The sequence below is a fragment of the Panthera pardus genome, unplaced genomic scaffold, assembly GCF_024362965.1.
Source record: "Panthera pardus isolate Hobbes unplaced genomic scaffold, ASM2436296v1 HiC_scaffold_15, whole genome shotgun sequence".
NCBI lineage: Eukaryota > Metazoa > Chordata > Mammalia > Carnivora > Felidae > Panthera > Panthera pardus.
In genome coordinates, this window is record NW_026526710.1 from 78,014,761 (window position 1) to 78,086,849 (window position 72,089).

The following is a 72,089-nucleotide window of genomic DNA, read 5'->3' on the forward strand; positions in this document are numbered from 1 at the left end:
CTGATGAGTGATGTTGAGCATCTTTTCATGTTTCTGTTTGCCATCTAGATGTCTTCTTCGGAAAAGTATCTATTCATGTCTCCTGCCCAATCCTTCACTGAGTTATTTGTTTTTTGGGTGTCGAGTTTGATAAGTTCTTCATAGATTTTGGATACTAATAACCCTTTCTCTGATATGTCATTTGAAAATATCTTTTGCATTCTATCCCATTTAAATTGTATATGTTACTTCATATCATAATACCTTTAAAATTTTTTTAATATTTATTTATTTTTAAGTGTTTGAGAGATAGAGAGAGTGCGAGCTGGGGAGAGGCAGAGAGGAGGACAGAGGATTCGAAGCGGGCTCTGTGCGGACAGTGGGGCTCGAAGAGAGCAGGACTCTGTTCTGTGGGGCTCGAACTCACGAACCGAGATCATGACCTGAGCCAAAGTTGGATACTTAAACGACTGAGCCACCCACCGGATAGGTTGGATCATGGGTCCCCTTGCGTTGGTAGCAGCTTCAGAGCAGAGTATGAACTGCAGTGGCCAGAGTCATGGCGGGACAGGTGTTTAGAAGATTTCTTCTCCTGTTTGCTAGTTTTAGTTGAAAGGAGTGCAGCTGAAACTGTAACCAAAGGAAGCATTATGCTTCCAGAAAATTCTCAAGGAAAACTATTAGAAGCGACAGTGGTGGCTGTTGGATCGGGCTCTGAAGGAAGGGGTGGAGAAATTCAACGTGTTAGCATGAAAGAGCTTACATGAAAGTTGAGATAAAGTTCTCCCAGAATATGGAAGCACCAAGTTAGTTCTAGATGCCAAGGATTATTTGTTATTTAGACATGGTGACATTCTTGGGGCACCTGGGTGGCTCAGTTGGTTAAGCATCCAAATTAGGCTCAGGTCATGATCTCGTGGTTCATGAGTTCGAATGCTGCATCAGGCTCTGTGCTAACAGCTCAGAGCCTAGAGCCTGCTTCAGATTCTGTGTCTCCCACTCTCTCTCTCTCCCTGCTCATACTCTGTATCTCTCTTTCTCTCTCTCAAAAAAAATAATTTTTTTCAAAGAGGTAACTTTTATTTCTCCCCTTATTATTTTTTTTTTTTTTAATTTTCTTCTCAGTCTCAGGTCACATTGTCAATAGATGGTCAAACTCTATAAGGGAGGCATTTTTTTTCCAATGTCATTTTATCCAAATACCTTCTTTAAATATATGGCAATATTTTAACTGAAAATCCCCCCTTCTCATATGAGGTGAGCAATGTCTAATAGAAAACAAACTCACTATAGTTGCTCATATTTTTCTACAGAATGAAAGAAATTGGCAATTACATTAAAAAGCACGTGAGGGATCACCTGAGTTGGCCAGTTGGTTAAAGGATCAACTCTTGATTTCGGCTCAGGTCAGGATCTCATGGTTGGCAAGTTCCAGCCCCTCATTGGGCTCTATGCTGATGGTGCAGAGCCTGCTTGGGGCTGGCTCTCTTTCTCTTTCTCTTTCTTTCTCTTTCTCTCTCTCTCTCTCTCTCTCTCTCTCTCTCCCCCCCCCCTTTCTGCCCCTTCAGAGCTCTCTCTCTTCACAGATTTCTGAAATATAGTTTAAAATTCACAGCAAACATTTAAAACTGAGAGGAGTCTCTGAACCACTAAGACACAGTGATTCCTTCTAAATTCAAGTATAGTGCATTCAAGCTTTTTAGGGTACCCACCATGTGACAGGCACTGGGCTTGGTGTTAATAATGCAAGGATGAATGAATTTAGTCCTTGCTCTCACAAAGCCCTTTCCAAACGAAAGAAATTCAGGTCAGATAAGATCTCAGTATGTTTTGGTAAATGGCGCAATGGGTATACATGCAGGGAGGGACAGGTCCCGTGGGAGGAACACAAAGGAGAGAATCTACTACATCTAACCAATAGGAGGTCGCTAACCAAGGTCGCTTTAGGGGTGACCCTCCTGTAATATTTTGCTACACAAATTGTTTTAATAAAGGTGTGTTTTTCAAAGCAAAATAAGAAAATCAAACATTGCTATGACAAAACCATTCAGAAGATAACTGGGGGAAGCTGGGGCCCTCATCAGAGTGGGTTAACATAACTGGTGTGTTTGAAGGCTCCTGACGATCATCACCCCTCAGATTCCTGGGCTTCCTGTGGCAGAACCTGAGCCATTCGCTCAAGGTGGGTACATCAGGGTTGGGTCGACACTCCCAGACAGTTTACCAAACCCAAGATGCCTGACAAAGACAGGCTATATTAGTTTAGTTTAATTTATTATAGCCTAGCATTTTATTTATGTATTTATTTGAGGACAGTGGTTCATAGGTGGCATGAAAGATCACAGATGCCTTTGTGAGTGAAGCGATAGTTCAGAATGGGTGGTTGGAAATACTGCCTGGGAGTCCCTGGGAGTGAAGGTCTTCTTCCAATCGATCATTTCCCAGCACAAGGTGGCAATGGAGGGGTCTGATAAGACAAGTAAGGAGCTTCCGTGCCTGAATGGAGCCAAGTCTTGGTCACAGTTTGACCAAGGCTTAGATAGGGCAGGCAAATAGAGTACTCACATACTCAGTGCCCTGGTGATAACCACTCACATAGCTAACAGGTTAGGTTGTATGCTTTTTGATCAAATTCACATTCACAGCACAGAGAACAAACCATAAATCCCGAAGCACACATTCACAGTGGTTGAGGAAAGCAAGACAAAACACTACAAAGTTAAGTGCGGGGTCTGTATTTCTGGTCCTTTCAGTTGATATAAATATACGCAGAATGATAGAAAGTGATAGATTTATACCTGCAAATCAGTGGAAAGTCCCGGCCTGCAGTCTAACAGTGGTGTTCTTTTCTTTTTCTTTTTTTTTTTTTTTTAATATTTATTATGGAGAGACACAGAGCATGAGCAGGGGAGGGGCAGAGAGAGAAGGAGACACAGAATCCGTAGCAGGCTCCAGGCTCTGAGCTGTTAGCACAGAGCCCGACATGAAACTTGAACCCACAGACCACAAGATCATGACCTGAGCCAAAGTCAAATGCCTAACCGACTGAGCCACCCAGGCGCCCCATAACAGGTGGTGTTCTGATCTTTGCTTTGTCTTTATCAGCCACTTAGCTCCGCAAAGCTTTCCTCTACCTCATAAGTGGAGATAGTATCACTTAGCACACAGCCTCACACAGGGTGAGACTCAATAAATCTTGGCTATTACTGTTTCAGTGAATCGTACAGGGGTGTTTCACTATAGGCTTGTGAGGATGAACACACAGGTTAGGCTTCAGAGCTTACAAGTAGATTGGGAAAGTTTATACACATGAGAAATGCAATAAAAAGTTATGGCGTGTTTGCATATATTACTATGTTAGAGGTAAATTAGAATATGTGGTATATGTAACCATAAGAAGAAAAAGACAATGAGGAGATGCAGGAATACAATGGTGGTGGAGAAAAGAAAAATTAAATCTAACGTTAAAAAATGTGTAGCATGTTTCACAGATTTCTCAGATATTACGTGGTACCCAAGAGATCACGATTTATCTTTTTTTTGCCCAAATTGGGGTGACTCCAAAATAACACTAAAGCATAGTTAGAATTAAAGAATCTTAGTAGCTTTGTCCTCTAGGGTTTTGATGGTTCTCTGTCTCACATTTAGGTCTTTCATCCATTTTGAGTTTATTTTTGTGTATGCTGTAAGAACGTGGTCTAGTTTCATTCTTCTGCATGTTGCTGTCCAGTTCTCCCAGCACCATTTGCTAAAGAGACTGTCTCTGTTTCCATTGGATACTCCCTCCCGCTTTGTCAAAGATTAGTTGGCCATACATGTGTGGGTCCAATTCTGGATTCTCTATTCTAGTCCATTGGTCTATGTGTCTGTTTTTGTGCCAATACCATACTGTCTTGATGATTACAGCTTTGCGGTAGAGGCTAAAGTCTGGGATTGTGATGCCTCCCACTTTGGTTTTCTTCTTCAATATTATTTTGGCTATTCAGGGTCTTTCGTGATTCCCCACAAAATTTAGGACTATTTGTACTAGCTTTGAGAAGAATGCACACGTACCCCAGCATTTATAGCAGTGCTTTCAACAAGAGCCAAATTATGGAAAGAGCCTAAATGTCCATCAACTGATGAAGGGATAAAGAAGATGTGGTTTATATATACAACGGAGTACTACTTGGCAATGAGAAAGAATGAAATCATGCCATTTTGCAGCAACATGAATGGAACCGGGAGGTATCATGTTAAATAAATCAGTCAGTGAAGGACAGATATTGCATGTTTTCACTCATATGTGGGTCTTGAGAAATTTAATAGAAGTCCATGGGGGAAGGGTACGGGGGAAAATAGTTAGAAACAACCACAAGAAACTCATAAATCCAGTGAACAAACTGGGGGTGGATGGGGTGGGGGAGAGGGGAAAGTGGGTGATAGGCATTGAAGAGGTCACTTGTTGGGATGAGCACTGGGTGTTTTATGTAAGCTAATTTGACAATACATTATATTAAAAAAAATAAATAAAAATAAAAGCCAAAAAAAAAAAAAGAATCTTAGTAGCAAAAGGGGCCCAAGCATTCCCTAGGGTAAGATCAAGCCTCTCTTGAAGGGTAATTTAATGAAAGCTGCTGGGAGTCCACATATACAAAGGCATCCTAAGGACAGTGATGCTTTCTGCTCCCTACTTCGGTGCAGGGATTGGATAGAGAAAGGAAGAAGCACATTTTGGCAATGAGGGGCTAAGCGAAGGGGATGGATGGTGTGTGACAATGATTCTTGCCTTGAGAATTTTCAGATCCACCTAACTGAGCTCATGATGAAACACCTTCTGTATTTTTATTACATTCAAGTATTTTCCTGTATCAAGTGTTTTTCACACCTATTTTCTTGAAGTATTTGAATAGTGTTTCATGGGCAACAACTAATGAACATGTAGTTGGTGTTGACATCTGTATAAATGTACCGGTCTTTCAAAATAGAACATTTTTATGATATATATAATGTTCGAAATACGTCCAGACTAGACGTGCCCTAAATATTTGTCACAGTCGCGAAATCAAGGTGTAGCTAATGCGTGTGAAAAATAAAACTCTGTCTTCACTTTCAGAAAATGTATTCATTTTTATGTATCTAGTCCTATGATACAATTATTTATGAGATTATTATCCCAATCCATCCACCATTCTGTATGATTTTTGAGCCAAATATTTGATTTAGAGAAATAAATGGTATCAAGATCAATTTTGCTAGGATGATTCCTTCTTATCTTTTGTTTAGTCCTGGCCCATCTCCCGGGCCTCTGTAGGGTCTCAAATAATCTCTCATTAAAATGTACTGTCCTGAGAGTATAATTTAGATTGCACCTTTGTTTTCCTCTTAGCAGCATTTACATAAAGAGAGAGAAATTTCTGTTTATCTCATAGTTTATCATTCTAGACATCATTTACTGTTTTTGTTTGAATTGTAGTTTTCCACAATATAGATCACACTTTATGACAATTCACAGAGTTATGTGAAAACTTTATAAAATATTTCCCTAGATAGAAACTCAGGGACCACAAGTTTCACTCTCTCTATTTACAGATGGAAAAACTGAGGTAGATGGAGGTTAAGGAGTTATCCCTGTAGTTAGTTGGGAAAAGAGTTAGAAACAAGACCCATATATTCTCAATTAATCTATTAACCAGTGCACAGGTAAATCGGATAACTTACCAAACATTTTTCTAGTTTCTCATTTTATTCTCCGTGTGATTTCCAGTATTCCACCTCGTTGTGTTTTCATGGAGCCTTGTTTTCCGAAACCATATTTGATATCAGATGTTTGGTCCTGACCTAGAGGAGAACAGCCAGGATAACTAATAAGGATGGAAAAAGAGTAGAGACTATATCCAAAAGGTGAGAAAAGCACAGCTTAGAGAATGCATGAGGAAACTCTCCCACCCCCACACTACTCCACTTGGGAGTTTGATTCTTTTTGCCTTTGCTGTGTTATTGCTCAGTCATCATTTTGCTACGTCACTCTCCTTAAAGTAGCATAGAGTTAATTAACACTTGGGGGAGGGCATTTTTTTCCAATGTGTAGGTTTATCTCTTATACTGATAGAACAGAGTAACCGTAAAACACGCTGCGAGCAATGGAATGATGTTTTCATCACATCTTCCTATCATTCTCCTCATTGTAGATTTTGTTTTCCAACTTGTGATGAACGCTTCCCTTATTTTGGAATGTTGCTTGGAAAATGATTCATATCCCAAGGCTATGACCAGAGAGTATAAAGGCAAATTTGTTTCAAAATGCCATTTTTTGTGTGTGATCTAAACCCCTTATGTTTCCAAATCAGCAATTTGGGAACATAGAGCCATTCAGGTTGGGTTCACAAGAGTCAGTCCCCTCAAAGGCTGCATTGTGTTCTGCTTTTATGCAACACTTGCCTAGTAATTTTACCTTCTCCAAAGTCATAAGCCATATTCATGTCGTTAAAAACTTCCGTATCATTCCACTGAATTCTCCTAACAAAAAATAAAATGCAATTTTTTCTTGCCTGTTTAGATTGTAATTTAAGTTAAATGAGAGTCAAAATGTCTTAGAGAATGACACAGCACAAAAGCCAGTTTGAGCATATTTCTTAAATCCAAAACATGTGAAATCTGGACCACTTGTTAAATAGGATCCCAATTTCTCAAGAAGGTTATTATACATTTACCATTCAACAGTGGCAGAAATCAACTTCATCTTATTGTGAAATATGAAATAAAAGAGGATAGTTTTGAATCATTTTTCTAAAGTAGATAGTTCTCTAATTTCACCTATGAAGACTAATAATTTAATGACTGTGTTCATAATAATCTCCAGCCAGTAAAAGCACACTGTATTTGATCTAAAGGCTCAAATTTAAATCTTTAGGAAGATTGTGTTTTTTGAACTTGAAAGAAGAAGCCAAGGTTAAGTTGGTTTTTCTAAAAAACAATACTGGTAAATATATTTTTTAGCGACAAGTGGAGTAGGAGAGCAAGGAAGAGATACATGCATTTAAGAAGAAAAAGCATAGGAACGGAAGTAGTACTGACTATAAACTCTTCAATTATTCTTAACAGATGTTAAACTGAGAGCAGAATTTCACTTTGACTAAATTATTTAGCCAAGGAAAGGCAAGCACATTTATTTCTTTGTTATTTGATTGTGTTTTGCACACACTCCTGGAGAGTGTGGTTTCTACTATAACTGGGGACAGGCATTGGGTTGTTGGTTAGGAAGCTGGTGCTTCCAGGGAGTCAGTCAAATCCTCTGAAATAAACATGATTAGATACCCAATGGGACGCCAAGTGCCATGCCACATTCCTGCTGAATCGATCTGTTCAGCATAAATCATAAAAATATTAAAAGTAATACAAAGTGTACTGCCTTTTCAGTCTGATATGTTTGAATCTCAATTCACCTTTGCATATGCTATGCAGCTGATATTTAAGAATCATATTTACCCTGAGGTCTTATCATTAATATAAGGGTATTACATTCTACATTAAAAGGTTGTTGCAGATAGAAAATAATGTATGCAATATTTGCCAGCACTGTATCAAAAAACATCTACTTTACTTTTGTGGAAATGATTCTATAGGGTATGCCTACTAACTGCTACATTGATTCAAGATTTTATTTTTTATAGATGTATGTTTCACCTATTTATAATAGATTTGAGGCTCTATTGATCTGATACATTCTGCATAAGAGTTAATTATTTCCAAAGTGATCTAATTCACTTCTAGAGAACTATGTAGCTACCGAGAAACTCAGTTCTCTCTTTTACTGATTGGCTCACCCATGCACACTTTTATTTAGTTTTTAAAAAAAAATCATTCTTCTTATGGACTAAGAGATTAATATGAAATTTGACAAGCCAATGACTAGCTATGACTGTGTATGGATGACATCTAAATCAGACACTGCTACTGAACATATGTTGAAAATTATCACAAATTAAAGCTTTTATGGGGTCTTCCATTTTTACATTTATTGCTTGTGTGTTTTTTAAAAGACACAGTTTCTTGTCTGGATACAATCTGGGGTGCAATAGATGTTTTGGTAGTTTAAGCATACTAAATCCATTTAGCCTCTTCAACATCTAAATGTCTGTGTTTCCCGGTTTTATATTGATTTAGAAGCCTCTAATAATGTTTCTGAAATCTGAGAAAACAAAACAATAAACCATTTCATTTTTTTATTCTCTGTAAATGTCATTACTCATAAATGTCAAGATAAACTTGCTTTGAGTGTTATGCAATTTACCATGTCATGTATCATTGACATCACAAAATAATAGCATGAGTCATATTTGAAGATACGTAAGCAACCCTTTTTTATATGTGGAACTCAGGGCAAATAAAGCTATTTACTTTTTTTGGCAAGACAGTATGTTATGAAAAGTGATATAAAACATCTTTAACAAAAGTACACATTGGATTTAAAATGTCACACCCTTTCACTTCTAGCTCCTCTACTGAATACAGACATCGGGAAATCACATTCATTGTTGGACACCACACATTCCTTGTGACTTAAATATGTTTGCATGATCTGAACAGGAATAAAGTAATAAAAAATATACCTGAAACAAACGAAGACAGATACGCTATTCTGTGTGTAATGGACAAAACTGTGCTTTTCCCAAGTCCATAAGCTGAAATCCTAACCCTCAAAGCCACCGTGTTTGGAGACAGGGTCTTTAAAGAGGGAATTAACGTTAAATGAGGTAGAGCCCTCAACCATAGGACCGGTGTCATTATAGGAAAAGGAGAGATACCAGGGAAGGTTGCAACAGAGGAAAGATCATGTGAACACACAGCAAGGTGGCCATCAATAAACCAAAGACAGTGGTCCTGGGCAAACAACCCACCGACACATTGATATGGATTTCCAGCTTCCAAAAGCATGAGAAAATAAATTTCTGTTGTTTAAACCAACCAGTCTGTGATATTTTGTCTTGGCAGCCCCAGCAAAGTAATACACTATTTAACGTTCCTCAATATTTAAGTATTTCAGCTGGGATTAACCCCTTTAATTTTTAAAGAACACTTACTTAATTGCATGATAGCCACTGATTTATAACTAAAACAAAAGCCAGAATTTTGCTTGAAGATAAGTTCATAGCAGCTTAATTAATGTCATTTGGATTAGCAACATTTACTGAATGCCAAATATGTTTCAGACATTGTGAATGGATTCTAGAAACACCAAGATTAATTAAACACCATCCCTGTCATTAAGGCACATATGGTGCAAGGGAGGATAATGACAAACATTCCATTAATTCTGTCCGGTGGTGCAGCCAGCCATCGGGGCTGGGAACCACAGCTAGAATCTCAACTCTATTCGTAGGTGATGTTGACGAACGTCTGATGAATTGGTGGGCAGGCTCTATGAGCCGCTTCTTCCCAGAAGGCCAAATCCTAACAGAAGCTCGTCCTAACAGCAAAAGGACACGTGTGTGTTCCCAGAACAAAGTCGTTCTTGTCAGCAGCATCAGGACACCTCCCGAGGCCTACTTCATGCTCTTAATACCTGTTTGTTGCAGAAGCAAGACATAAGATAGACTAGCACGTTGCCTTCTGCTCTGTCTTGCGGAGTGAGCCTGTATGACTAGGGAACAGAGCTGACTCTCAGACTAGAATTTGTTTTGGAATAGGTCATAAAAATAATCTGCATTTCCACCCTACCAACGAACAATTTATTCCTTGCTAATATGGCTTCCAGATAGTTCCCACACCTTCTGGATACAACAGCCAATACTGAAAACAGTGTGCAATCCCAGATAATTTCTACTACCTGAAGTCAGGTCTATTGTTGATTATCTTTTTTTTTTTTTTTTTTAACGTTTATTTATTTTTGAGACAGAGAGAGACAGAGCATGAATGGGGGAGGGGCAGAGAGAGAGGGAGACACAGAATCGGAAGCAGGCTCCAGGCTCCAAGCCATCAACCCAGAGCCCAATGCGGGGCTCGAACTCACGGACCACGAGATTGTGACCTGAGCCAAAGTCAGATGCTCAACCGACTGAGCCACCCAGGCACCCCAATATTGTTGATTATCTTATTCACTCTGTTTCCTAGCAATTGTGTGTGGGGGGGGGGGGAGGGTGCTCAGGGGGTAGGAGGTACAGGGTGAATGTGTGAAACTTTCTTTACGTTTTCAGAATCAGTGCCTTAGGGACATTTTGAATAGCAATTTTCCGGCTCTGTGAATGTACAACTGTCCTTAAAAAAGAAATTAATTAGGGGCACCTGGGTGGCTCAATCGGTTGAGCGTCCGACTTCATCTCAGGTCATGATCTCACGGTTTGTGAGTTCGAGCCCCACATCGGGCTCTGTACTGACAGCTCGGCGCCTGGAGTCTGCTTAAGATTCTGTGTCTCCCCCTCTCTCTCTGCCCCTCCCCTGCTCATGCTCTGTCTCTCTCTGTCTCAAAAATAAATAAAAACATTAAAAAAAATTTAAGAAATTAATTAGAGTTAAGAAAGTCAAAATCACTATGTTCTATATATCACCCCGCCACTGGAATGCTGGCACCACATTTCCCTTCCTTGGTCGCACGCTGGCTGTTAGACAGGAGACCCACATAGAGAGCACAGCCAGAAACAAAGATGTGTATGTATCCAAGCAACAGATGGCAGCCTGAGGAAACCAGGGGTGCAACTGCTGGTCTCTCGAGTTGCCGATCTTTCTGCTGTTATAAAGATCCTTCATTTAAGTCATAGTCTGTCCTTTGTTTTTGTTTGCAAAACCCTATAAAGAAAAAGAAAAGTAGCCTTCGTTTGGCTTTGATGATATAAGTCACATACTACATTTGAGAAATATGTCCTTTGGTCCTCACAGGAATTAGGAGAGGTTACCCATGTCTTTCAAAAGAGCACTTATTTTAAGGCTACAAAGGAATAATAACATCACCAAGGATTGGTAGGATGCTCTCGACTTCGCACATTTGGTTGTGAGCTGTTTGTCATCACTCCTATCGGGGATATAACTACAACAACGGTTTTGGAGTGAAGGATAACTCAGCTGAGCTTTGCATTTCAAACGCCTGGGAAAGCAAATTCGAGAACTTTAGACTGTCGGTGGATATACAGAATGAAGGACAGGGAGGTGGACTGTAGTTAGGGAATCAACAGTCTCTGCCTAGAGGTAGTAATTGCACTACTATATGCACTATAGGATGGAATACATCTCTAACCAAGTCATAGTATATGTAGAAAGAGAAAAGAAATAGCTTACAAGAGAATCCTAGGTTGGAGTAAAACACACACACACGCACACCACACAAATATAGAACAACAACAACAACAACAACTACAGCAACAAAGGCCATGGGGTTGGGAGAGACGGCCAAGTGGTAGAAAGGACTTTAGAGAGAATGATGTTAAGCCAATCTTGGGAAACAAGGATTTCAAAGACGAAATGATCCACCAATTCACCTGTTGCAGAATATAATGTCAGCTAATAAGTGGAAAAGGCCTGTTGGATATAGGAATGAAAATATAACTGCAGTAGCTGAACGATGCAAAATGCAGTTAGAAAGGTTTAGGTTGAAAGCCTGGTTTAACAGTTTATAGCTCTATGACCATGCACAAGTTATTTCTTTTAAAGCTGAATTTCTCTGCCTATAAAATGGGGATAATACTCTTCTTTTTAAAGTTAAAAAAATAATGTAAAAAACTTGGAAACTATCAGCTTCTGGCTATCCCTTACACTGTTTTCAAACTTCACACACACACACACACACACACACACACACACACACACACACACACACACAGATACATAAGACTTGATTAGAAAGTGGAGGGAATCTATTAGTTGCTCCATTTCAACCTTGAACTTTCCCCATCAATAATGAGGTGGAGCGTGGATCCAGAATTGCTTGAATCCTGCTACCCATTTTCATTTTCCTTTCTTATAGAATGAATTGGAACACAAAAGCTTTCAATTTAGGGCAAGGTGAGCCAACTACTTCTGAAATTTTAAATCTAATATTGATTGGCATCTAGAAAAGAATTTCCTTCTTCCATCTCTCCTTCCTTTCTCCCTTCTTCCCTCCCCCCTTCCTCCCTCCCTCCCCTCCTCCCTCCCTTCCTTCCTTCCTCTCTTCCTTCCTTCCTCTGTTTCTCTCTTTCCTCCCTCTTTTTTGACAATTTAGTGACTTTTCTTTTCTGCTAAGGCAAAAGTGACTTAGAGTGACATATGAAACATCCAAGATGGCTAAAGAAACTAATTTTTACTTTTCAGTTGTTTCCTTCTCCATCCCTGGTTCTTTTTCTGTTTTACTCTTTTTTCCCCCTCAATCTTTCTCCACTACAGTTTCTTCTTTTCCCCATCTTCTTATCCACTGTCTTCTTCCTCTCCCCATTTTCCCTTTAGAAACTCAAGAAATATACTGAAACATTCTTTTAGGAACTCACAAAATCTACCAAAGAGTGTTTTCAAACTCTTCTTTTAATTACAGGATGACTGGTAGTGTGTTACTTTTATCAGTAATGCCAAGATAGGAGCAGGGACACTTGGAGTCATGGTATGATCAAAATGAACTTATAAGAGTCCCAGGGTGAGTCAGAGGCTTATAGAATCTCTCTTGTTCATATGACAAAATGAAGGATGGGATATCTGCAAAAGAATGTCTTAAACTTACACCGCCATACTTTGTTCTTCAAGTCCACTGCAAATAAAATCTTTTGTGAAATTCTTTCCATTGAGTCTGTTGCTGTATTCTTTAGTTATTCTTTTAGTCTTTCAAACAAGAATAAACCATGTTTGATCAAAGATAGCTTCTTTGGGCAATTTCTTCTTGTTTGAACTTTAATATTTATCTTTGGGACTTTATACTCTTAAGAGTCTAGCTTCAGAACTTAGAAAAAGTAATGCTAGCAACACTGTTTAACCAAATATAAATTCAGTATCTCAACATTCTATGCAACTTATAGAATGAGAGCGATGGAATATTACCTTTCCCTGTGCAATTACATCACTCCTAAACTAGTCTTATTTTTGGACACACGGCTTAATTAAACAAAAATAAAAAAAAAAATTGTGTGTGAAGTCTATTTCAAATTACTGATATTTCAAAAGAAATTTAGAAACAGCATGATTTGAATTTTAAAATGAAATTTTGTGGACTAACTCTAAAAGTTTTCAAAGAAATAGCTTTTATAAAGATTTAGGAGAGCTTCTTAAAAAAAATGAAATCCTGCTTGGATGGCCAGCCCCAAGTTGAGACATGAAATCAATGATATGTAGCTGTGACTAAAGAGGGGAGAAGATGCATGATAGTTTCTATTCCACCATCCCTCCACCAGAAACTCCATCATGGGGACCTCCTCCTTTTTCTCCCTGAGACTTTGTCAAATTGTGAACATGTGTTGGAAAAAGCAATGTAACGGAGATACTCCTGAATATATTGTGAATTATTTCAAACGTCACCATTTTCATTCCAGATCACCATTTAGAGTTTTTAGTTGTCCATGAAAATATGAAATATCTTAATGACTTCTCTTTCATATATATTTTATCACAGCCTCCTTTTTTGTGTATGTCTTGTTCCAGTTGGGTTTCTCATTAATGTAATTGCCTGAATAATGATGATTTTCTTATTTTCACTTGTGAATGTTTATATTGTTTTGTATCACACAATCTAATGTTCTTTGTCTACCGAAATTCACTCCTTCTTTTTCTTTTCTTATCCTTTCTTTCTTTCTTTCTTGCTTTTCTTTCTCTTTTGTTTTCTTTTCTTTATTCCTTCTTTTCTTTTTCCCCCTTTTTCTTTTCTTTCTTTCTTCTTCTTAAAAGGCACAATTAGCTTTTAGTTACCAAAACATGTTACATAACTTAAATGTAAGTACCACATTTGGTTTTCCTCTGATTTCTGAGTTAGAATTTTTACTATAGCTTATGTAACTTCTTACAAACAAATAAACACACAACAGCAATAAGAGAAAACAAACCGGCTTATGACTTTACCTTTAAATGGAGGCACATTCAAGGAAATGGTGGCCAGACTTCCCAAAATTATTTGAAACAAAATTTTATCTAAGTCTACGAGAAAATGGGAAGCAGAGATTTAATTCCTTGTACGTATTAAAAAAGAAAAAAAAAAAAAACTTCTAAAAGTCCTTCCTCCATTCTGTTGCCATGTCAGGACAGAGAATAGCGTGAGGCAAGTGAGGCAAGACCATAGGTGCAAAATTTAAGCAGGCATTAAAAATTCCCAATGACAAACGCCAATTGGTCCTTTCAATGCACCATTGAAAAGTCAAAGTTAATGCAAAACATCCACGATGAACAAAGGCTTGAAATTTTACTTAAGGACAGCATTCAACCTTATACTTGCACAACTCACTTTCCTTATAGGCCCTTAGACCTGGCCCTGGTGTTTGCAGGCAATTCCTTTCTCACACGTACTGGTGACAGTTGCTTTCAATATTTAACTCTTGATGCACACAAAGCTACCAATCTCTCTCTCTCTCTCTCTCTCTCTCTCTCTCTCTCTCTCTCTCTCTCTCACACACACACACACACACACACACACACACACACACACACCACTGCTCCCTCCATTCTACTAAAGTAGTTCTCTCATTTACTCTCCTTTCTTTAACAGAAACTAGCTCTTAGGATAATACCATATTCTCTTGGGTTTCTCTATTTCTCTGTATCCCCTTATTAACCCTATTATGCACAATAAAAGTGGGCTCAATGATTGACCCAATGAGAAAGACTCTTTTACCCTTAGAAGGATGGTGTTTAGGCTTAATGAAGGGAGAAGATGTTACATAGCGTGATATGTTGATAATGGCAAATAACCTTATATCCACACAGACATGTCCAGTTGGTCAGTACTTTCACATAAGGTACTCGTATGTTCCTTTCCCATCACTAGCATAAGGAGTATACTATTACCATCCCTTGTTGAATATGAGAAAATAGGCACAGAGAGGTGATTTACCTGTTCAAGTCTACTGCAAGTTTCTGTGCTTAGTGGATAAGTTGGATAACCCAATTCTTTCCTGTTTTTGTTTAAAATGCTGTATTTGAAGACAATTTAGAATTTGAACTCCCAACTGTGGAATTATTATTCATGCGAATGCTTCCGGCGTGTTGTGAGAAATGTGTTAACGGAATAAGCAAGGTGTATATCCTACCATATAATAGCAACTATTCTGACTCTGCCAAATAAAACAGAAGTATACAATAGGCTTGTGTCTGCGTTTCCAACCAGTTTTGACAACAATGATGGTATGCGCTGTAAAAAAAAAAAAAAAAAAAAAAAAAGGCACCATCCAAAAATAGTTTCCTTGCCTTTTGGGTTGATTTGTCTGTCAAAATGATGAACCAATTGTGCAAGGAGAATCAACACTTAGGGGGGTATTTTTTTTTTTTTTACCTGTCACAGCAGTCTGTCCTGCCAGAGTGTAGCTGATAAAAATGCCTGAAGTCTTCCCTTATCAGCCAACTATAGTCCTGATTTTAAAGAAGAAAAATTCAGTGCAAACCAAGATTCTCAGGAAGTAATATCATGATAAACATTCTCAAAATAATGGAAGCGATAGCTTTTGAATCTCAATCCGCTATACCACAAACTCTTATCATTGATGATTATTAATTATTCATTTATTCACATATTCTTCCATATTTCATACCAACCTCCATACCAAAGTACTTATGTAAGAATTCAAGCTACAGCCATTAAGGGAAAGGGTCATACCCCTCTGGAATGCTCAAAAAAATGTATCAAATTATTTTCTAAAATAGCCCAAAGCAGCTGAAGTAGTTTCAGATTGCTTCAGGCATTCTTAAATTCCTAAGTGACAAGTGTTACGAAATTTAGCTGTAATCATCTTTCTTATTCAAGAAAAAGTTAATAATTGCAAAAAATAGACACTCGCTTCTCATATTTGCACATTTTAAAATGGAGAACAAAGTGTACAATGCCCTCCAGATAATATTTATCTTTCACCAAAAATGTTAAAGAGTGCTGACTAGAGAAAACTAACAAAATAGATTTCTTCAGACAGTTCTGAGTCTAGAAGACATCACCTTCTTTAACAACAGCACCTGGGAAAAGAGCTGCAAAAGTAATTATATTGGGGTGAAAATTATCATTCTTTTGTGCAGATTTCCAGGGAAAAAATGGTCCATGTTAATTCACTAAGAATCAAGAAAAGATAGTTTAATATTGTTTATTGAACCAGAGTCATTTCATAAAACTAGGACTCATACTAACATATAGTAAATTCCACTGTAGATAAGTATTGTTTAATATATTTTGGCATATTTTTCACATTCCCTGACAGCCAAGGACCTGAGTGTGGTATATTAGTAGACCATATTAATAGTAAAACTTGGCAACATAGTAGTGAAAGGCAGCAAAAAGATTTTTCTACTTCATACTCAGGCTGAATAGGATGTTAAGGATCTCCTCTCTCTTCCAATCCAAGAATATTTCTGAGAGACAATCATCCACGTTTACCACAAACTAATAGCACACAAAAAGCTCACTAACTGGTAATTCTTTGGCTTTTAAGGTACTTGTCTTTTTTTCTTTTTCTTCACTATTTTGAGTTAAAATCTGCCATTTTATTAAGTTCTTCCCATTGTGCTTACGTGTCTTACGGAACGCTCCTGAATAATTTTAGTATTTCTTCCATGTAGTAGGTCATCAAAATCAGGAAGCTGCTGCCTGTTCTCTTCTATGGTTTCTAGCTCCTCTATTCACATATCTCCAATTTCTTCAACTGTTGCATTTATAACATACAAATTAGACACCTAAACTCCATCTCAACCCCCAAATTTCTTTCTTAGATATTTTCAAGCTTGTGAAACACAGGCACGATCATAGGAATTCAGATATACTGACATAAAAATACAATTGATTTCAAAACTAATACAGAGAACTGAGCTTCTGACGGTCAAGACCTCTGACCAGAGCCTTTTCTGTCTTGGTCAATGGCAGGTGTACTTTTCCTGTTGCTGTTCTTTTCCTCCTTATCTCAAACTCCCTCTCTTTCCCTTTCTGTCTCTGTGTCTCTCCCCAGATTTAATGTGGTGAGAATTTCTTTCTATCTTTCAAAGGTATTCAAGTTTTGGCCACCTTTCACCTTCCCCATTACTATGACATGGTCCATGACGACACTATTGCTTACTGGAAATAGCTTCTCACATAGGCTGCCTGGCTCCCCCCTAGTTGCCTATCATAACACAGTACCCTTCTCCAGCATCATGGATCCTGTTCAACCACACGTAGGCTTACGGCACTGCTGTGCGATAAACCCTTCAGGTTTGCCCTGCTCTCAGAGAGGATGTGCTTTCTCTCCCCTCCAATGTAACTTCCCATATTCTGCAGCCGGGCCTTCCACCTCTCACTCTGATCTAGCCCCACCAGTCTCCTTGCTATGTTGCAAAAGGACAGGCGCACTGTCATCCGAAAGCAGGATTTCTCAAACGTCACCACTACTGACCGGATATTTTGGCTGGAAAATTCTTTGTTATAGGGGACTGTTCTGTATACCACTGGCCTCTATTCGCTAGATACCAGAAGAAAGCCCTGCCCCCAGTTGCGCAACCCAAACTTACATCTAGACACTGCCAAACAGCCCAAGGGGGTCAGAGTAGCTTCTAGTTGAAAGTCACTACCTTAGGGCCTTGGTGTTTTGTATTTCTTCTTCCTAGAAGATTATTTAACATTATATGTATTCTTTCTCCTGAACTTTACCCAAATATCCAGGGTTTTGTTTTTTTTTTCTAACTTTCTTGGCCACAATAATTAAAATTTAACACAAACTCCTATTTTACATGTTTCTAGATGTCTGTTTTTTTTTTTTTCAAATTTACCCAGAGCTAATATATTTTTTAAAGACACTTTTTGAACAATTTTAGGTCCACAGTAAAATTGAAGGGAAGGTACAGAGATTCCACATATACTCTCTGCCCTCACAGACCCACAGCCTCTCTCACTATCAACATCCCACACCAGAATGGTACTTTTGTTACACTTTGTGAATCAACACAGACACATCACTAACACCCAAGGTCCAAAATTTACATTCAGGTTCATTCTTGGTATAAAATCTATAGGTTTGGATGGACAGATGTATCTGTGGCTATCATTGTAGTATCAGATAGAGTGGCTTCGGTGCCCTAGAAATCCACTGCACAATAGTCCACTGTCTGGATGGACCACAGTTTATTTATCCGTTAACCTACTGAAGGCCATCTTGATTGCTCCCAGGTTTTGGCGTTTAAATAGTGTTGCTAGAACCATCCATGTGAAGGTTTTTGTGTAAACGTAAATTGTCAATTCCTTGGATAAATCCTAAGGAGCACAACCATAGAATCATAAGGTAAGAATATGTGCAGATTTGTAAGAAAATGACAAACGGTCTTCCCGAAATGGCTGTGACATTTTGCATTCCACCAGAAATGTCTGGAAGTTCCTACCGCTCGGCATCCTCGCCACCGTTCAGTGTGGTCAGTGTTTGGGATCTGGCCCATCCTAATAGATGAGCAGTAGTATCTCATTGCTGTTTTAATTTGCATTTCCCTGATGTCATATGATATGGGGCATCTTCTCATCTTTATTTGCCATCTGTATATCATCTCTGATGAGGTGTCTCTTAAGGTTTTTGGCCCATTTTTTTAATTGGGGTTTTTGTGTTCTTTTTATTTTGGATAGCTGTCTTTTATAGTATGTATCTTTTGCAAATAAGCCCCCCTCCTCTGTGATTTGTCTTCTGATTCTCTTGATATTGCCTCTTGTGGAGCCAGAAGTTTTCAATTTTAATGAAGTCTAGCTCATCTATTTTTATCATGGACCATGCCTTTGGCGTTGTATCTAAGGTCATCATCATCCTCAAGGTCAGCCAGGTTTCTCCCATGCTGTCTTCGTAGGATTTTATACTTTTAACATTTCACATCTAGGTCTGTGATCCATATTGATTTTATTTTTGTAATACATTTAAGGTCTGTGTCTGGATTCATTTCTTAGTTGTGGATGTCCAGTTGTGCCAGCACCATTTGTTGAAGAGACCACTTTGCCCCACTGTGTTGCCTCTGCTCCTCTGTCAAGGATCTGTTGACTATATTTGTGTGGATCTAGTTCTGGCCTGTCTATTCTGTTCCACTGACCTACTTGTCTGTTCTTTTACCAATGCCACACTGACTTGTTTACAATAGCTTCTTAGTAAGTTTTCAAGTTGGATAACATCAGTCTTCCACCTTCATTCTCTCTCAGTATTATGTTGACTATTGTGGGTCTTTTGTCTATCTCTAAACTTCAGAATCTGTCAACGTTCACGAAATAACTTGCTCAGAAGGGAGACAAAGAAAAAAGAATGAAGACTAACAGACTTCACGCATTTTAGGAAAATAATAAAAGGCTATAATGCTGAAGATTAATGCCTATCCTGAATGACTGCTGAAATCAGGAAAGCATCCCTTGAGACTGCAGATCTCTGGTTAACCAAAAAGAGTAGAGAGGGCACTCTAGTGGACAGCTCATTGTAAGAAACAAAACCAACGACTCTTTCATCGGAACATGATTTTTGTCTATCCTTCACGGTAGTGGAGGGGGAACGACCAAAGGGAAATCAAGGTACAAATAATCCCCCCCCCCCCACCAAACAATAAATTAATAATAGATCATGAACACAGACCCAAAAATATCGTGCTAAGGCAAAAGAAAATTCCAGCCAAATGCATTACTTGGCATTTGAACAACATAATTAAAATATGGCCTTTAAGAAGGCCATGGGTGGAGAGATAATTAAAGGCTTAAATCGACTCCACTATCAGCCTGAAATTATTAAAAAATATAAAGATGTAAGTTTCTTTCCTCTTCTCTTCTCAAAGACATTTATCACCAAACTTTGAGCCCACCATTTTAAGGAACTTGAAAAGAATTGGGAAAAGGCACTACTCTACTTACAAAATCATTCTATATGCTTCCTTTGAATTGTTTGCTAGGTCTGTACCAACCTAACAGAACAACCCAATTTTGGTATATTCCTCACATTCTGTCTATCTGTCTGATTATACTTTGTTATTCTTTTAGTAAATTGGATTATGTCAAACATACCATATGGTACCTACTCTCATGACAGAATACTAGTTGCTTTTTATGTCAATACATTTAGTTCTTTCATTAAAACAAAACAAAACAAAACAGCTTTATTTTTGAGAGAGAGAGACACATCACAAGGAGGGGAGAGGCAGAAAGAGAGGGAGACTCAGAATCCAAAGCAGGCTTTAGGCTCTCAGCTGTCAGCACAGAGCCTGACACGGGGCTTGAACTCATGAACCGTGAGATCATAACTTAGGCCAAAGTGGGATGCTAACTGTCTGAGCCACCCAGGCTTCCCTAGTTGTTTCATTTTTATACAGTCTATATGCAATACCATTATAAAAAGATATCACAAATTATTTAATAAGGTTAATAAAACCTCGATTCAATATTTAATATAAAAACTCTGTTGTGATTATTTTCATGTATGTTAGTGCATTGTTTCATTATTATTAGTATATATTTCAAGATAAGGTGTTTATGAGTTGAATGGCATAGATCTAAATTTTTTTTTTATTTCCAGATACTTCTTCAAAATAGGTTGTATACATTATCTAGTCCACACATTAATAGAATGTATCCCCCGGCCTTTGGGCTCTTTTTTTTTTTTAATTTTTTTTTAATGTTTATTCATTTTAGTGGGAGAGAGAGAGAGAATGTGAGCAGAGGAGGGGCAGAGAGAGAGAGGGAGAAAGAGAATCTGAAGAAGGGTCCGGGCTCTGCGCTGTCAGCACAGAGCCGGACACAGGGCTTGAACCCACAAACAGCGAGATCATGACCTGAGCTGAAGTCGGACGCTTAACCAACTGAGCCACCAGGTGCCCCATGGGCTCTTTCAATACTTGATAACTTTCCTCATATTTTAGTGAAACAAAAGGCATTTTTTTGCATTTATGTTACTATTAAAGAGGTTGATCATATTGTACCTTTCAAAATTATTTTTTTTGCTTCTTGGCTTTTCATGTCCTTTGCCTTTTTCCTAGTTTTATTGGTTACTTTCAAAAAAAATCTATATATATTGATTTTCAGGGATGATGGCAGAGGAGGAAGACCCTAAGCTCACCTTGTCTCACTGATCCCAATAGATAACACCCACATCAGAGTAAATGACCCAGAAAACAATCCAGAGACTGGAAGACTCTCTGCAGTTAAATGTAGGGAGGAGGCCACATCCAAGAGGGTAGGAAGGGCAGAGATATGGTCAGGAGACAAATGGACCTGTGGGACTGTCTACAGAAGGGAGAGACACCTGAGCATGGAAAAGAAAAGGACCAGACGTCACGCCAAGCACGTTAGGCACTAGGAATCCACAGAAAATCAGAGGGGGATAGTTTCACTAGTTCTTACAATCAGCATAGCTTAAGTAAACTTGGAATTTTAAAAATCAGTGGGCTTGGCTCTGGGAGAGCTGGGAGGACAACAGGAAATTGATTCTCCACCCTGGAAGAGATAGTAAAATGAATAGTCCCTTAGAGATACAGCATAAGAGCAGTAGTTTGAAAACCACCAGGGGTATAAGGGACGATGAGTTGCTTACTTATCTCTGAGCTTGTGCTAGAGGAGAAGAACTGATGGGAGACTTCTCCAGGAACAAAGGAGCTGGCTGGTGCCATTTCCCTTCCCCGCCCCCCAGCCTAGACACGGAGCCACCTGTGGGAACCATCACAGTGCTACCATTCCCTACATAACTTCCTAACAGTGCAACCTGTCCCCGTGGTCAGAAAACACACCCCTTCCAGCCAGGCCTTGGTTCCAGGTGCCCTCCTACAACACACCTGTGCAAACCTTGCTAACACTGGGTCTTCTTACCCTTCCATTCTCTGGCGGACCTGCCTCCTTCCATATGTCCTGGGCCAGAACCCATCCAAAGTGGTGTCAAAAGCCTGTCAGGGTGCAAGCAGCCCCTACAGGGACCAGCACTACTCTAAACTGCCTCCTGCCCCAGGGAGAGGGTAAGATAACCACACACCCCAGTGCAACCATGGTCCGGGAGGGGCTGGAGGCAGACCTCTGGTCTGACTACAGGCCCCACCCGGCAACAAAAGCTTCTCAGGGGACAGCATGGAGAAGGCACCCAGCAATTTGCTGCAACCGCATCTCTGGCAAATTCCTGGTCTGACTCAACTCAAGTCCAAGGCGGCCACAGACTGTCCCACTAACAACACAGGGACCAAACTCTGCCCACAACAGGCACAGCGAACCATCATAGACAACTGAACTGAAGGAAAAAGCAGCTCAGCCACAAGAGTAGGGCACAAGCAACACCAGAGATACCCCTGAAGCACCAGGTACTTGTGAGCAGGGAACACTACACTGTAGGCCACTACAGGACCTCTTCTTCATAAGGCCACTACTTTTAAGAGCAAGAGATATAGCTGATTTTCCTAACACAGAAACAGACACAGAGATTTAGAAAAAATGAGGAAACAGAGGAATATACCCCAAATGAAAGACCAAGGCAAAATCACCACAACAGACCTAAACAAAATGGAGACAAGTAATATGACTGATAGAGAACTTAGAGTAATGGTCATAAAGATACTCCATGGACTTGAGAAAAGAGTGGAGACCTCGGTGAGACCCTTAAAATTAAAATACATTGACTAGAGGAAGCAGAGAACAGAGTAAGAGAATGAAATCAAACTGAACAGGAGGGAGGAAAAAAATTATAATAAAAAATAAAAATAGACTTAGGGAACTCAGTGGCACCATCAAGCACAATCATATTCACATTCCAGGGATCTCAGAGGAAAATAAGAGAGAAAGGGGGGCATAAAATGTATCTGAAGAAATAACAGTTGAAAACTTCCCAAACGTAAGGAAGGAAAGAAAAATTCAGATCCAGGAGGCCCAGAAAGCCCCCAGCAAAATCAATCCACAGAGGTCCACACCAAAACACACAGTAATTAAAATGGCAAAAAGTAGTGATAAAGAGAGAATTTTAAAAGCAGCAAGAGAAAATAAAATGGTCACATACAAAGGAAACCTCATAAGTCTATCAACGAATTTTTTAGCAGAAAATTTTGCAGGCATTCCCCAGAAGGAAATGGCATGATATATTCAAAGCACTGAAAGAAAACCCCCCGCAGCCATGAATACTCTATCCAGTAAGGCTATCATTAAGAATAGAAGGAGAGAGAAAGAGTTTCCCAGACAAACAAAATTTAAAGGAATTCATGATCACTAAGCCAGCCCTACAATAAATGTTAAAGGAGACTCTCTGAGTTGAAAGGAAAGACCATACATAGGAATAAGAAAAGAAGGAAGTACAGAAGCAGTAAAACTAGGTATATCAATAATAATCAGTGGAAGGATTCACAAAATAAAAAGATGTAAAGTACAACACCCTATATACCTCAACAAGAGTGGGAGGAGAGTAAAGAATGAGTTTAAACTTAAGTGACCATCAACTTAAATAGACTTATATTTGCAGAGCATATTACATACAAACTTAATGGTAACTGCAAATCAAAAACAAGTACTAGACATGAAAAGAGAGAGAGAGAGAGAGAGAGAGAGAGCGCATATTACTAAAGAAAGCCAGCAAACTATGAGAGAAGAGAGCAAGAAAAAAAGGAATGGAGAAAAACTAGAAAACAACCACAAAACCAGTAACAAAGTGGAAATAAGTTCATATCTATCAATAATTACTTTGAATGTAAAGGGACTAAATACTCCAATCAAAAAAGATAAGGTGAAAAAATGGATATGAAAGTGACACCCTACAAGAGACTCATTTCAGATCTAAAGACCCATGCAGGTTGAAAGGGAAAGGATAGGAAAGCATTTTTCAGGCAAATGAAAGTGAAAAGAAAGCCAGGGTAGCAATACTTGTATGAGATAAAATAGACTTTAAAACAAAGACTTTCATAAGAGACAAATAAGGATACTATATTATCATAAAGGGAACAATCCAACAAGAAGATATAAAAATTATAGATATTTATGCATCTAATACAGGAGTACCCAAATATAGAAAGCAGCAAATAACAAATAAAAAGGAAGTAATCCATAGTAATATAATAATAGTAGGGGACTTTAACACCTCACTTACATCAAAGGATAGATCATCCAAATATAAAATAAACAAGGAAACAGTGGCTTTGAATAACACATTGGATCAGATGGATCTAACAGATACACTCAGAACATTCCATCTTAAAACTGCAGAATACACATTCTTTTCAAGTGCACATGGAACATTCTCCAGAATAGATCACATTTAAGGCCACAAAATAAATCTCAACAAATTCAAAAAGGCTGAAGTCATACCATCCATCTTATATGACCACAACATTATGAAACTAGAAAACAACCACAAGAAAAAAATCTGGCAAAAACACAAATATATGAAGGCTAAATAACATGCTACTAAACAGAACAGTGAATAGTTCAAACAAGAAACCAAAAAAGAAAAAAGAAAAAAACATAGACATGAATGAAAATGAAAATGCAATGGTCCAAAACCTTTGAGACACAGAAGAAGCTGTTATAAGAGGGAAGTTTATAGGAATACAGGCATACTTCATGTTGCAAGAAAAATCTCAAGTAAACCACCTAACCTCACGTCTAAAGGAGATAGAAAAGTAAGAACAAACAAAATCCAAAAGAAGTAGAAGGAAGGAAATAATACAGATTAGAACAGAAATAAATAAAATGGAAACTAGAACAAAAACAAAACACAATACAGCAGAGCAATGAAACCAGGGTCTGGTTATTTGAAAATATCAATAAAACTGGTAAACTTTTAACCAGGAGAAGAAGAAGGAAGAAGGAAGGAAAGAAGAAGGAAGAGGAAGAGGAAGAACAACAACAACAACAAGAGGGAGAAGAGGGAGAAGAAAAAGAGGAGGAGGAGGAGGAAGAGGAGAGGGAGGAGGGAGAGGAGAAAGAAGGAAAAGGAACTCAAATAAAAATCAGAAAGGAAAGAGGAGAAATAACAACAGACACCACAAAAAATACAAAGAATTTTAACGGATTATAAAAAATATGTATTCCAACAAATTGGACAACCTAGAAGAGATGGATAAATTTCTAGAAACATATAACCCCCCAAAACTGAATCAGCAAGAAACAGAAAATTTGAACAGACCAATTACCACTAATGAGGTGAAACTGGTAAACAAAAAACTCTCAACAAACAAAATCCAGGACCAGGTGCCTTCATAGTTGAATTCCACCAAACATTTAAAAAAATTTTTTTAATGTTTTTTTTATTTTTGAGACAGGGAGAGACAGAGCATGAACAGGGGAGGGTCAGAGAGAGGGAGACACAGAATCTGAAACAGGCTCCAGGCTCTGAGCTGTCAGCACAGAGCCCGACGCAGGGCTTGAACTCACGGACTGCGAGATCATGACCTGAGCGGAAGTCGGCCACTTAACCGACTGAGCCATCCAGGCGCCCCCACCAAACATTTAAAGAAGAGTTATTACCTATTATTCTCAAACTATTCCAAAAACTAGAAGAGGAAAAAAAGCTTCCAAATTCATTCTATGAGGCCAGCATCACTCTGATACCTAAACTAGATAAAGACACTAAAAAAAAAAAAAAAAAAAAAAGAAGAAGAACTGTAGGTCAATATGTCCGATGAATATAAATGCAAAGATTCTCAACAAAATATTAGCAAACTGAAACCAACAATATATCAAAAAAATTCATTGTCAGGATGCAAGATTGTTTCAATATTTGCAAATCAATCAGCATGATATATCACATCAACAAAGAGAAAGGATAAAAACCATATGATCATTTCAGCAGATGCAGAAAAAGCATTTGACCAAATACAACACCCATTCATGAGAAAAGTCCTCAACATAGTAGGTTTAGAGGGAACATATTGAACATTGAATACACTGAACATATTGGACATACCTCAATACGATAAAGACCATACTGGAATATGAAGGCTGGTGCTTATGTGGTGGTTTTGGAGGTAAAAGCCACACATAGAGCATGGCAGAACAGCAATATATCTATAGGGAAACAGCCTGAGTCCCATACCATTAGAAAGCTGCCCTATTAGACCTAGATAGCCTAATTTTATACTTCTTTCATATGAAAGAGAAATAAATTTCCACTTTATTTTTTTAATCTGTATATATCATTTTTATGTCATACAAAAATTACAAAAGTATTTACAATTTGTTAGCTAACTTTAAAAGATGTATTAATCTGTCATATATCAGCTGACTTAAAATTCTATATTTGACACATTCTCTTACTGTTTGAAGGCTTAAGTATTTGTTTCATAGAATTTATTATTTTTATAAAGAGATGAGATTTTAACTTGTGAGTGATTATTATTGTTTAAAAATAGATATTAAATTGACTGTAAACCATTAATTAATTCAAAATTTCTCAATTTATTTCAAGTTCCAGCTTTCCATTAAGTTACACTGAATCCATGAGTCTAATTCTGGATTTATTATGCCATTCTATAAATCAGTCAGTGCTGGGGTATTTTAGTTCTGGCATAGCAAATCACTCTTTATCATTAGTTTTCAAAATTCCTTTTATAATTGTCTATATTTATTCTCAAGATAAATTTGAAAATAGATTTATATAATTGCTTTGTATCAGGTCATATTAGTAAATTCTTATTTTTAATCATCCCTCAGCTTATTGTCTTAGAAAACCTTATTTCTCTACTTATATGAAAAGAAACTTTAAAACATATATAAAGAGAGAAGTTTGGAAAAACAGGGTACCATTTTAGAAAAAGCGTCGATCATTTCGCAAGTTTGTTGACTGCTGATATGCCCAGTTCTGCTTTGTGTTCTATCGTGATCATTTTCAAATGCTTAACTGCAAATTAAGTTTGGTAAATACATGATTAAATTATACTCCAGTTAGAGTTTGTCAGATTTGGTAAAAAGTAGAGGAGGATGACCAGATAATTTTACATTTCAGATAAACAACTTTTTTTTTTTTTTGATATGTCCCAAATGTTCAACACAAATCCAAATTTAACTGGAGGTCCATATTTTATCAGGCAATTCTAACTCTAGTACAAGGTCAAGTGACATTCCACTTAAAGAACTATCCTCAGTTTTAAGTTTGTAAGTTTGTCTTTCCTAAAGTTTAGTGTGCCTTCAAAAATGAATTAACTTTAAAAATCGTAATTTCCATTTTATTCCTTTCACTTAAAATTTTGAATTTTCAAAAATACATGACCTTTAAAAAAGTGAAGTTGGTAAATGTTTGGTATCTTTGATTATCATAATAAAAAGTTGAAAACCTTATGTATAACAAGGTTCCCATTTAAAGTTAATAAAATCCAGGGTGCCTGGGTGGCTCAGTCGGTTAAGCGTCTGACTTTGGCTCGGATCATGATCTCAGGGTTTGTGGGTTGGAGCCCCGCAGTGGGCTCTGTGCTGATGACTCAGAGCCTGGAGTCTACTTCGGTTTCTGTGTCTCCCTCTCTCTCTGCCTTTTCTCTTCTCGTGCTCTGTCTCTCTCTGTCTCTCAAAAATAAATACACGTTGAAAAAAATTTTTTAAAAAGTTAACAACATTCAAAACCAGAGAACCTATAGTTTATGGCATACCCCTTAACTCCACTGCCTTGGAAAGAAAAGTAACGATGTTCCTATGTTGTTATAAATTTGTTGTGTAAAGCCCAGAGGGTAGCTACCAAAGATGAACTGTGAAAGGGCCCAGAGCAAAATTTTCCAACCCGCACTTTGGGCTAGTATGCCAAATATTTTATTGGCATTATCCAGAGTTGATCTACTCCAACAGCTCCACATTGGGTGAGAATACACTTATGAATTCACAAAACGTGGCAATTCATTTTATTTGTAAAAAATGCCATGTTTTAAAAATGAAAAGTGGGACCTGAGTAAAAAGCAATGTGCAAAAAACAGGATACCAGAATTCAGATTTTGACCATTTGAAGAAGCAGGTTTCATCTTGAAAAATGTAAATTTTATTGCATTGTATTACAGATAAAAAGTGTGAAAGAATCCTGTGCATTCTTCTTGTTTAATCTCGCTTTACATGGTAATCTTTTACCTTCTTTTCCTTTATATCCTGTTCCATCCCCCTCCCTAAAATTCAACACATCTTTGTTCTTTTCCATTTTTATGCTTTTCTGTGTTCCTTGTTAAATTAAATCCTAAGTGTCAAAACGGTACCCATTCTTCTATAGCATTTATGATTTTTCGAAAATTATTGACAGCCAAAGGAGTATGTAGTTGTTCCATGAAATCACTGAGGGAAATTGAAATTAACATGAATATCCCTTATTTGAGCAACGGGGAGTTTAGCAGCTGCCAAGGGTAACAGACTAATTCAAGTCATTTCTATAAACTCTTCACTCAAAAAGAACAGGAATAAATTGCATTGAGTCTATTTGAATCAACATTATCTTTTGACTTTTTATTCTCTCGTAATTTTCACCCCCTCACCTACCTGCCTACCGGTGCTCAGTTCCATTTGATTTTGGGGAAGAAACCGGGGGAAATTGTTAGATGGTACCCATTTTATTTTTTTTTTAATTTTTTTTTTTAACGTTTATTTATTTTTGAGACAGAGAGAGACAGAGCATGAACGGGGGAGGGGCAGAGAGAGAGGGAGACACAGAATCGGAAGCAGGCTCCAGGTTCCGAGCCATCAACCCAGAGCCCGACGCGGGGCTCGAACTCGCGGACGGCGAGATCGTGACCTGAGCTGAAGTTGGACGCCTAACCGACTGAGCCACCCAGGCGCCCCAGATGGTACCCTTTTTAATCTAATCTAATGTAGTCTGAAGTGGACATAAAGGGGCCCTATAGCAGATATACATGGTACCTGCTTGTGTTAATTCAAGAGTTCAATATGCAAAATAATATATTTATATTCTATTTCTAAATTAACAGTATAGGTATTCTCAGTTACTACCACTTAACTAATCCCATGCTGAAAGCATTAATATTTTGTCTGTACAACTCAGTGAGGAAAGCAATTTTCTTCTTAACTAGGATAATTTACTTGTCCTCAGCTTCTTAACATATCCATTTGGGAATAGGATTATAGTCTCATAAAATAATTTAATATTGTATTTGCTGTTTACTTCAAAAGCAATATAATATAATGCTATTATTAGAAACAATTGTTTAATTGTTTGAATTAAAAACTTAAATATCATTCTCCTTTCAGAGTCCTTAAACATTTCAGGGGTGCCTGGGTGGCTCAGTCGGTTAAGCGTCCCACTCTTGATTTTGGCTCAGGTCATGATCTCACTGTTGTGAGATGAGCCTTGTATGGGGGGCGTGGGGGGCCTCTGCTGCTCCCTCTCACCCTCTCTCTGCCCCTCCCCTGCTCACACTCTCTCTCTCTCTCTCTTTCTCAAAATAAATAAATAAACATAAAAAAAAACATTTCAGAGATGTGTTCATATTATGATTTAACCATATACCCTTATTTTAAAAGGTTTACTAAAAAAACTATTTCTTATCCTGTGAGCGTAATTGGATAGTGTGATATTGTGATTTATACTTAGAAATAAATTATATATCTATAATTATATTTTATATTATATGTATAATATGTATTTTATGTTATATATTTGGTCTAAATATATAAAATATATTTTGTCTTTGTCCACTGTGCCTGGCAGACTTCCTAAAACCTTTTTAATTTCCTGAGGGGAACCGTAAAGGTGTCTTCTGTTAATGTAATGACTTATTGACTCCAATTTAGGATGGCAGCTGAGAAAGGACTGGAACTTTCAGTCTTACCCTCCAGACCCCAGGGTAGGAAAGCAGGACTGGAGTTTGAATCAGTTGCCAAGGGCTAGTGATTTCCTTGATCCTGCCTTTATAATTAAATCTCCATGAAAACCCAAAAGGACCAGGTTCGGGAAGTTCCTGAGATGGTGAACACGTGGAGATTTAGGAGACAGAATATGGATGCTCCATAGCCTTTCCCCCTACACTGCCCTGTGCATCTCTGCCTTCTTGCTGTTCCTGCGTTATACCCTTTGCAATAAACTGGTAATCTAGTAAGAAAATGTTTCTCTAAATTCTGTGAGCTGCTCTAGCAAATTAATCAAACCCCAATGAGGGGTTCATGAGAACCTCTAACTTAGAGCCAGTGGGTCAGAAGTGCAGGTTAACAACCTGAGCTTGAGGCTGGCTTCTGAAATGGGAGAAGGGAGCAGACGTGAGGGACTGACCTTTTAACCTATGGAATCTGATGCTCTGGTAGATAGTGGCAGATTTGAGTTAAATTGTAGGACATCCAGCCAGTGTCCAGAGACTTGCTTGTTGGATACCTGGGGTTACCACCACACCCCCCCCACAACTCCCCCCCCCCACAAACACACACACTAGAATTGGTTCCAGAATACTAAATAGCACAGATCCTTTCATTGTTTTGAACATACTTCCATTATAACAGCGTAAATTCTGAGTTTGCTAGAAATACTAATATTGGGGAAATACACACACAGTGATGGATAAATAGATGATAGGTAATGTGTAACTTAAAATGCTTCTGAAGTTACTTTATATATATTTTTTTCATTTTTTATTAGTTTTCTTTATTTTTGAGAGGCAGAGAGAGACAGAATGCATGTGAGGGAGGGGCAGAGAGAGAGGGAGACAGAGAATCCAAAGCAGGCTCCAGGCTCTGAGCTGTCAGCACAGAGCCCGATGAGGGGCCTGAACTCACGAACCGTGAGATCATGACCTGAGCCGAAGTTGGACACTCAACTGACTGAGCCACCCAGGCACCCCAATTACTTTACATCTTTATTATTAAATAATTTTAATCCAAAGCCCTCATATTAATCTTCCCACTCCTTCCTAGAAGCACATAGAAGAAGGAACTATTCTGAATTTGTTTTCTAAAATGTTGATTTAAGTACATGCATGTTTTTGTGAACTCAGAGCTCACAGTATCTTGCAATATATTTATTATTTTTCCTTTCTTTAAATTAGTATTAATTGCCTTTTAATCAAAGAGTTATTACTTATGGGGGCTCTTTATATTTATTCATCAGCAGAGTGATTTGCTTGTGTTAGTTTTCAGTGTTTTGCAAATCCATGTTTATTTTTTTACTTAACCTTGCTTTGTAGTCCAATAATATGCTTAGAGTTAAAAAAAATTGTATGCATTTTCCTTTTGAACAACATTAAGAAGAATATTTTTTAGTTTTCAATAAAAGTTTCAATGGAATATGTAATCTCTGTTGGTTGGATAAAACATTTAATAATACCTACTAGCTTCTTTATAGTTAGCAATGAAATCAGCCCTCCTTTATTACACAAAATTGGTCCATACTTTCATGTCCTTATGTCAAACTGCATCAAATTTAGTGATAAAAACAGAGCCTTCTTGCTCCAAGAAATGCTTTGCTTAGAAGTCTGATTCACACCTTGCACTTTAAGACTTAAAGACTGGTCTCAATCCAAAGATGATATGTTATAAATACTGTCTAATCTGAGTCAGCTTCTTGGCTCCCAAGACCTGCTTTAAAATAACCTAACACAGATCCTAAAATCCTATAATGAATAACCTTTCAATAATTTTCCCGTTTCCAGACACTACTGATACCAGGTCAAATTGTTTTTTTACCCCCCATATTTTACTGAATCTAACGGACTCTACTCCATCAATGTTTTCTATGGTGATAATCTGGGAGTCAACAGTCAACAGTAGGAGTTTGCCTTTGTTAATCTCATATACTACCATGTTTTATTTAATGATCTTAGTCATATATGCTAATCATGCTAAACATGCTAATCAATACTAAGCATGCTATTTTAGCACTGACTTGGTGTATATATATTCATGCATGTATGTATGTATGTATATATATATGTACATACGTACACATGTTTGTATGTCAAGAGATGTATTATGACACCCCATCCTTGTATTTATAATTTTTGTCTCATATAATCATAATTTTTGTTTTTAAGCAATGAATATGAAATAATTTATATTGGAATATTGTAATTTAATCAATTCTTGTTTTAATTATTGATTTATATAAGCTAATTCTTTACATTATTTTACTACAAGAGTTTTTTTCACCTTTATGCTTTTGGTGGAAAATTGAATATCCTGTGCTTTATCATTTTTAATTTATATGATTCTTTCTCTTCATTTTTTTTTTTTTTGAATGTTTATTTATTTTTGTGAGAGAGACAGAGTACAAGTGAGGGAGGGGCAGAGAGAGAGGGAGACACAGAATCCAAAGCAGGCTCCAGGTTCTGAACTGTCAGCACAGAGCCCGATGCAGGACTTGAACCCTCGAACTGTTAGATCATGACTTGAGCCGAAGTCGGACACTTAACCTACTGAGCCACCCAGGCTCCCAACTTTATATGATTCTTAATAGAAAAACCCCTGGTGAAGGGGTTCAGTTACTCTCTCCTTACTTCTGCCATATTCCCACTCGACAAATCTCTTGAAAAATTATCACAAATTTTAACTCCACAGCATATTTTATAATTTTAAAAAATGTCTTCAAGAATTCACTTTGTAATTTTTGGTAGAAAACTGAGCATTTTAAATACTACATGAACACAATTCTGTAGTCCCTTTCTCTTCTAAATTGTTGTTGCCATTGCTGTTTATTTGATAGGCTGGCTGCTTGTTTATTTGGTAACTTGCCCGGAGTAGACCAGTGAAACGTGTCTCTCCTCAGTGTGTAACCGCTTATCTCACTCATCAGGTTTTGAAAACTCTTGCTATTAGTTTAGCCATCTCTTCCTGGAGTCTCCCCTGTGTCTGCTTAGACTGTTATCAGTCTGGGTTCAAACATCTAAGCCAGTAATTCTTCCATCCCTCCTCCCTACCACTGATGCAAGAGGGTTGGGGGAGCATATTCGAAGACCAGGTGGCTTTCAGATCTGTCCAGTTTGACTTTCTGTTGACTCTTCTCACTTTCCCTTGCATGTGTGCACGTTCTCACAATCAACCCGGGACATGTACACATGGTGGGTCCATGTCTTCTCCACATGTGCACGCAGCTTGCAGTCAGCAAGTGTATGCAGTGAGCTTATCACGCAGTCTCTTCTGGCTGACTCCTCTCCCGGCTCTTCCTGTTAAATTTCTGTCCAGCCTACTGGATTATTGCTTGCCCAACCAAGTCTATGCCCTCAGGTTCATGGAGATACTGGCTTTTCCCTTCCCACCTCCCTAAACTGATGTTGCTTCTCTTACTGCCAATGCCTATGGACAAGGGGTTTCCTGGGCTCTGTTCCAAATCAAGTGACTGCCATCTGATGGCAAAGTTACTCATTTTTGGTGGCCTGCCCCAACCTGGGAGAAGTCCTGTGCTGACCAAGCTTGGGCCCAAGTGGGGAATGATAGCTTCCTCAGGTAGAAATTCCACTGGTTACCCTGTGTTCTTAAGAGCCACCGTGAGAGCCAGGATTCTCAGATGGCCCATGGTCCCTGTTCCTGAGGTTCACACCTTGTATCATCCTTCACTTAAGAGTGGGAAAAACCTGTAACTTGCTTCTAGCCCTTAGAATATGGCAGAGTGGAAGAGATTATGTGGATGTAATTAAGGTCCCAAATCAACTCTATTTAAGTTAATCAAATATACATCCACACATTTTGTTAGAGATTAGTAATACTTAAATGCTTAATTGTCTTCAAAAAAGTCTGATTAATTTGGAATGAGTATGTGATCCAAAAGTTCAATCAGTGTGCCTGCCTCCCACTCATACCCCAGATTTCAGAGTAATTGATAATAGTTTTTCTCCATAAACATTACAAAAGAAGATAGCGGTTTTTGAAAGAAATAAGCATGGGACAGGATACAGCATGGTAGTGTGTATACATATGTGCACACACACATGCACACACAATGGTCTTGAGTAAAATATAAAATAATTATAGATGAAACAAAATTTAAGAGAACATTAGGAAATAAAGTGCTGACTGAGATGTGGGTGAAGGTCCTGGAATGACTAGGTCAGTGTGTATGATTTGATTGTATTCTGATCTAACATGTGTGTTTTGTTTGTTTTTTTGGGTTTCGTTTTGCTTTTTTGGTTTTGGTCTGTTGTGTTTCTTCTTCTTCTACTTTTTTTTTTTTTTTTTTTTTTTAATAGAAACAAAGACTTTATTTGTCGTTTTATATTTTCAGGGTTCAAGGTAGAACATAAGTATACAAAATCTGGGCAAAGAGAAAAATTGTATGGTTATTTCAAATAATACAAGAAAGGCATCTTGATAAAACTTAATACTTCTACATTTAACTAGATATATAAGGAAACTTCATTATCATGGCAAATGTATACTTCTAAATAAAGATCCTCTAAGAGTATTTCTTTCTAAAGCATTCAAAGGAGCCATTGTAAAAAATATGGTTGGCAGCAGTTGTGAGAAGAACTGGCATCTAAATAAATCTATGAATTCTCGGTTAATGTGGATACGTAAAAATAATTAAAAATCTATCTAAAAATATTGTTGTCTTTTTTGCATTGGTATGTTATTTCTTAAGGATAATGGTGAGTGAGGTACACATTCTTCCAGCCCTGTGTGTCTATTATTCTAAATAATCCATTTCTTTTCATTAAGCCTCACTGTTTTCTTTATATCTTAAAAAAAGATACAGGTCCTATAATGCAAAGTTTTAAATTCCAGATAAGACATATAAACACTCCATGTTCTTACCTAATTAGATACAAGCGTTTTTTTTTTTTTATTATTACTCACTTTTTCCTACTTTTATCTTCCTTTATTTAAATGCCTTTTTCTCTGTATCGCTGTTCCACAGCATAAGTCTTAACCAAAAGTTGCTTATTAAGTGCCCTTGTGTGGATTGTTACTAAAAGGATGTACCAATGGGCACGTTACAAGAATTTTAAAAAAAGGACAAGATTTACCTTCTGAGAATGTAGGTTTCAGATGAAGCGAAGGAGGATACAAACACAGGGGAGGGAAAACTGAAGTACAATAGAGAAAACGATGACTTAAAAAAAAAGTACATCAACATAAAATGCTTACAGAAAAGGGCAACTTCGGAGGATGGCCGGTGTCACACATACCTACCCAAAGCTTCATGAGGACAAAATAATTGTCAGAGAGAATGAAGAAAACCCCTGAGGTTTGATATTTTAGAAAAGAATAAACCTCACCATACAAAAGAGTAATGTGATAATTGAAGTGAAAGGCAAATGTAACAGGATAGTCTGATAATAAAAGGTAGGTGCCTATTACGCAAGATACGACTAATGGGATTTACACTGGCCTAGCTCTCTCTCTTCTAATAAGGGCATCAATCCCATCATGAGGTTCCCACCCTCATGACCTCATCTAAACCTAATTACCTCCCAAAGCCCCATCTCCAAAGACCATCCCATTGAGGGTTAAATCTTCAACATGAATTTGAAGACGAAACAAATATTCGACCTAACACAGCCCATTACTCTTCTCTCTTCTTTCGCTCCCGGTGACTTTTTAATCACTCTCTACGTGCCAATGATTTTCTAAATCTCACTTCTCTAACTAGAGAGGCTTTCTATGCTCAGGACCTACACTTCCACTTTCTCTTTAATATTTTCGCTTCAACATGTCAGCACAGACTTTTCAAACAATGGTTACGTTTGATTTCTTCATTTGTTTGCGTCTTCTCACGAAACGAGGCCTCTCTTTATTTTCCAAGTTGCTTAAACCAATATATGGCTGATGGTGTAAACTGTTCTGAATTTTTTATGCTATCTATCTGTTACATCACTGTACTCTGCTCATGTTCACTTCAATATTTTTCTGAAATCAATTCACTGCATTTCATGGCTATTTCTACCACACTGGCTTAAGTAATCATCACTATAGCAATACCTACCAACCTTTCACTCCTGTAAACACAGATTGATTTTCAACACATCAGCCACATATATTTGTTGAAGATGAATACATAATTGTGGCAGATTTCTATTTAACAGCTTCTTAGTGAGTTTCCATTGCCTTCAGGTAAAATTTAGACTCTGGAACAGGATCATAATGACGTGTATTATCAGACTTATGCTTATTAATCCATTGTTAACTGTTCTGGCCATTCCTGTGAACTTAGAATTCACATTTGCTTCCTTAGTTTCTCGAACACTACAAGCAGTTTCTCACCTAAGAACTTTGGCATATGTTGTTCTATCTGCCTGGAAATTTGGATCTACTCTGCATAAGATGAAATCTAAACTTATCATTCAGGTGTTAGTTTAAAGTTCTCCAACTCAAAGATGATTACAGGGGCACCTGGGTGGCTGAGTAGGTTGACCACTGACTGGATTTTGGCTCAGGTCAGGGTCTCATGAATTGTTGAGTTTGAGCTCTGCACTGGCAGTGTAGAGCCTGCTTGGGAGTTCTCTCTCTCTCTCTCTCTCTCTCTCTCTCTCTCTCTCTGCCCCTTCCAAGCTCACTCGCTCTCTCAAGATAAATAAATGAACTTTAAAAAAAAAAAAAAAAAGATTACATCGATGCCCCAATCCAAAGTAAGTCTTTCCAGTGATTCTTTTCAATTTTATCTGTACTCTTCTTTGATAAAAATTTATCATCATAATTTCCTGATTTTAATTTGCTTAATGTCTTTGTACTCTTCTTAAAAAGATTATGGTCTTCCTGAAGGCAGGCCTTTTTTTTTTTTTTTTTTTTTTTTTTCCTGCCTCTAGTTCATTCATTCCTTCAGTGGGTTCCTGAAGGCTGGAAACAAATATCTAGCCACAGGAAGTACTAAATATTTTTTTTTTTTTTATTGAGTAAATGAACTTGTCAATTTTTTTTTAATTCGGAAACATTTTTAAAAATCTACAGTTGCTAGAAATCATTACTGAGGAGTATAAATTATCCAGCCTTTAAATAAATGAATGCGCAGATACAAAAAGTTTTAACCTACCAGACTAACAGTTGAAATTTGAGGAGAAATTTATGAAAACAATGCCTTAATTATTTTGCTGCTAGTGCTCTGTGTATGGTACGAAGAAGATAACCATCTAAGTATTTAGACCTCCTCTACATCAGTGTATTGTTTCCACTAGTCAAGTCATTAATCAAGACGTGCGGGGGTTATGTGTGTGGGGTGAGTAGGAAAAGGACACTGAGGAAGAAATTTAGCATGAGAAATAGATTTAGAAAAAAAAAAAAATAGCATGGTATTAATTACCTGAAACAACTCGAGTGTGCATTACTTAATGATTAAATTTCTCTGAGTAATTCAGAGCACTTTCTCTAAATCTCCCCTCCAGACCTGTGAAGGCCCTGCCGGGCTTTGCCTCCAGGCGCTGCTGTGTCACAGAACATGCAGGCGTAATGGGCACATTTGCTCCACTCTTTGCGCGACCCTCTCCACGGGCCGGATTCCGCCACGACTGACTCGTGCATAAATCCACCAGAAGCCAGCGGCAGTTTTACATGATTAAAGATGGCAGAATCAGGGCCACACATACATTTCCATGCAAATGGGCTTGAGAAAATAGCTTACAATACATTATGTAAACATATTTAGAATGAATAAACACACTCCGCTAAGTTTTCAAACATCTGTTCAGCTGGTGGCAACACCCCAAATTTGCATACCTAACTCCTTTTTAACCAGCGCTTAATTTTGCCCTCTGTGTTATTAGGTCATAGTAGCCTTTTAACTCCGAAATACATAACTGTCATGGTATCAGTGATGCTAATTATCATTTGTTTTTTCAATCCAACTGCACTCCCGTTTAGGTTTAGACTTCCTTCTGTGCTTCTTGTAAGAGAGAAGGGTCTATGACTGGGGGAGGACTTTAATGCATATTCCAATTCAAGCCATGTGTTACCAAGGAAAGAACTGAGACTTGAATTATTTGCATAACTGTGCTTCTAGCCATATACAAATGCAGACATTCTAACCACAAGATGCATATTACGCCCACTTAGTGGCATAAACCTGCCACTGCTTGTAGTTTATGTACCCTTGAGTTCAAACAGTTGTGTAGTACCAGTATTTTGTTTTCTATTTTTATTCAGCGTGCCCTTCCATAGTCTCTATTGGTTTCTGCCGAAAGTCATACAAATGGATAACATACGATCTAAGAGTACCAGGGCTTACTTAGAAAGCAGAATTTCAGAGCAAGAACTTCAGCTTCTTTCCAGATTTAATGAACGTGAGCTCCTCCTTATGAAGAAATTCTAGAACAGACAAAGCAAATATTCATTTGTTTCTTTGAAAAAGACCTGTTTCCAAAAGACCGTGCTTGCAGAAGAGTTATTTAAGACTAAAACAAACAAACAAATGAAGAATAAGAAAATACACCACCCCCAAATATGCTACTTTGACATCGAAATTATTTTCAGCTAATGGTAATTAAAAAGCAGCAAATATAGGGAAAGCTCTCTGGACCTTCTCCCCTTTCTGCCTAAAGACAGGATATAAGTTCTCCTTTTTCTAGAGACAGACTCTTATCAGCCCATTTGCAACAAGCAAAGAACAAAACTTACTCCATTGGTTTCCTCCCATATGTTTACCTTCCTACCATCCGCCACCCAAGAAAGCCTACAAATGCTATCTCTGTCCTGTTATTCTTCCACAAATGTAGAAGCATCTTTCTTGAAGATGCTATATAAACCAGAGTGCTTAGTCATCACGTTGAGTTACTCTTATTTTTAGGTCTTACTCATGTGATGTTCATTAATAAGCTATTTTTCTCTTTTTAATCTTTATTTTTGTTAAAGAGCCCCAGACGAAAATATAAGATGTTTGCCTCCTCTATACAAACAAACAGTGCTTCTCGCAAACTCTTCTGTTATATTTATTCTTAGAAAAAAAATTGCATTTCTCATTTTTGAATCTTTAAAATTTGGACATTTCTTCCAAAATCCAGTTATGTCATTAAAAAAAAAAAAAAAAAGAGGAAAGAAATGAATGATATAAACATTGTAACCAGTTATGGGAAAATAATTATTAGAATTCATTTCAAGTCAAGTCAGAGTCATTCATTCACATATTCACTCATTCAGCACATAATTACTTGTATCTAACACTCCACCAGTCTCTGGGGACATGCTATTTAACTAAATAAAGACCCAATTTCACAAACATTACATTCTAAGAGGAATAAAAACAACAGGCAATTAAAATATAATGTGTCAGTTTTATGATTGTTTACTAATCCAAAATTCATATGTGTTACCAGAAAGGCTTCACTGATTGAAGATATCTGAGTGTCCAGGACCCCAGCAAAGGTACAACATATGGGAGCAAAGCCCTCTGGGGGCCTCCAAACTACCCCATCTGCTGGATTAATACCAAAATTTGACTTCAGTCAATGTCTCTAGAGCTAAAAACTTACTCAGTTGGAATATTTAACCAGCATATATTTCAGATATAATGAAACTAGAATTTTTTTTTAAGTCTGTATCTTTTGGAATAATTTATGACTCGTCAGTAGATAATCAATACAACATATTTGACCTGGAAGCTTGATGCTGTTTTAACTGAAACGAATGTGCAAGGCATTGGCTTTGGGAGTACAGGGTAAGCATAGGCGAGAAGGGCTCTATGACCTCAGGATATTCTCAGAATTGAAAAGACAGTAAGGAAGTTGTTACTGGAGCCTAAATAAATGGCCAGGAAGTTTGGTAACATGGTCATCAGTAGTAATACTTGGAATAGAAAATATACCTTATGACCTATTGGATTTGGCTAAGAAAATGGTCATGTGGAAATTACTAAATAGTTATTTTAGGCATATATGACAGGTATGCTTAGAGAAAGAGGTGCCAAAAAAGGTATATAATCAGTTTTAAGCAGAATTTAGAAGACATTTAAAGAGCCAGGGATTAATGGGAACAAATTAAAACTATTTTTCATGCCCAATCTCTTCCTTAAAATGGTTTCGAGGCAAAGGTTAAATCCATAGCACTTCCACCAAAACAGGGGCTGAAAGTTAATCTCAACACTGAGGCTTGAAGAACCTTTATTGGGATTTCAAAAAGATTGAAGGGCAGCCATGGTTAGGTTTCTAAGAATCTTAAGGGCATGTTTATTAAACCTATCTTGAATAGACAAAAAGGCTTCTAAGTATCTAAATGTGTTGTTTGCATAGTAAACTATCAGCACAAAGTATAAAAGAGTCTAGAGTGAGATATGTGTGACTTTGTCTAATGAATTAAACGATATTTCAGTTCACAGAAACCTCACAAAGTTTTTAAGTCAACTGTACCACTATGACTTGGATGTGTGGGGGCCTAGGTGGTACATAACATGTCTCTGTAGTCTGCTGGTCTCAGTGCAAGAGAAATTGTATTCAAGGAACCGAAGCCCAGAATACACAGAAATGATTTAGTACAGACTCATATATGTTATAGATAACATTCAAGAATTTCTGCTGAGTTGTATTATATTTGTGACTTAGAAGAAAGTATACAGGATATACATAATCCAAATATAACAAGTTAAAAGTTTCTAAATTAAAATACAGTTTTCGAAAACTACTGTAATAGATTAAGTGCAAGAATATTTTACTGAACCTGAAGAGGCTCATCTGCATCTAGAACCGATTTGGATGCTGGGATCCTGATGTTTGAACCAATGATGGAATGGAATGAAGCTTCTGGAGAACTTGGGGGCAACTGAGTTTATTTTGCATGTGAGAGACATATAAGTAACTAATAACTTATAACCAGTGGGCAGATACTAGTATATTAAAAATGGCCACAATATTTTTGCGACTTCTCCTACGGAGTTTCACTTTTCTCTCCATGATGTCTGCTTCTCTCGTTGACTTACAAATAAAATACTATAGATGTGACATTGTCAATTTCCTGCACTAGGCCTTACGTATCTGGCAGCTTTTGGTTAGTCTCTTGGAAGACTAGCTCAAAGTTCAAAAGCTGCCAAGAAGTCCAGCTACCCTGAGACCGCCATGATGGGGAGGCCACGTGTAGTCACTCCAATCAATAGTCCCAGTGAGTTCAGCCTCCTTGCCAGCCCTGCCTAGGCATCTAAGACATGAGCAGAGCCAGCCTGGACCCTCCATGCCTGCCAGTCCATCAGCCAACTAAATCCCAGTAAGTGAGCTGAGTCAATGCCATGTGGAGCAAAAGAATGGCCACATGAGAACCGCCCAAATTTCTGATCCAACAAAATAAAACGAAAACAAAAACCGAGAGATACAATAAAATGTGGGGTTTGTTTGTTTTAAGACACTAAATGTTGAGGTCATTTGTTAGGAAAAATTAGATAATCAGAACATAGGATTATAAAGGTCTTAGTTGCAAGTTACATGAAGATAGACATTTACAAAAATACTAGATAGTATTTGAAAGTTGTTTCTTGGTCCAGACGATCTTGGTGCTACTTTCTTTGATTTTATACAGACGTGAAAGCCTAAGTCATTTAAAGATACTGATTGCAGTATGCAGAATATTCATGTTACAGGCTATTTTTAAAGAATGGGAAGAAATGCAAGAACAATATTATCAGTTAATGTCTAGGGAGATTTACAGTAAAAAACCTGCAGTATATTACATTGGTTCACCTATTACCAAAGACATTAATAACCATTTACAGAGTTCTTTGGAGATAAATTAAATAATGATGAGGATCTTAAATGGCACTTTTATATTTATTATTAGGTAAATCATATATCTAATTTTGAATTGCAATTTTCTTTTCCTTTTCAGTGGTTACTTAATTTGTAATACCTATTTAACAGTAGATCAAAGATTCTCCCTATCTGAACTTATAAAAAAGGAGATAAAACATACTCTATCCCTTCATAAGCTTATTTTTATGGCCTTAGTGATATTCAATACTTAATAATCTAAAACTACATTAGTAACTTTATAAACTACATTTTGAATATATAATATGTGAATTGTAATGAATAAATCACACTAATTGCAATAAGAAATATATCTCTCATTATAAGAATTTTATTACAAAGGTCGCTTTTAAAAGAATAATCTACATTTAATAGATTTTGTAAAAAGATGGAAACAATCAGTAAAATCTGAAAGTAAAGAAGGTAGTGAGGGATATTTGAAGGACAAATTTAGGAAGTATTACTTCCCCATTTGTAAACGTCTATTCTATTATTGTACCGTGTAAACCTGTCACAGAAACCAACAAAAATGTGATGATTTTTCACATGTAACTGTTATGATACATGGTCTTAGTAAAACATTGATATAGTTTTTGATCAGTAACTAGGCAGATTTTTACCCTAAATATATTTTAAAAAGAAAAATAAAAGCTCTTCTACAAAAAGCATGTTAAAAATAGGTGCTTCTAATTATTTCATAGAAAATATTATTTCCTGGAAGATACCATGTCACCAAGTTCACTTGTATTTTATTAGTCCACAAAATATTCATAACATTATATAGTTATCAATTAAGTGTGCAGGTGATAATTGTGAGCGTTAACCTGATGAAATTTAATATGAATGCTATACATTATATAATGTTGATTTGTTGATCTCACTGTTTACCTTTAGTGAAATGATTTTTTGATTCTTCTTTTACGAATCTGTTAATTATACATAGAAGAATTTTGGCATCAGAAATTAAAATCTATTAGTTACATTAGAATTTTTCAAGAATAAATAGAATTCCCTAACTCAATAGGTTTAAATGGAAGCAATATATTTAGTAAGCAAGAAAATTGTGCAGTTTTTTTTTTAAATACGATGTTTAATCATATTGATTGTTCATGCTCTTTGAATTATGGTAGATAGAGCATATAGTTTTACTCCAATCCTTTTGAAACTTCTTGCTAAATGACTCAATCTTCCTAGCCATTTTTTTTTTTAATTTTTTTTAACGTTTATTTATTTTTGAGACAGAGAGAGACAGAGCATGAACAGGGGAGGGTCAGAGAGAGGGAGACACAGAATCTGAAACAGGCTCCAGGCTCTAAGCGGTCAGCCCAGAGCCCGACGCGGGGCTTGAACTCACGGATCGTGAGATCATGACCTGAGCCGAAGTCGGATGCTTACCCAACTGAGCCACCCAGGCGCCCCTTCCTAGCCATTTTTGAGCATGATGGTAGAGAGAGAAATCTGTGGTAAGGTAACTGAGCAATGAAAGCTAATAATGTAAGAATGAGATTCATGACTTTCTTCACATAAACTGTTTCCCTTAAACAGACTCCCGATTGTCTTTCAAGGAAATCATCACCTGGGATCACAAAAAAAAAAAAAAAAAAAAAAAAAAATCATTTATAGGCTGGAGACAACTAACACATTTTGGACACTGTGTAGCACTCTCTCTCTCTGTATGTATGTATATATATATGTATATGTATGTAGATGTATATGTATGTGTATGTATATATGTATGTATGTATATATGTGTGTGTGTGCATATATATATATATATATATATATATATATACACATATATTCCATCTTTTTTTCTGAATCTAATACTAGGGTTCCTATCTTTCAGTCCCAAGAACATACCCTGTATTTCTGATACTATATTGGTTGGAAGCAAAGTCCCGTGCTCCTGAGAAGGGCTCAGAGGTCCCCGTGCTATTAGCATGTTTTGACGATAATACGCTATGCTCTTCTTAGTGTAGTCAAGACATTCTAGGGTGTGTTGAAGACGAAACTCTTTAGAGCTTAGCTTTCTTTGGACTTTGTAAGTCTACATTATACGAGCACCAAGATTCTTAACAACTTTGGTACAATCCCTTGTGTTACACCAATATGTGTGTTGATTTCAAATTGATTGATTGGGAAGGAACGGAAAGCAAACTTAGTTGAGTGTCACCAAAACAAGAACTGGCTGTACCTCTGTTTCACATGACAGAGTCCATGGTCTTCAGTTAAGCTTGTAGCTATCACTTGTGGGACAAGCTGTCCGATATGTCACTTCTACCCTGACTGGAGGAAAAATATGACCCCATGTCTCAGCTGGAGCTGCAGACTTGTGAGAGGAGTTCCTATTCCTCTTCCACATTACCATCCTAAAATGCCGAAGCTTCACTTTCATTCCTTCTATACTGAGGGGCCATGAGCATTGGCAATGAAATAAATGACACGAGAGACACCTGATTTCCTTATTTTCAGGGAAAACAGAGCCTGAGAGCACAGTAATCAGATCATAGTCAAGAGACAGACTTCAGCATCATTAATACACCCACTCTGGCAAAACTTCTCCTCATAACCTTCAGTTATGTATATGCACAGGTAACTAACAGTTGCCTTTATTTGTAGAACTCTGAGATAACTGGATGGAACAAAGTAAAGGTATTTGAAAGATTACGTTATCAAAAGCTTTTCCCAGGTTAAAAAAATTAACATTTATTCATTTTTTGAGAGACAGAGAGAGACAGAGAGTGAAGGGGGAGGGGCAGAGAGAGAGGGAGACAGAATCTGAAGCAGGCTCCAGGGTCTATCTAGGCTGTCAGCACAGAGCCTGATTCGGGGCTCGAACCCACAAACTGTGAGATCATGACCTGAGCCGAAGTTGGACGATTAACCAACTGAGCCACCGAGGCACCGCTTCCATATTTGTTCCCAAATGTTTGACCAAGTGATGATCCCAATGCAGTCAAAGCTCAGGAGCATGCTCACTTTAGCATCACGATTTGCGTGAGAAATTTGTGTTTTTCACTTTGATGCAAATTTGGATAGTTTATATGGGTAGAATAAACATTCACCAGAATACTTTATGAGCATGAGTTTGAAAGAGATGTCCTAGTGGGTTTAAATGAAAGAAATGATTAGACTATGTTATTAGGGATTTAATTGTCAAGAAGAAGTTAAATGTGCAGATTGTGATAATTAAATACATTAATTGTAAATAAGCCTAGACAAATATTCATCTTCTCTGTTTTTCTCCATTTTTCCCCCCAAACTTTTTTGGTGCACTTTTAGCTGTGTCTCTTCTTTTTTCTTGTAAATAAAAATGACCTTCTTGGCAGTTACCAAAGCTACTACTGGTAAGGTTAGTTGGAGTGAATACTAAAACAGAAGATTTGAGTAGCAAGGGACTTACAACAAAATCTATTTCTGTTCTCTCATTCAGCCACCAAATGAACTGAGGTCCATAGGAACTAAATTCCTTTTTGAATTCAAACACCTGGAAACCTGCATATGTCTCATGCCTTTATTATAAAAACATTTTTAAAAGATAAAATAACACGAAAAGGAAATAAACAAGAAATGGAATGGGGAAACTATAAATAAAACAAACCCTGAAAACATGCCTCTGTTCTGATTTTCTTCATGCGAATGACTTCACTAATCCTGAGGATTGTGTCTTTAATTCTGAATTCCTCAAACAGTTCATGTAACTTTCAACTATATAATTACGCATACTTGCAACGATTCTGGTACTGTTAATCTTTCCTCATTAGTTCACAGAACATACACATATTGAGTACATACTATGGGCAGACCTTCTGCTGGGAAAATCGTCTGTGACTCAAAAAAAAGGACTAGACTCTACTATGAAATATGTACATTTAAATATATTAATAATGGTGAAAATGATAAGTATGCATAAAGATGCATGTGAAATTTGCTAGGAGAGAGGTTGATTTCAGGAAAGTTAGGAAATCTCTGCCACTAGTCTTCTCCCTACAGATTCCATAAATTAATAAATAATTCAGACAAGCCACATGACATGTAGTATAGAAATAAGCATGCGGACAAAACACGCCAGGATAATATTATGAATGCATCCTGTAGTAGGGAAAGAATCCAATACATTCAGATACATCCATGGACTATGCATCTGAAGGGGTGATATCAGACGTGAATCTTCAAAGGCATGTAAAATTTGGCTGATAAAAAATAGAAAAAGGAGTTCTGTAGAGAAAGGAATACTAATGAGACTGATACAGAGGTGTAAGATGGGGTGGTCTGGAAACAAGAAGAGTTTGATATCTTTAGAATGCAGAGGTTAAAGGAGAGCTAGGAGGAAAAGAAATAAAACAAAGTATTTGAAGGGAAGAACTGAGTAAACCTTGGCTTTTTATATCACATATAATAACATTAAAAAGATATCATATCTATTGTGCTCGTGTTTGGCATAGAAGAATTATTAAGAAATGGACCAGAAATTACACCAGAGGTTTTTTTTTTTTTTGCTGATCGTGTGAAACAACAGTATATAGACCCAATTTTGAGGTAGTTTAAAGGGTATTTCATTACCTTTCATTCTCTAAGAAAAGCTGTCCAAAGTGAGCTAGAAAGACAGAGCATTTTTCAGTACCAAGATATGGCCCTTCCACTCTAAATCTACTCAGTTTATCCCAGTTTTGATTGATCTTATCCACAAAGGAGACAGAAAATCCTTCAGAGTCAAAAGAGTTGGAGTGTGTTTCTGATCAGAGACTGCTCAGATTAATCAAGTTGTCAACCACCCAGAACCATTATACTGATCAAGATGTTGGAGATACTTAGTAGAAAAATAGAACATGTATCTTTTTTTTTTCTTGTCTACACTAGGTATTAGAAAGCTGTAATGACTATATCATATGTCAGCTGTGGTAAATCCTTCCTATGGATTTACTATATCACTCCATATGATTTATATAGTAAAAATTCAGGTATATAGTAAAATTTTATATAGTAAAATTCAGGTATATACTATACCTGAGTATACAATATACCTCTGTAGAATACTTGAATAATTATGATAATAAGATCTTTACCCAGGCAGTTAGGTTAACTATCACTTATCTAAAAATTTTTAATTACCGAGCTTTGATTTTTTTTTTTTTCAGTATCTGGTTAATTTCATCATGTCAGAACAAGAAACTAGTTGGTTGAAGCAGGTAAGTAAGTGCAAAGCACTTTCTACAGAGAAATACATGGGTATAGAATTCCTCAGGAAAGGACCTAAGGGTTAGGAACCAGAACTCCAGAGTCTGTATTAGCATTGTCAATTTTAATTGTGGGAGCTTAAACATTTTCTCTAAGATTCAGTACCTTACTTCATAGATGAGGTTTATAATTAAGGAGACGACATGGGTCCTGTTGACAATGAAAGAAAGTGAAAGCAAAGCTTGGTGAACATCAGGCCCTGCCATTCCCAGCAGAATAGAAGCGCGGCTCAGAACCACACGAAGCCAAGGCCGCACTGATGCCACAAAAGTGACCAAACGTGCCCCTCTCCTGACCAACAACTTGAGCTCCCCTTTAATCCTCTTACATTCCGAACTGACGTTAAAATACACCCCACTCCCATTCTTGCATCATCCAGTCCAGAAGTGGCTCATGCTTCTCAGTTCTCTTCTTCAAATCACCTAGCACAGACTCAAACCCCCAGTACAGGTCCCTCCTACTCCCCTTTCTGTGACACTATCGAGACTCCTCGCAGGACACTTTTTCCCATGCTGCAGCAAGTTAAATAAGCCTGATTTTATTTGACTGCGAAATGCATCATGTAGATAATTTTGATGTTATACGATTAGGTCTTGTAGAAAGATCACATTCAAGTGAGAAACCAGAGGAAGCTTCATAGAGTTGTGGTTCTTTAAGACTGACATCAATGAAAGCATGCCAATATTATAAAAAGGTGGAGATACACGTGCACTCCAGATAGAGAACAAACATAAGGAAAAACCCCAAGATGAAAAAAAAAAATGCAGTATTTATAGGTTTAGCAAGTGTGGGTCGTTCTACAAACTCGGTGTACAAGATAAATCCGTATCTCCTTTATTTTCTCAACTATCAATTACTAATCGAACCAGCCACCTACCCTAAGGAAGTAGTCAAGGGTCTATGTCTCAAAACCTCCCAATCCATGATTGTCAAAGAATTGGCTTATCCAGCCTGTGGGAATTCTGTTTGTTTGTTTTTTTTTCTCTCTTTCCTTTTTAATGACTGAAAGTCAGAGAGAACTATTTCCAGGGCATTTCAGAATCTATTTCCTCCCCACTCCCGTGGTGTCACTGTTAACAATACCTGCACCCGGCATAAAAAGCTGGAACAGGGGTCTTACGTTTACAACCCAGTACAGGCAGAAACGAATCGCACCCTCTCACTGCTACATTTGACTTAAGCTGCTTCTCTCTTTACTTCTCCTGGTTTTCCGTCTTTCATTTACACTAATTCATGCTGTTGTCAGCACTTATCCTGTGCTGACAGCGGAGTTGAATGCTACGAAAATACACTTAAAAGCAAAATCTCCTAACCCATAACACCTTTCTACCTTTGTAGGTAGAAGAGAAAGACAACAATTTTATCACTGAATATTCAGAATGTGATGCACATCACAGACAGCCTGCTAAGAGATTGTAAAGATGGAACAAAATCTTGCCCTTTATTATATCCCAGCAGATATGAGTCGTTACCTCCATGTTCTCAAGATGAACAATAGCCAGTCCCCAGGTAAGAGGGTTTAACAGCACGTTGCCAGGCACAGTTTATCCTACATTTTATGGTAATTGGGGTGACCACATGTATTAGCAGATGGCTTTACCTAAAAGAAAAGTAAACTTCTTGTATCTATAAAATTCTTATTTATTTTATTTTGATAGAGAGAGAGAGAGAGAGGGAGAATGAGTGAATGAATGAGGAGAGGAGCGGCAGAGAGAGGGAAAGAATTCCACGCAGGCTCCACACTGTCAGCTGGGAGCCTGACCCAGGGCTCGATCTCATGAAACATGCGATCATGACCTCAGCCCAAATTAGGAGTGGGACGCTTAACTGACTGAATCACCCAGGCACCCCTAAACTTTTTGTATCTTTATGACAGGAGGTAATTTGGGTGCAAGGTGACTTCTAAAGTTAGGCTCCTCCCCTCCCTCAGAAACCGGGACAAGAGTAGTTGCATTATCTTTTTTGATGAATATATTTCAAAGACATGACTCTCAGGTCCTTGAGAAAGGTATTTCTGGGGCTTTACCTTGGCAAGAGGCTTACTTAGCTTTTAAAATATTTACATACATTTTAAAAAGACAGAGTACTTACAAGTTTTCTAAAGTAAATGCTGTAAGAAGAAAGAAAAGGAAAGTTAATTAACCTCTGTGCTTCAGTAAATAAGATATATGTGATCTATTCCATACTATGCCAACAAAAGTATCCAGAATATCACTGGTTATAATATGGAATGAAGAGTACTTAGAAGGCAAGGCAGTGTCCTATCAAGTGGTGGTGGCACTAAGTTTTAAGGCAACAGTCATGTTCCTTTTTATAGTCACAGGGAGCAGACATAGGGAAAATGAGTTGTTAAGGAAAGGTACGGAGGTAAAAGTTTATTAAGAGACCTTTAACTTTTGAAATCATTAGACAAGTATGGCTGAGAGCAAGGGTGGATTCTGACTCTCTGTGTTACAAAGTATTAATGAAAATTAATCCTCAGCTTGTTCAATATGGAGCATTCTTTCACAGGCCAAATGTAGGAAGGAGGGATGCTACATGGATAGGTTTCCTGATCTCACTGGAAATGAAGGCTTTCCTTCATTGGTGGAGGGTCGGTGCCGATACTCAGGTATCAGAGACCAGTTGCCACAATAGCCATACGACTGAAATCGCGATCAGAGTTTGGGATGCATAGGGAACTCTCCTGGCTAATCCTTCTGTGGATCCCTTACAAGTTAAACTATTGGGTAGCCTGCTATGATTTTCTGTGACATACTTGTAAGGAAAAAGCCTGATTGTTGGGCAAGTGCAGCAGTTACCGTGGTGGGGATATACTGCCTCTTACTCAGTTCTTGATTGTAAGCACTTTGGAGAGCACTAGGCTCTACACTGATTGGAAGGCTGAGATCCTTGGGGGAAAGATCCTTGGGGGATAGAGCGTGAATCTCCTCCAGAGTTTTCCAAAGAGTCACTGTTTCCCACAAAAATAGATATAATCAAATCTCTGGGGCGACTGTATATTGGAATTAATGTTAGGCTGGTCCATAAGCTCATCCCTCAGAGTAAGGGACAACTAACGGAGACAAATAACTGATGAAGAGGTCAGGTGTCTGATTGTGTCTTTGCCCAAATTAATCTAGCCGTAGATATAATGGGACTATAGACCTATTCTACGATCTTTCACCCTGGTAGAGAGTACAGAGTGGGAATAGATCTATTTTATAGTTGTCAGAACCATTTTATTGGTTTCAAAACGAGCTCTATTAATGTGGGAGGGACTAAGTGGTAGTTCTGGGAATTGACTACTCCTGACCAATAGTAAACAAAAAAACAATTCTGAACCTCCAGTAGAGGCCTAAAAAATTCAGCACTAGTGACTCCTGCCATCTCTATTTAACTTCTCTATCTGGCTGTGAAAATTCAGATGGGTTGTGAAAAAAGACAAATCATTGAATACTTCATTAAATGCTATTGCCGATCCCAACTTTGGTTCAGATGTGGTATCTTTACTGGAGCAAATCAGGACAACTTGTAATGGCTGGTATAAAGCCTTTGCCCTGGTAAGTATTTTCTTTTCCCTCCCAAACAATAAGATCACAAACCTTTTTCATTTTCATGACAGGGACAAGAGTGTACTTTTATTATCTTACTCAGTGCTAGGTCAAACCTCCTGCTCATCATCATAATATAATTCTTTTTTTTTTTTTTTTAAGTTTATTTGAGAGAGAGAGAGAATGGGGGAGGGGCAGAGAGAGAGAGAGAGAGAGATTGAGAGAATCCCAAGCAAGCTCCACACTGTTAGTGCAGAGCCCAATGTGGGGTGCAAACACACGAACCATGAGATCATGACCTGAGCAGAAGTGGGACGCTTAACCAACTAAGCCACCTCGGCACCCCATCATAATATATTTCTTAGAAGTTTCAGCCATTCTGATATACCACAAAAATTTCACTGGCCCATAACATTAACAACATTATGCTATTTATACCTGGTCAGCAGAGTAGCAAGCACATTTATTAGAGGCCTTATCAATACATATGTTTGACCAAAGGTGGAAGAGAAGCCCAGTGAAATTTCTAGGGAGCCTGATATGAATAGGATCGCCTTGTAAAATGAGAACTGAGCTGCGGTTGTCTACCTACCATGATGAGGACACAATTCTTAGTGGATCTCTTTGAATTTGAAAGGCAACATATATCACATATATCACATTTGAACTTGCTCCTAGAAGCTACCTGCGCAATAACCTGCAAGGTTGAGAGTTCTAAATGAGAACCAAAACATGAACAGGCTCCACAGAAAGTCTAGACTGGTGTGAGCTTCCCTGTCACTTGGAACTTATGACCCAGCAGTTCCAACAATGTGGGAGGCAGACAGGAGTGCAGAATAAAGTCCTGGCAAGCAGTCCTGACAGGAGAATCACAAAATACTTTCGAGGTTTCTGAGTAAGTCTATCCTTCCTTTTATTGGTTCATATTCATTTTTAAAGGAATTCTAGGCCAGCTGCTAGGCCCAGTGGAGACTGAACATTTGATCACAGGACAAAAAAAAAAACTACGTAATCTAAACTGTCAATCATATATTGACATGGATATCATCAGACCCATGGAACCATACATTTGGACATGTGCAGTGCCCACATTTTATTACAAAACAGACATATTATATAAATGGAAAAGTTTGGGTATATCCATAAAGTGTCCACAAATTTCATGATGGATAACACTTGCTCTTACCTCAACATACATATTTTTTTCATCCACACCTTTACCTTTACTTTGAGTACTTAACAAGAGGAAAAAAATAAAACAAAACAAAACAAAAAACATCAAACTGCTTCACAGAAGGATTTGCGTGGTATGTTGGTAAGAACCTGCAGTGGAAAGTACTAATTTTACTTTAATAAAGAGTAGACTTGAAAAAACATAGAGGGATTCATTCTCCCAATGAATAGGATTTTGAATGTGCCCATTATGTAGAAGAACAGGTTAAGTCACAGATAAGAGTAGACTGACTAATGCTTGGCAAGGAGGTCAGGGACTGGGAGAAAATGGTGATTGGGAGGAGTGGGTTAGGTACATTGGGTAGACTCCTTGGAACAACATAAATTGAGAAAATATTCATGTTTTGCATAAATACCTACCGGGCATCTACAAGAGGGTATCCTTATAACAATCAAGGGAAAGGTTACCCTCTCTGCAAATTTAAGTCAGCAGCTTTGCTGAATAACCATTACACTTACCCAACGGGTCTACTTAACAAAAAGGCAATAGTAGCAAAGACAATGCATGGTGATGAGTGGACTTAAAAGAATGGTCTTGTTGATGCTGATTTGTCTACTATTGCAAAATGTTCAACTATCAACATTTCACCATCCCCTTAGAGTATAAGCTGGTCATCTGCATGTAACAGGAAAGTATTCTGCACATGGATGCCCTAGAATGCTAAACCAACAATGCCATTTATGGATCAGGAGACTGATCTATGCCATTTGTATCCATAGGCTCCCATGTCCTCTGGCTCCTGACTAGATCGGGCTTTTGGGATCTGCCCCTGGAAATAGGAAGTAAAATGAAATAATGAGGATTTTACATTTATTCTCTTTTTCCCCATCCTGGAGATTTCGTTAAGCTGCTTATTGTCTCTTGACTAAAGATCACTGCTCTTCTTCAGGAATTCTTCTGGGTCTATGTGATTCTCCTTCCAGAACAAGATCCCGTGTTGCTTTTTGATGGGGATAATGACATGGTTGCCGGTACCATCAAGCTTCTGTGTTTTGCCTTGTTTTACCCCTATCCCTGCCACACCCTTGTAATTAAAGGATCATCTGTGTGCGCATTTATATGCAACTTTAAATATGAATATTTGTTGTCAACAGGCTGTCTGGCTTTTTTATTTACCAGGAAAGTAGAAAATCGAGTGACTAAAATCAAGGTGGGCACAAAACAAACCCTGTCGGCTACATTTACATTAATCCGAGCAACAATTCACTACTTCATGGGTCACCACATTTCATCAGGGTCCTAAGCCTCCTTGATATATGAAATATATAAAATCTCTAATATAAAATCAGAGTTCATAGAGAGGGAGACAATGGAGTGGAATACATTTTAGTTAAGCACTTCTTTGCATGTTTTCACATCTTTTAACTTCTTCTGTTCTAGACTCTGTCTTTGAAGATATTTACATAACAACCAGCCTTAGGAGACAAGGGTGTTGTCTCTGCCTGGGGGAAAAGACAAGATCAGTTTTCTGGCTGGAATATGAAAGACACTATTTCACTACTTTGGAAAGGTTTCTCAGTGTCTCCTCCTTAAATAGTCCGAGGTTCCCTAAACTCGGAGTTTCTAAGACTCTCTTAAAAACTGAGAATAAACTGAGGGTTGATGGGGGGTGGGAGGGAGGGAAGGGTGGGTGATGGGTATTGAGGAGGGCACCTGTTGGGATGAGCACTGGGTGTTGTATGGAAACCAATCTGACAATAAATTTCATCTTAAAAATAAATAAATAAACTGAGAGTTTCTCTGCTATGATGCAAGCTCCCTGTCCAACTGAGCCGGACTTGGAAGGCAAGAGTAACCTGCCTCTCCTGCTCCCTGCTGTGCAGTGAGTAACAAAGTTCTGTGTCTGACCCAGGAGTGACACATTTTCTTCCGGTATCCATGAAACTGAAACTTGAAATCAGGCTAAAATTTCAGATTCTGCACAGTTCTTGATAATGTGAGTTGGAAAACACGGGGTAATTATAACACAGAGGGTCTTAAATGCTATAATGAAAACAGCATTTACTTCAGGAGATGGTGAGGCACCACTAAGTTCATTTTTCTGAACATATTTTAGAATTAAAGGGAAGCCTGGGCTTTCATAAGAGTAGAGATGGCCTGAAGAAAAAGGAAAGAGAGAATGCATGTAATGAAGTGTGAATATTTTATTAGGTTGTGTATCAAAGAGTATTTAAGACCTGATTAGAATAGAGTCTTTGAGGAAGGAAATTAGGTGGTATTTACTACACATGGCAATTAATTATAAGTAAATAATAAACAGTGGGGCGGGGGGAAGATAAAAGGTTGATGCCAAAGATTTGAAACCAAGTAGAAAGAAAGTTATTGGGGCCAGTTAAAGAACTAAAAAGGACAGGATTCTGGGGGGGGAAATAATATATATATATATATATATATATATATATATATATATATATATATATATATATATTTATATTTGGAATGACAGTAAGTCATACATCTGGGTAAAGATATCAGAAGTGAATCAGAACCTGACTATTGGGAGCTATTCTGAGGCAAAACCTTTGGAAAGTCTAAAATTAGAAGAAAAGAAAATGTTTATTGAGACAGTAACGTAAAAGTCAGAGAGGTGAGAAGGAGAAACAAGATAGTGCCATGACCTTGAAACCAAAGGAAAATAAAAGGCATAGGAAAAAAGGCGCCAACTTCGCAATTTTTGCTGAGAAATTAAGTCTTAATGGACAATAATAAAATGTTTCAGAAAAAAAAAAAATGTCTCGCTCACTACTGTATCCTCAGAGCTTAACACAGTGTCTGATATATAACAGTATTCAATAATTTACTCCTGAATGTGTCAATGTAAATTAGAGTAGCCTTGTATTCATACAGATTGGTTCAGGACATCACCTATGTACCAATCCTGCTGTTTTGATTTCTAGATCGCTCTTGGCCAGGTTTGCGATACCTCAATGGTAAAGCTGACATATTTCGTTTCCCTTGAGATAAATGGTAGCATTGTTATCTTTGAGGTAATAGCTGCCTCCCCCCCCCAAAAAAAAAAAAAAAATCACTGCAGTTGAGATATACAAGTTTCATTCTTTTAGTTTAGTTTCGTTTAGTTTACTCAGGGTTCAATGCCTATGGTATTTATGATGTAGAGTTTAGAATGGATTCTCAGGGAATCGGAAAGAACTTTAACTGCCGCTTGGTTAACGGACAGTGTTTTACTTGCCATTTCATAAATTCAGAGTCAGCACGGTCCCTGTGCTGTCTCCTTTGACTCATCAATGTAGAATGAAATCTAATCAATCCACAATCATGCTAATGTACTGTGCGCTTCCAGTGCAGCAAAGAATAATGTTGTTATACTCAGTTACATTTTAGAATAATGCAAAAATTGAAAGTGCTATTCTATGTGATATGTAAATGAAGCATTTTATGACCTGAGGCTTTACTATCAAAATTCCATTTTGATCCATCAATTTTCATCAACAAATTAAAAGAACTTGTAACTCAAGTAGGGGAAACAATGAATTTAAAGTTACAGCTTATTATTTATGTAGAATGACACAAAATAGATTACTTGTAATAGCAATATATAAAAATACACAGGCATTGTGAAATCAAAAATCCAAATCGTTTCTGTACCACGCCGAGATAAATATTATAAAAGGCTGTTATGCTCTAATTGACTGAACTTTTTTTTTTTTTTTCTTTTATAACCAAACCAGTGAACTTTCTCCCTCAGATATAGGAAACAAAGCAACACATCTTCTTATGTTTCAGAGATTTCACTCACTTCTTGGAGTATTCCTATTTCTATTATGTGGTCTAGCCTCTAAACTTTCCCCACCATTTGGAGTTATACCTTGTCATTATAAACTGGACTACACTCTTTATCCTTTTCTATGGGTATACCTTGATGATAACTGAAATATAAGAAAAAGGCAATTGATTTTTATCACTCAAGTACCTTCCATTGTGTAAACATATAATCAGCATCAGAATGAATTTTACTCTACCGGAATGTATTTATGTGTGTCTCTCTCTATACAATATTTCACTTTAAGTTTCCTCTTCTAAAGAGTCATTTTTTTTCTCTTTCATATTGAATGTCTGACCCATTAAAACAATTATTCCAATACATTATTTTTGTCTTTATATATCCTTTAAATAAACAAACCTGCTTGTTTCGAATTCATGATTTCTACCAGCCAGCCCCAAATGTGTGCCTAGTTTTGTGTAGACAATAAACTCCTGAGTTTGCAGTGCGTCCAGGTGAGGTTTTAGTAGAAATTTTATATCTCAATGAACATTCGTCTCTTATTCATTTCTACCTATTTGTGAAAAAGCAGTGCCAGAGAGGTACTTTCAATGAACGGCTCCATTAGATACACTGAGAATAATTACAGATGCAGAATAGATATTCGCTCGCCATTTGCAGCTATTTTTCCCCATTTGGATTTTCTTTCATCAGAGAAATTGCCAGAATGATATAAATCAAAGTTAGGTCATAACTTCCGTTATGAAATAAAAATGATGTCATTAAATACACTTTGGTGAATGGCAAAATATTTATGAAATTTCAAATCTTATGCCCTAAAAATTGTGAAATCAACATTTTATTCAGGACCATGCTGTCGTATCAAAATATTCATAGTAATAGTGTATTTATTGCTACTAGAGTTAGTGCCAACTTAGTACAACGATAAATAACATTGCAGCATAGGTCTCCCTTTCCTTTCTTCCACCTACTTCTGCCTGTCCAAACTGGGTACAGATGGATATGCAAAAACTGGCAAAGGGAGCAAGTGAAAATTAGAAAAAATTACCACTCTTTATGAGAAGTGTCTAACTCAGAATGATCAATCGAAACTGTAAACTAGAAACTTGAGAAAAGGTCAACGTAGACAGTCTCTGAAAAGGTAGCATTTAGGCTGAGCCCTCAATGACGAGAAACAGTTCGCTGGGGTTGAATGAGGCAAGAGCATTCTGTGCAAAAAGTACTTTATGTGACTACTCTGAGGCAGGGATTAATTTGCAGAATTTCCCAAACACAGAGAAGCCTAATATTGTAATAGAGTTATTAAGTGTAATATAGGGTCTGAGAGAAAGGAAAGGACCAACCAGTTCATTCAGGACCCTGTAGGTCATTATAGGACTATGGGATTTTGTTCTAAGTACAATGGAGAACCTGCACTAATTACTTTAATTGACCGATTCAATATATGTGTTACAAAAATCAATCTAGCTGATAGTTAGAAAATGGATTACAGCAGCAAGAGTCACACAGAAACTAGGTCAAAACACAGTCACTGGATCTAATTAATGGATGATGGCCAATTGAATTAGAGCGCTGGTAGTAAACATAAAATCAAAAGGAATTCAGCAATATTTAAGTAGTATGGATGGGCAGGCCTGGTGGTGACATTGGTAGGGTTCTGAAGGAGAGATTAAGATTCAGTGTCTCTGGTATTCACAACTGAAGACTGCAAAGCATATATGGCTGGTTGGATTCTGTTTTGGTCATTCCAGGTATGAGAAGTAAGGGAGATGATTCCTTTTCAGACATACCAAATAAAAACTGTGCTGTCTAGGTGACAGTAGGTTTACAACCGATTGGAAATATATATGAACCTCCCCCCGCTCATAATGGAATTCCAAACCCTTGGACACTTTACTTCCTGGTTCTTCTTCCCCTCTCCCTTTGGCGGGCTTACTTTCACAGGCTTTGCAATGAGAATGCTCCAAAGAACAAAGGAGGAACTGAAAGTCTCAGAGTCACCTCAGGAAATGTACATTTATTCCAATCAGACTACTTTTTGCCTTACTTGGGCATAGGCGATGTCGGGGTAAGGCTGTAACCTCTGTAGGACTCAGCCAATGAGGAACCAGGGGAGGGACTTGCAGGCTAAGAAATAAATTGTCTGCTGTCACTGCCCTGAGTGTGCCTGCCCATCAGACACCTGCACTTGCAAGAATGGTGATTAAAGCCTCAATTCACTGTGCTTGAGTCTCTGTGTCCCTCCTTTGATTGGGGCAGTGGGCATTTTTTTCACACTATCTTCTGCAGGCCTGAACGGACTTTTTTGCCTTTCTCAATGCTGTCTCCAATTCCTCTGTCCTTTGTCCTTATTGTGACAGTTAAGACAGTTAATTTTTTAGTGTCAACTTGACCAGACCTTGGCCCAGATGGTGGGGGCCTAGATACTTGGTTAAATGTTATTTCTAGGGATGTTTGTTGGGTGCTTCTGGTTGAGATTAACAATTGAATTGGTGGACTGAGGAAAGCAGATTGCCCTGCCCAATCTCATCCAATTCTTGGAAGGTCTGAATAGAACAAATAACCTGAGTAAGAGAAAATTTGCTCTAATTGGGTGAAAATCACCCAGTAATTCCTGATTTTAATGTTTTGTATGATTTAATTTTCTAACAGAGGGGTAACTTGTGGACTATGTAAAACTTGACTATTTATTTTTAAATAAAAGCTGGAACACATGTCTTCTCCTGCCTTTAGACTCAGACTTGAGCCTGGAATTTTTATCACCTATCCTGGTTCTCAGGCCTTTGAACTCAGATGGAACTGATGTGGAGAACAAAGGCAAAAGAAATATAGTAGTAAAATTAAACTTCCTTCTAACTTACAGCCTTGACAAGTACTTGAGACAGACAGAGTGATCTTCCTCTAAATATTCAACTGCCTCAGTGTTAATACTTTGCTAGAGGCAAAAGACAACCTTAGCTTGACATTAGCCTGACCTCCAGGATCCTGTAAGTCTTCTTTAATATAAGAAAATCCCTTTGGGAACTTCCTTTTTCTCTACCCCTTACCCCAAGATGTATGTTTGCAATCATCCTCCAAGCAAATGACCAACTGACATATATCTGAAGGGTCTCAAGACTGAGGTTTTACTAGACAGTAGTAAATGACCACTTAAGGTCCTGGAAACCTTGTTTCCAAATTCCTTAGAGAACTAGGCTATCCCTAACCCCCTTCCAACTTGAGGGTATATAATCAGTCACTCCTCACAACTCCAGTGTTGCTTTTTCTGCCCACAGGTCCTGTCCCTGAGCTTTAATAAAACCACCTTTTTTGCACCAAAGATGTCCCAAGAATTCTTTCTTGACTGTTCCAAAACTCTAATATTTCCCATCAGAACTATAGCATTGACACTCCTGAGTCCCCAACTTGCTAACTACAGATCTTGGGACTTTTTAGCCTCAATAACTGTCATCCAATTTCTTATAATAAACCCATGCATATGTATCATATTGGTTCCTTTCCTATGGAGAAACCAGAGTGATCCATGTACCAGATAACATCCTATTTTCTTCCAAAAATTGCTCTTGGGGGCATACCAAAAGCCTTTTTAGTTAGTACCTTAGCAGAACTATAAAACTGAACCTTTTAGGTTCTTATGGTGAAACTTTAGGTCTTATGGAGATAGAGAACTTTACTTATCTAGGTTAATAATTCAGTTCATGGTTGGCAAAGTATGCAAATGGTGGTCAAGGGGTTCCAATTCAGATGACCCTTGCTCACAAATCATCCCTTCCTTATGAATTTTAATTGAAATATAACACACATAAGTAAATATGCACAAATTATCACATATATCTCAAGAAGTAATAACAAACATGATTTGTCATGTAACTACAATCCAGGTAAGAACATAGAATATTTTCAATATCTCATTATTTTCTTGCTCAATTACTACTTTTATCCTCTTTCTTAATAGTTTCCATTATCTTGACTTCTAATACTATATAATTTTTGCCCGTTTTTTGACTTTATAGGAATTAAGGAACATTGTGTATTCTTTTGTGCCCAGCGTCTTTTACCATATATATACTTCTTGCAACGGTAATAACCCTAGAACTTTAAAATATTTTTTTAATGTTTATTTATTTGAGAGAGAGAGAGAGTGTGAACAAGTGGGGGAGGGCAGAGAGGGGAGAGAGAGAATCCCAAGTAGGGTCCACACTGTCAGCACAGAGCCCAATACCGGGCTCGAACCTATGACCAATAAGGTCATAACCTGATCCTAAATCAAGAGTCTGATGTTTAACCAACTGAGTCACCCAGCCAGCCCATTAAAACAGGTTTATTGTAATATAATTGACATAAACTCAAACATTTAAATGTGTGTGTATATATACATGTATATGTATATATGTATGTTTGTGTATATATATATATGCACATATATACACATATACAAATGAAACCATCATCGCAGTCAAGTTAATGAACATGTATATAATCCACAAAAGTTGATTTTTGCCTCTTTGTTATTCTTCCTGCTTGTCTCTTCCCAAACACCCTTACCCCATTCCCCAGGCAATTAATGGCCAGCTGTTATTATTTACCATTTTTTTTTTAATTTATTTTGAGACAGAGAGAGACAGAGCATGAACGGGGGAGGGTCAGAGAGAGAGGGAGACACAGAATCTGAAACAGGCTCCAGGCTCTGAGCTGTCAGCACAGAGCCTGACGCGGGGCTCGAACTCACGGAGTGCAAGATCATGACTTGAGCCGAAGTCGGCTGCTCAACCGACTGAGCCACCCAGGCGCCCCCAGCTGTTATTATTTAAATTGCAACTATTAATAACAGTTTGTTTCTTTTTCTTAACTTTGTAGAGCTTACAAAATTTCTCACTTATATATAATTCTAGGCGCAAACTTGTGACATGGCTTGGATTGAAATTAATTGAGAAAACAGGTTCAGAGAGGTTATGCCATTTCCTTAGGGTTGGTCACATATTAAACAGCAGGCTAAGAACACAGTCTCATTTGGGTCTTCTGATTCCAAGTTCTTTCTTTTTATTATACACAAAACTCTCACGCTGTACCTTTTTTGTGGTCAAATTTTAGATTTCCTGTATCCTAACAAAGCACTAGCTTCTGAGGTTACCAATATGTGAATACTTTAAAAGTTTAATATTCTTTTTTTTTTAATTTTTTTTTTTTGTTTACATTTATTTATTTCTGAGACAGAGAGAGACAGAGCATGAGCAGGGTGGGGCAGAGAGAAAGGGAGACACAGAATCAGGTGCCCCAAAAGTTTAATATTCTTAAAACAAAATCACCCTACTCCCAAAAGTCTTCACGCTTCTTAATGAGTGTAACTGACATTTAGGAAGGTACAATTAGAATCATAGTTCATCACTTACTACATTATTGAAAACTCATAACTCTGCTTTTCTAACAGGGTGTGACTTATAAATTATGTGCAACTGGACTGATCATTTGTAAGTGAAAAAAAATGAAGAGGAAATAGAAAGAGTAAGGACATTATACACTTACTCATATTCTAACTATTTGCTCTCACACATTCTCTGTCATCACAATGATGATTATCTATAAATATTTGTTATGCACTTGAACCTATAGCAGAGTGTGACAGATTCCAATAAAATATTCAGTGTGATGCTTTGAGGTCTTCAGAGGAACATGAAATAGTTCCCAAACTGCACATTACATGTGGTTTTCCATTACAGACTGCACAAAATGTCCTTGACATTCAAGAGTGCACCATCATATTTTAGTCTACCTCACTCCAGGGTGTATTTGAAAATACCCTCCATTTGCCTTTAATAATAATGACTTGTCATATGGAATCTAGATCTCAGCTAATCTAACATAATATGTACTTGATGGTTTTTATGAACTGTCAAATGAAACCCAACAGTCGTCAGAAACATTTCCCCCTTCTGTCGTGCAATTGTTCTCAGCATGTTCCATTTCTGACCATTAACGTAAAAGGTTAATAAACACAACTCCTTGGTGTTATTAATATTCAATATGCGTGGCAAGTGAATCATTTTGCAGACTTATGATTTTTAAAGATGCTGGACCATTAATGTTACTGTTTTGCAGGCTTGTAAAACTATACCCCGCAACATGCCTGCCATAATTTGAATGCTAAAATGTCTGCGAAGAATTCTTGCTACATTACATTTTACTCACCTTTATTGAAATCAGACTCCTTCTTTGGAATGTAAAAGAACTCTGTCTCACTGTCTCTGTCTCGCTCTCCTTAATAATTTATTTTTACTTGTTCTTACTCCTTATTAATATTTGTTATATTTAATCCAGTGTTATTTAATTCTTGGCTTTATAGAATTGCTGATTAAAGTAAAATCAGCCCCAGATTTTATCTAAGAACTCTTTAATGGTCAATATACCTTGTCATATAGATTAGCAGTTAAATATGTTTAACTGAGTTCTACAGTTGTAAAATATGTTTCAAATGTGAAAAGTGTCTGAACCAGATTTCAGGCAAAATTCACAGAGTGTTACTCAGAATCATTGAAGAGGTGTAGGGTTATAAAAGTAATGGATTATAAATGGGAATTCAAAGACAAGCTTTGTCTTCAAAATGGATCTTTTAATTTAGTTTTCTTTTCCATTGTCTGCATATCTATTAGGTACTTTTCTATTGAAACTGAAATCAATTTCCCATAATGCATTTTATTTTCAAATAAATACCTAACCACCAAAAAAAGTAAATAAATAAATAAATAACAAAAGATACATTAGCTGAATGAATCTTATTAAAATAATTAGAACTAAGCAAAACACTCAATGCTTACTAAAATAAAATAGAAATCTATGTCAGGATATTGTAAGCTGTCATTATAACGTAAGAAACATGTCTTTGGTAGTAACTGACAGAACTAAAGGTAGAAAAAATTTACAAGGGTAGCATTCTCTTTTTTTCTAGGTACTGTATTTGTAATCAACTATCAAAAGACATCAATTTTAAATGATTAGGATGTAAAACATAATTAATTAGGTATATATCGTTCCTAAAGTAATCTTGAAATAAACAAGAGAATTTTTGAAGAAATATCCTGGCCAGATTATTTGTCAAGTACATAAAAATGCAAATAACCACATGTGTATACACATATACTCAATATAAACATGCCCACAGAATATACTTCTTTTTGTATTGTGATTTACAAGCATAGAGCATTTTAACAGTATTGAGAATCTATTACTTAAAATATAGTGACTAATATTATCAACCAAGCATTTTTCTCTCAAGGTTTAGAGCAATTGTGCTGTTGACTTGGAAGATTTTAACCCAAATTTTCACTTTGTATTAGAGAGTAAACATCAAAGAAATTATAGATGACTTATTCCATGGAGATGGGGATAAAATTTATGGTTCAGTATGATTTTGGGGCCCAAAAACAACTGTACTACTGGAATTAATTTAAAGATCGTTTGATCTGAGGCTTCTAAGAAAGATTTAAGTTTGCAAGAAATCTATTAAAAACTTTTAAATTCAACTGTGGCTTCATGGAGAGGTATTTGACAATGAAAAAAGAAACAAGTATAGAGGAAAAGATTTTTGAGAAACTAAGGAGAACACCTCAGATAGCACTTGATATAGACAAGGCTCTTATTTCTGTCCCCCAATCCCCCGAAGATTCTTTATCTCCAGTATTTCACAAAATAGAATTACAGAAGTGTTTTACATTTTGAAACACCAGCAGGTGCACGCATTAATGTTATAACAAGTAAAACCAGAGAGATGACGCATTAGACAAAGCACCTTTTTTAATAAAGATTTTGTTCCTGGAGAACTGGCAAGCAGAAAATGAAAATAATTTTCATTTTTTGATTAAGCCCTGATAAAATAAAGCAACAAACTTATCTGAATTGTGCGGGCTGATGTAGGACAAGATTAAGAGATACCACAGAGTCTGATTTGATGACAAAGGAAAATCTGGATCCAAATAAGTACAGAGTAATTGTGTGGTCATTACCGGCCATTAGGTTTCTCAATATCACAGGCAGCAGAAACTGACCAGAAACAAATGCAAAAAGTGAAAATCCCATGATGAGATAACCAGGTAAACATACATTCCTCTAAGTCTCAGCTCATTAATGTCATGAATGCTATAAAAATTTCCCCTGGTTACAAGGGCAGATAGAAAATTTCTCTTCTCACCTTCTGTAAATTGAGGCACTTATAAAATGTATGTTAAATATGGCTTTGGAATTTATAAATCCTTGTTGCAAAAGGGAAATAAAATGCTTATAACTTTAATATTTTTTTTCTTAAAAACCTATGAACTGCCTCTATGAGAGAAATTAACAAAAAATTAATATTGGCTTTAGCTTTTACTTTCACAGAGTTGATCAAGTCAACATCAAATTCAAGCATAGATAGTTTCAATGTTGATTTTACACATTCTCTAAAAATTTAAGTATTCACGAGGGGGCAGGGCTCGAAAATAAAAAAAAAATTAAAAAATAAATATTCACATAGAATGTTTTAGCATTTTTCCATTCTGCTTAGAAATTTTAACCCCAAGTTAAAATTTTGATGTTTTTCGTCCAGGTATGCAAAGCATTAGAAGACCAACTACAAACAAATTTAAGGGGCAATGATAATGTCACAACAAATATGCTTTTCACCAACCGTCAAAGAGGTAATGAGGAAATGCTAATATCCTTAGCTATGTGCAACTCTCTACAGAAACAGCATGATGCAGGCACCTGGGTGGCTCAGTCAGCTAAGCATCTCAGGGTTTGTGAGTTTGAGCTCCTCATTGGACTCTCTGCCATCAGTGTGGAGCCCACTTTGGATTCTCTGTCTCCCTCTCTCTCTGCCCCTCCCCCACTCGCTCCCTCTCTCTACAAAATAAAAATTAAAAAAAAAGAAACAACATGATGTGTCTGACGAAACACAATTCATAAGATCTTTAAATAATTAATAACTAGAATTAAAAGTAGCAAGTCACATTACATCAAAGTACAAAAATATTAAACTGAAATTGAAATTCTCAACAGCAAAAATGGAAGCTGGGTCACAGTGGAAAAATAACTTTAATGGTGCTGCGAAGATATAATAACAAAACCAAGAAGTGTATACAAAGCGAAATTTCTTTTGGAGAACAGGAGGAAATGAAAACATTTATAAAAGGAAAGCAACATATATATGTGTATATGTATATATATATCTGAAAGCTTACCTTTTATTTCCCAACTATTTTACAAAATTAGAAATAAAAATAAAAACAAACATGAAAAAGTAATTCATAAATTTAATTTTTTTCAGGTATTTTCAAAGAAATAAACTGCTGCTTTGGGTTTTGGTTTAAGCCTATACATCTTTTTTCTTAATGTTTTTGGTTGTTTTTTTTTTTTAACATTTTTTAAATGTTTATTTTTGAGATTTGAGTGTGAGCAGGGGAGGGGCAGAGAGAGAGGGAGACACAGAATCGGAAGCAGGTTCCAGGCTCTGATCTGTCAGCATAGAGCTGGATGCGGGCCTGAACCCACAAATGGTAAGATCATGACTTGAGCCAAAGTTGGATGCCTAACTGACTGAGTGACCCCGGCACCCCAAGACTATACATCTTTATATCTGTCTCAACTATTAAATACTTGACCCAAAATATGTATTTAATATGTATACATATATGGCTGAAAGAAGAAAATTGTAGTTCAAAAATATTTGATTTTTATGTGTTTATATACTAATATACGAAAGAGCAGTGACTCACACTGCTATGTGTGTATATATTTTCATTTCCTTTATCGATTCATCTATTGATAGACCTTTAGGTTGTTTCCATATCTTGGCTATTGTGAATAATGTTGAAATAAACATAAGAGTGCCAATATCTCTTTGGGGTACTGATTTTATTTCCTTTGGATATATACCCAGAAATGGGATTGCTGGATCATATGGTATTTCTGTTTTTTAATTATTTGAAGAACCTCCATAATATTTTCCATAAGGTCTGCACCAATAACATGAGCCTATTTGACTTTTAGTGAACCTAGGCAGAACAAAATTACTGTATTTAATGCTGATAACTCTAAAGGTATGCCTTTCTTGAATCAGCAAACTTAAACTGACTTTTATTTCTTTTATTATTTTATTTATTTTTATTTTATTAAAAAATGAACAATATAATCCAGCAATTCCACTTTTGGGTATTTATCTAAAAAAAAAAAAAAAAAATGTTCATTGCACCATTTTCTACAATAGCCAAGACATGGAAACAACTTAAGTGTCTATTGATGGATGAATGGATAAAGAAGGTGTGACATATATATAATTCATATATCTATTACATATAATGCATAATTTATATATACAATAAAATACTACTCATCCATAACAAACAATGAAATCTTGCCATTGGGGACAGCATGGATGGATCTTGAAGGTATTATAAGTGAAATAAGTCAATCACAAAAGACTAATACACACTTTGGTGTGTAATCTAAATAAACAAAACAAATTAACAAAACAAAACAAAATGAAACTCATAGTTACAGGAAACAGATTGGTGGTTGTCAGATGCAAGGGGGGTTGGGGATAGGAAAAATGGATGAAGGGGGTCAAAAGGTACGAACTTCCAGTTATAAAACAAATAAATCATGGGGATATAATTTATAGCATGATTAACTGCATATTTAAAGTTGCTAAGGGAGTAAATCTTAAAAGTGCCCATCACAAGAAAAAAAAATTGTGACTTCACATGGTGATGGATGGTAACCAGACTTGTGGTGATCATTTCCCAAGGTATATAAATAGTGAATCATTACATTGTACATATGAAACTCATATAATGTTATATGTCAGTTACTCCTCAATAAAAAAATAAATAATAAGTGTGTATCAGACCATAAGAACCACCTTCCAATTTGGTCAATTTCTTACGATAGAGCTACTTTATTTATTTATTTTTCTTTATTTATTTTGAGAGGGAGAGCATGAGTGGAGTAGGGGCAGAGAGAAGGAGAGAATCCCAAGTAGGTTCTGTGCTGTCAGCACAGAGCCCAATGTGGGGTTTGAACTCAAGAACCGCGAGATCATGACCTGAGCCAAAACCAAGAGTCAGACACTCATTAGAATAAGCCACTCAGGTTCCCCTAGGAGCTACTTTTAAACATGACAACAACAAAGTTCAAGTATGTTGTTACTCTTCAGCCTGAACAAACAGTAAATATTCCTGGCAGTATTAAAACACACACGCGCACACACACACACACACCAAAAAAACCATGGACCCAAAGAGGGTGAAAAAGATACTACTCTCCCAAGATCCAAGCTACTCCCAAAAATAACCAAAGAAAGGTTATTTCTTTTAGACAATTCCCCTGAGAGCCAGCACAGTGCATAGAACCCTAAGGGCAAATGCGGTGTCAGCCACATTTCTGTTCCGCCATATGTAACCACAAATAGGGAACAACCACATTTCTGTTTGGCTATATTTTGGGATGCTCTAACCTGACAGTTGCCAAGCCAGGTTCTCAGGAAACAACCGAAGACAACAAAAGAAGCAATAAGCAGTCCCTGGGAGAGAAAAGATCAATAACCAATGTTTTCTCCTCCCCATCTGAATTTAGAAAGGAAGGTACAGTGTGAAATTTTGCCTTCCTTTCTCCACCAGGCACCACAGACAGAGGTATGGGAGATTTGGCTTTCTAAGAGTTCTTACCCGTTGCAGTCTTCTGCCAGTTTTCCCCAAATCTGGCTGCAGGCTCTGGAGTGAGTGGGATATCCCAGCAAGTCCCATCCTGGTCACCAGAAACTGTAGAGGAGGACAAATAAACTATGGTGAATGCTTGGCTGAGGTTTCTTTTTTCTCTAGGGCACCTCCTAATGGATGTGCTTATCCAAGATGGTTAAAAGTTTTCTGCTGTGGCCACTGTAATTCAAGATTATCTTTGGTAGGTTAACCTGCTGGTTGAGCCTTAGCACAAAATCTCACTCACCTGAGACCTCACGCCGGCCTCAGCCCTGTTTCTTAGATTCATTCTGATCCCGGACTGGTCTGGTTTCTGAGTCGACCCCAGTCTGACCCTAGACCCTCTGGTTTCTAAGTCAGAGATAGTCCGACAGCAGAAGGGGTTGGGTTTCTAAGTCAGATCCTCCCCCGGAAGAGTTTTTAAATCGGAGCCAGTAAGACACCAGCCCAGGGAAAGAAAACACACACACACACAACCTCAGGTCAAGTCTGAAAGCACCTAATGAAGACCTGCAGAGCAGGGGTCCAGGACACAGGAGGGATTTACCCACTGGAGGCAGCAAGAAAGCAGTGAGCTACAGAGGCTCAATAGGTACCCACACTTGCTCCTTGGTATTGTTGGGGGCCTCCTTTGGTTTCTTATCCTGACACTAGAACTGTTAAAAGGTAGACTGAGACATATTAAACATTCCAAGAGTTTCCATGAGTAAAAATTGGCTAAAATTAAGCACAGGCAAAAAGGACAGGGTTAAGAATGCTCTACCCACACGAACTTAAGAGGCTTTTATAGGAAGGAAAAAAAAAAAAAAAAGGCAGAAGCAAAATAAGGAAATTTTTGATTGGCTATAGCTAAAAGCCTGTTAGGCTGCTTGGGATTGGTTGTCCTTAATGTTTTGGCTTCCTAATCTCAAGGCATTTACAGGTTTACTGGTTTGCTCACTGAGAGGTTAGTGTCAACTCAGTCTCTTGGCTTCCTTGTTTAATCAATTTAACAATTGTATGAGTTCCTTATATATTTTGTATATTAACCTCCTTATCAGATATATGGTTTGCAATTTTTTTTTTTTTTTTTTTTGCCTATTTCATAGGTTGCCTTTCATCTTCTTGGTTGTTCTTTTGCTGTACAGAAGCTTTTTTAGTCTGATGCCATCCCACTTGCTTATTTTGCTCTCGCTGCCTATGCTTTTGGTGTCATATCCAAAAGAAATAATTGTTAAGACCAATGTCAAAAAGCATTTTCCTTAGAATTTCTTGTAGGGGTTTGATGACTCCAGGTCTTACATTTAAGTCTTTAATCCATTTTGAGTTTTTTTTGTGAGATAAGGGTCCAATTTTGGTCTTTGTGTATGTGGATATTCTGTTTTCCCAGCACCATTTATGAAGATACTATCCGTTCCCCATTGTGTATTCTTGGCCATTATGTATTCTTGGTGCTTTTGTCAAAGATTAGCTTACTGTGTATGTGGGTTTATTTTTGGTGTCTTTATTCTATTCCACTGGTCTATGTGTCTGTTTTTATGCCAGTGACACATTGTTTTGATTACTATAGCTAGCATTGTTTATATACTAATATATGGAAGGGAAGAGGCTCAAACTGAATTATTTTAGACTTCCATTTCTTGAATTATAACATTTATACTATAGTTTATTTTTGAAACATTTTGGAAATGTGAATAAGATTTTAAAGCATACAGCTGGAATTTTGTATCAATACAGACTCATTACAAGATGTGTATTATTCTTATTTGCTATATTTATAGATAAAGCTTTCCCAAACATAACCCATAGGCAGTGAATATTGAAAGTGACTTGAATACTGGGGTATCTCCCTGTTCTTGATCAACACCTTTATAATAACAATTTCAAAAGCTGAACAATTATTTCTAGATCTCAAAGAAAGGTCTACTGTACAAGATATAAGACACCAAGACTCAGATTAATGTTGGGCTTTCCCGTTGGGCTTATTTTCTCTTTTTGATTGAGTTTAGTCAATAGGGGAAGTAAAAGTGGAGAAGAGGTTTTGAGAGATACGTAACTTTTGTAGCTTCAGGGGGGTCCAAAAATTAATAAAACCACTTACAGCATATTAATTTCAATGGTTAGTCTGTAGGCTTTCTGTTAAAGAAACATTCCTGCTATGGATACGGACATGAGTCAGAATGTTCACCCACACAGAGACAGTTTTCTAGTGAAGCTATCATTTTCAGCTCTTCAAATATTTCAACAAGTTGTTCCTGATAGTTCAGTGGGAAGGATTAGAGATTTGGTCTCCGTGAGGGACAACTGATACAGGCAAGCCAGGTCTGAGGAGCCCAAGAGGGTCCCCCCGGGACCAACCAAGAGGGTCCTTGACTTCATGCAGGATGGAAATCAAATGTGAGCCAGCAGGAGGTGAAAGCAGAAATTGTTGAAGATACTATGTATAGAGACAGACTGTCCAGGAGACTTGGAAAAGAGGAAGTCTCTACTTTGCTTGGGATCTAGGGAATTTTTTATTGAGGACAGTGGATTGGTGTACATATCCCCTCAGACATCTTGGAACCAATTAGAGCAAAGATGAGGCCCCAGGTGTTACTCCTTGGAGCCAGGGAGTCCTCAGAATCCAGATGCCTAGCATCTAGCACAGGTGGTCTGGAATAGCTTCCTTAGGTCATTCTCATCTGGTCCTTCTATTCTAGAGAAATCATTAACTCCTTTACAAGGAGGACATATGCTATTTGCATTACAAGGCCTGTGTAAAGTGAGGTGGGGAGGTTCAGGTCCCAGCAAGAATAGTAGCAGGAGGCATCACAATCCCGAACTTCAAGCTGTACTACAAAGCTATAATGAACAAAACAGTATGGTACTGGTACAAGAACTGACACTCAGATCAATGGAACAGAATAGAGAACCCAGAAATGGACCCACAAACGTATGGCCAACTAACTTTTTACAAAGTAGGTAAGAATATCCAACGGAATAAAGACAGTCTCTTCAGCAAGTGGTGCTGGGAAAACTGGACAGGGACATGCGGAAGAATGAACCTGGACCACTTTCTTACACCATACACAAAAATAAACTCAAAATAGATGACAGACCTCAATGTAAGACAGGAAGCCATCAAAATCCTTGAGGAGAAAGCAGGCAAAAGCCTCTTTGATCTTGGCCGCAGCAGCTTCTTACTCAACATGTCTCTGGAGGCAAGGAAAACAAAAGCAAAAATGAACTACTGGGACCTCATCAAAATAAAAAGCTTCTGCACAGTGAAGGAAACAATCAGCAAAACTAAAAGGCAACCGACAGAATGGGAGAAGATATTTGCAAATGACATATGAGATAAAGGGTTAGTATCCAAAATCTATAAAGAACTTATCAAACTCAACACCTAAAACACAAATAATCCAGTGAAGAACTGGGCAAAAGACATGAATAGACACTTCTCCAAAGAAGACATCCAGATGCCCAACAGACCCATGAAAAGATGCTCCACATCACTCATCACCAGGGAAATACAAATCAAAACCACAATGAGATACCACCTCACACCTGACAGAGTGGCTAACATTAATAACAGGCAACAACAGATGTTGGCGAGAAGGCAAAGAAAAATGATCTCTTTTGCACTGCTGGTGGGATTATTGCAAACTGGTGCAGCCACTCTGGAGGTTCCTCAAAAAACTAAAAATAGAACTACCCTACAACCTAGCAATTGCACTATTAGGTATTTATCCAAGGGATACAGGTGTGCTGTTTCGAAGGGACACATGCACCCCCATGTTTATAGCAGCACTATCAACAATAGCCAAAGGATGGAAAGAGCCCAAATGTCCATCAATGGGTGAATGGATAAAGAAGATGTGGTAAATATATATACAATGGAGTGTTACTCGGCAATCAAAAAGAATGAAATGTTGCCATTTGCAACTACGTGGATGGAACTGGAGGGTATTACGCTAAGCGAAATTAGTCAGAGAAAGACAAATATTATATGGCTTCACTCATGAGGACTTTAAGAGACAAAACAGATGAACATAAGGGAAGGGAAACAAAAATAATATAAAAACAGGGAGGGGGACAAAACAAGAGACTCTTAGACATGGAGAACAAAGAGAGGGTTACTTGAGGGGTTGTGGGAGGGAGGATGGGCTAAATGGGTAAGGGGCATCAAGGAATCTACTCCTTGTTGCACTAGATGCTAACTAACTTGGATGTAAATAAAAAAAAAAGATGTAAAAAAAAATAGAAGCAGGAAAAGGAACCTAAAGCAGATTCCTATGGTCCTTCAGTTTCCGTCTCATAACTAAATGCACCTGCTTGGATTCCTGTGGTGGTTGTTTCAGATTTGGGCAGTAGTGAAAAAGTAGTTGAAGGCAGTGAAGCCATGGCTGTAATTAGGCACAAGAGATGCATGGATGTGAAAGATAAAGCTATCGTACAAAACATTCTTTTGTAGGACTCTAGAAGAAATTGGGTCACTATGAAAATATTTAATCATCCCATGCTTTGATATTTAGAATTAAATATCAAAATTTATGTCTCTGAAAACATTTAGAATTTCAGAGAAAATTATTTCCCTATTCACCGAAGATTTTTTTTTTTTGCTAATGCCAGTAAATACAGAAATAAGCAAAACCAAAATATAATGTATGTGCTATGTCTGTCCTTAAAAGCATACAGATCAGTGAAAGAAAAAAAAACAAAAGTAAATAAATAACTACAATGTTTTGGCATTAGTGCTTAAATACAAATTTAAAGTGGGGCCACATGTGAGCTCCGTAAATAAAAGTGTAGTTAAAACAATGTGTGTATGTCTTCGGCAGGTGATGAAATCCTTTCTGTGGATTCTGTTACCAAAGAACAGGCTTGTAATCGAGTGATTTCTTATAATCAAGTGATTCTGTAAAAAGTGTTGAAAATAATGAGGGTGGCTCTACATAGAGATTTTCTGATTTATAAGGAAAATAATGGATTGCATGTCTCTGTACCTAAGCTACAATATTTGCGTTTTGCATATTATATTGTTCCATCAAGGAAGCTTTGGGTGATACTTAATCACAGAA

The 72,089-nt window shown here is 37.3% G+C and overlaps 1 pseudogene; it reads left to right on the forward strand.

Moving 5' to 3' along the window:
• The first annotated feature begins 434 nt into the window (after positions 1-434).
• LOC109260127 (10 kDa heat shock protein, mitochondrial-like) lies at positions 435-17,627 on the forward strand (annotated as a pseudogene).
• The last annotated feature ends 54,462 nt before the right edge of the window (positions 17,628-72,089 follow it).